This window comes from Euprymna scolopes, chromosome 27 (genome assembly GCF_053919585.1).
Source record: "Euprymna scolopes isolate OS-2025 chromosome 27, ASM5391958v1, whole genome shotgun sequence".
Classification (NCBI taxonomy): Eukaryota; Metazoa; Mollusca; class Cephalopoda; order Sepiida; family Sepiolidae; genus Euprymna; species Euprymna scolopes.
The window spans coordinates 114,010,710-114,082,798 of record NC_136508.1 but is presented as its reverse complement, the minus strand read 5'-3'; the positions used below and the strand labels follow the sequence as shown (position 1 = coordinate 114,082,798).

The 72,089-nt window shown below is 33.7% G+C and overlaps 1 long non-coding RNA gene across 1 annotated transcript; it reads right to left on the bottom strand.

Moving 5' to 3' along the window:
* Positions 1-16,280: 16,280 nt before the first annotated feature.
* On the bottom strand, positions 16,281-50,773 carry LOC145249074 (uncharacterized). Its single transcript, XR_013863470.1, has 2 exons — positions 50,529-50,773; positions 16,281-20,607 (listed from the first exon to the last, which is right to left on the bottom strand). It is a non-coding gene; the product is annotated as an uncharacterized LOC145249074 (long non-coding RNA).
* Positions 50,774-72,089: the final 21,316 nt, after the last annotated feature.

Genomic DNA, 72,089 nt, shown 5'->3' with positions numbered 1-72,089 from the left:
TTTCACCAGAACTCTTGTACATTGGTATCATAGAGGTAATCCTCCGGTTATTAGGGAAGCAAGATTCAGCAAGGCATTTATTGTAGAACTTGGAAAGTATGGAAGCTAGTTCGGCTTAACATTTCTTAATTGGTAATGCATGGATGAGATCAGGTCCACACGCCTTTGTGGTATCTATTTTTTATGATATCGAGGACATGAGAAAGGGTGCTTTTTACATCATCTAATGCAGCTTCAGTCCGCATAAGGGACTTTGGAAGAGAGCTGTTTGTTGGCTCTAAGGTAGAGTTGGAGGCGAATCGCTGGGCAAGAAATTCTGCCTTCTCCATTGCCATGCATGCAACGGTCTGGTGGGGAAATTACTGACAATTCAGTAAACTATTATCGATTATCTAGAAATCACACGTTCCTATCTTTTGCGATTTAATGTGTTCCTTGATTATTTAAGCATGCTGGGGTAACGTAATTGGATATGATTGGTCTATGATTGGTCTAGGAAATAAACCCAGTTTCACTCCTCCTATGAACGCAGAGTCGAACCCAGCCGTTGAAGCTGGAGTTGAAGCTGAAGTGGTTGAGAGTTGAGACAGAACCACTGGTCCAGAATCTCCACATGTTGCCCCTCTCCTCCTGCATCATCCCCACCACAATGCTGACAGAACTGTAGACAATTGTACATAACTATATATTTGTATATCTTTTCTTGAATTTAATCAGTCGAATAAGTTATGCACTGAGTTGTTTTTCTTTTGTGTGCATGAAATTTCTTTTCTTCTAGCGCAACAGATCGATGAAGCGCTGACATATCAACCCGGTTGCGAAATTGAGATCAAATCGATTGACGGGATCACAGAGTGCTGCATCTCTACTGTCAGAGACATGATCGATTAGGCTATAATTCTGACTTGAGGAAGAACAGTAGAGAAAATAGAAGTAACGCAGTAATAAAATGTTAGTCGAAAGCACATAAAATCCTGGTCATCCAATTTAAGATTTTTCTCTCTAGTTAAAAGAAAGCATGCTACAGATACAGACTCCAATCCTGTGCATATATCTATCCGAGTCCTTATGGAAAAGAGGGAGGTATCTTATCATGTTAAAGTAGTTAAAGGGGATTGAATAGTAAGTTTGTTTCAGTTAATTCTAAGATATCCAAGGAGTTTACTAAAATCTAAGACTCTACATCATCTAGATTACCTCCAAGCTCATGGATATTTTTAAAAGTGCACCTCAAGGGTGAAAGTGAATTGGTTTTGTTTGGGTGGCTGTCTGGTTTTATATTTGTTTGGGCTGTCATTTCATTGTTTTTGTTTAATGTCAGGTTAGGGGAAGAGCGTTGAGTAAAGTGGGCCAGCTTTGACGCCAAATATACACACAGTGGTCCATTAGCCGAGTCCTGTCTAGAAAGTTGTGGTCTCATGAAAGCCCATCAAAGATAGCAGCACTACAACTATCCTGATATCATACAACTGATGATAGACCGCTCTAAATGCTACCAAAGAGCTACGACTCCAGTACTGTCAGTTGGGAACAGCAGCCAGACAAACTGTCAATCTGGTCCACTCAACCCCTCAAAAAGTTTAGTGAGCACAAATGTCATGCAAGCAAACACAATTTGCTCAGTTTCTGAGAGAAAGAGAAATTTAAAGCAGGGAATAGGGGAACAGTGTTCAATGTCCTAGTCCAGAAACAAAGCCAAGCACAGTGTGGCTCAGACGAGTCCCTTATATTGTACCTCTACCCCTGGCTAATAGACAAAGAAGAAGTGTGAAAGCTGACGATATGCAGAGCCTATCTACTCCTTAAGCAAGTTAGGTTTGCAAACCATGAATTTGTTCGAGTCACCAGCTCTAGGAAGGTTGCCGTCCATGACTGAGGAGGCCTCCCTCCTTCAGTCTTATTATCAGATTTTTTTCTCTCAGATGGATGATCTGACAAACCTAACCCTAAGCCGACAGTCCATCACACTGAGAAGGGTAATTATGCGCCTGGTTTCTACACCATGTATTTCTGCACCCTCACCTGGATAAAGATATTGAGTATCTTACTTTAAGGTTTTTCTCTATACTACCTAAATAAGCAGAGGATTCCCCTCTAACATTTACAAGAAACTGTCTCTTTCAAAACCTATCTGCTGTAGCAACTAATTCATATAAAAATGAATGTGATATTAATTACTTGTAAGAGAATATAAAGAAAAGAAACGGTGAAACTAGATATACATAGAAAGGCTACATACAACACATATATAAATACGTTAACTTGATGTTCTTCAAGTAGCCCATGTTGGTCAGCTAAACGATTAGTATCTCAACGTGGAATAAGTTGGGGTGCAAAGATTAGCGTTTATTTGAGAGAAGTAAAAGGGAGGGAGGGATGATCTGCCTTAAAAGCAAAATGTGGGCTTTGATTTTATTACTTCTTTTATTAATTGAAACGGTATAATTTTTGATTTCTGTATTAATACTTTAAAACATACAAACTCCCTTTCCAAAGATGCTTAGTGCTAGAAAAAGATATGCATATTTTTTATGTTCTATTGTATCTATACCTATAATGTTAATCATTGATATGTTACAAACAAGATGATATGCGGGACCAATCCAGGACAGTAGAGTTTCAAGAATATAGAAAAGGAATAAAATAATACAATAAAATAAATTAAGTTTTTTTTTTTTTTTAGTATTTTCTATTTTAAAGGCGGATTAAGGCATGGTTAAAATTATAAAGAGATAAAAAAAAACTTTCCTTTTTTTTACATTTAATACAAATTTCATTATTGTATTTTATTGTAGACTCGTCAGTTAAAATCATTTCAGATTTCTGTGTTTTTAACATAGTTTTAAGCGTTTATTTATTTATTAAAAATAAAACGAAAAACTGGTCAAAAACCAAATACAAAAATTATTAAATTTGAATATAATTACTGCCGAAACATAAAGCTCACATTAGATGGTCACTTTTGGAGTCCCGATAATAGCTAAAACTTGAAAATCCAACAAAATACTGATAGAAAGCCAGCTATTAACTGTCACGGTGTCACTTTAGGCAAAGGTTTATTATGTTCAATGATATATCATGGTATGTTTTTTTTTATTAAATTGTTACATGAACATATAGAATGATATTTTATTGTATTTTTTGTTTATTAAATTGTTACATGAAAATACAGAATGATATTTTATTGTATTTTTTGTTTATTAAATTGTTACATTAAAATACAGAATGATATTTTATTGTATTTTTTGTTTATTAAATTGTTACATGAAAATACAGAATGATATTTTATTGTATTTTTTGTTTATTAACTTGTTACATTAAAATATAGAATGATATTTTATTGTATTTTTTGTTTATTAAATTGCTACATGAAAATACAGAATGATATTTTATAGTATGTTTTGTTTATTAAATCGTTACATGAAAATACAGAATGATATTTTATGGTATGTTTTGTTTATTAAATTGCTACATTAAAATACAGAATGATATTTTATTGTATTTTTAGTTAATTAAATTGTTACATGAAAATACAGAATGACATTTTATTGTATTTTTTGTTTATTAAATTGTTACATTAAAATAGAGAATGATATTTTATTGTATTTTTTTTATTAAATTATTACATGAAAATACAGAATGACATTTTATTGTATTTTTTGTTTATTAAATTGTTACATTAAAATACAGAATGACATTTTATGGTATGTTTTGTTTATTAAATTGTTACATGAAAATACAGAATCATATTTTATTGTATTTTTTGTTTATTGAATTGTTACATTAAAATACAGAATGATATTTTATTGTATTTTTTTTATTGAATTGTTACATGAAAATACAGAATGATATTTTATGGTATGTTTTGTTTATTAAATTGTCACATTAAAATACAGAATGATATTTTATTGTATTTTTTGTTTATTGAATTGTTACATTAAAATACAGAATGGTATTTTATGGCATGTTTTGTGTATTAAATTGTTACATTAAAATACAGAATGATATTTTATAGTATGTTTTGTCATATAAATTTTAACATGAAAATATAGAATGATATTTTATGGTGTGTTTTAGTTTATTAAATTGTTACATGAAAATACAGAATGATATTTTATGGTATGTTTTGTTTATTAAATTGTTACATGAAAATACAGAATGATATTTTATGGTGTGTTTTGTTTATTAAATTGTTACATGAAAATACAGAATGATATTTTATTGTATTTTTTGTTTATTAAATTGTTACATGAAAATACAGAATGATATTTTTATGGTGTGTTTTGTTTATTAATTGTTACATGAAAATACAGAATGATATTTTATGGTGTGTTTTGTTTATTAAATTGTTACATGAAAATACAGAATGATATTTTATTGTATTTTTTGTTTATTGAATTGTTACAAGAAAATACAGAATGATATTTTATGGTATGTTTTGTTTATTAAATTCTTACATTAAAAGACAGAATGATATTTTATGGTATGTTTTGTTTATTAAATTGTTACATGAAAATACAGAATGACATTTTATTGTATTTTTTGTTTATTAAATTGTTACATGAAAATACAGAATGATATTTTATTGTATTTTTTGTTTATTAAATTGTTACATTAAAAGACAGAGTGATATTTTATTGTATTTTTGGTTTATTAAATTGTTACATGAAAATACAGAATGATATTTTATGATATGTTTTGTTTATTAAATTGTTACATGAAAATTCAGAATGATATTTCATTGTATTTTTTGTTTATCAAATTGTTACATTAAAATACAGAATGATATTTTATTGTATTTTTTGCTTATTAAATTGTTACATGAAAATACAGAATGATATTTTAAGGTATGTTTTGTGTATTAAATTGTTACATTAAAATACAGAATGATATTTTATGGTATGTTTTGTTTATTAAATTGTTACATTAAAATACAGAATGATATTTTATGGTATGTTTTGTTTATTAAATTGCTACATTAAAATTCAGAATGATATTTTATTGTATTTTTTGTTTATTAAATCGTTACATGAAAATACAGAATGATATTTTATTGTATTTTTTGTTTATTAAATTTTTACATGAAAATACAGAATGATATTTTATGGTATGTTTTGTTTATTAAATTGTTACATGAAAATTGAGAATGATATTTTATTGTATTTTTGTTTATTAAATTGTTACATTAAAATACAGAATGATATTTTATTGTATTTTTTGTTTATTAAATTGTTACATGAAAATACAGAATGATATTTTATGGTATTTTTTGTTTATTAAATTGTTACATGAAAATACAGAATGATATTTTATGGTATGTTTGTTTATTAAATTGTTACTAGTGTTGTGCCGATGAATCGGAATCGGAATCGGGAATCGGTTAAATCGGTAATTTTCGGGGAATCGGAATCGGCATCGGAATCGGAAAAATTTGTGTATAATTTCCGATTACAAAATCGATTCTTTGAATATTTTTCAAAAGTTAATTTTCAATTGCTTGTACCGATTATAAATATTTATTTCTTTTAAACTATTAGTAAAACTAAACTCTATAGATCTACGTACTCGTTATAGAATGAAGTTCTCATAACAAAATCACGTAATTTCATTAAATAGTTTTTGTTTTACGCTCCCTTGACTAATTATCGCAGTTTTTTTATGAAGATTCCGAATTTCCCAAATCGTTTTTACGGCATAAAATAAAAACTATTTGATGAAATTACGTGATTTTTTTTATGAGAACTTCATTCCATAACGAGTACGTAGAATATATATATATTTTTTTTCGTTTTTTAACATAGTGTAAAGTGCACAAGCACCCTTTTTTAATACGTGAACACAGTTTAGAGCTTCATCCTAGATCTAAAAATAATTTGGTTTTTAGTGGGTTTACAAATATCGTCCAAAAGTAGAATTTCAATGAGGGGGGACTTTTAAATGTAAATATAATTTCTTTTTCAATCTGAAAAATTTCTAAATGCTTTCTCTTTATCTATTTTATCCAGACTTTGATAAATTCATTGTGAGATATTCATGTATATTTTTAACTTTTCCGAAACCCGAGAAAAATGCGACGGTGTCAGACAATGTAGCTCCAGGAAAATAAAATAAAACTCTATTCGTTTGAAATCTTTGCATATTAAACTCCTTCAGAAATTTGGCAAGTGGGTGTGAAAAAGTATTGTTGTCGAAACCAACGACATCGAAGGTGTTAATTACCTCATAATACTTTCAACTCAACTTTTGAGTGAGATTGGCGGGCTTCAGCGAGGCCTCCGTGATATATATATATATCACGGAGGCCTCGGCTTCAGACGGCATTAACGCCGTCGTAGCAATCCTTAAGTATAAACATAAACAATACCGGCAGAATCAAAGAAAATCACACTGGAAGCATATTTCAAATTAAATCAAAGGCCAAGCCTTTTCACAATTTTGCCCATTCCTTGCTGGTCCCCCCGATTTATCGAAGAGGGACTATAGTTTTCAGTGGCGTTCGTCTGTTCGTTCGTCCGGATGATTCCCGGATAACCGTCCATTACTTTTTTCTGAAATTTTGCCACAAGTTGTACTCCAATACGTAAATGTGCACAACATCGAGTTTTTTTTTAAAGAAAACTCTCGTTGCTCCCCCAGGGGCTGAAAAGTGGTAAAAAATGCCCAAAATGGCAAAAATGACACTTTTGGCCCCATAACTTTTTTCCCGTCGATTAGATTTTACTGAAACTTGTCCAAAATGTGAAGGCAATTGTTGCAAATGTAAATTCAGTATCGCTGACCCTGGCAAAACTCTGGTTTGCGCCCCCCGGGAACTTATAGGGCTAAAAACCACCCCTTTTTTAGGCTCTTTTTTTCATATTTGTCTTAAATGTGATTATGTATCTCTATTTAGTGTTTTTTATGGTGCTGAACTCAAATTTACATGTCTTAAGGCCTGAAACATAGCCGTTTGTCAATTTTTACAAGTAATCAGCTCCCCATGGGGGCAAAAGAGGTAAAAAATACCTCAAAATGACTCTAAATAGACAAAATTGACATATTTTTCAGAATAACTTTTCATCCATTCATTAGATTTTTCTGAAACTTGGCAAAACCATGGGCATACCTGATATACACCTGATGGAAGTATCACTGACCCTGGGAAAAATCAGAGTCACAAGCCCTGGAGGTTTTAGGGCTAATATTGGGTGTGGAGCAAAAGTTGAACTTAGTCATTTTTCTGAAAACTTTTGGAAATTTTTTTTTCACTCAAAATTGTTTTTTTATCAGTTATGTATCACTTTTTTTATCACTTTATTCGATCCCCCCCTCCTCACATAGAGGGGGACCATGCATGCACGGCTTGTTATATTTGTCAATATCGATTGCCGAGTGAGGGAGCAGCAAACATACCGACAAAACCCAACACTTTTATATTCTACTTTTCATTTAATTAGCAATAATGTTTGATATTATTTTTCTGGGGAAAATATTTCTTTAATTTTAGACAATTCTTTCGCTACTTTGAAAATAAACTGCATTTTTCTAAAGGTTACCTAGCGAATTTTCGCAAAGTTTCAATTTTTGTTTTGTTTATTTTACGCATATAAAATAAGTTTAGATCTTCTTTAGTTTTACTAATAGTTTAACAGAAAGACATATTTATAATCGGTACAAACAATTGAAAATGAACTTTTAAAAAATATTAAAAGAATCGATTTGGGAATCGGAAATTAGGCACAAATTTTTCCGATTCCAATACCGATTCCGATACCCCCAAAATTACCGATTTATCCGATTCCCGATTCCGATTAATCGACACAACACTAATATAAAACGATTAGGAATTTAAAATAGACGGTCAGTTTCACAAATAAATATAACGTAACATGAGCTGTAGTGTGTTACCAATTTTAAATTATGTGCGCTTATTGGGGATAGGGTGTCTACTTTTTAAGCGATTACACATGGTTTTACAACGTTGCAAACCGAACTTAATTTAGTGGGAAACACTTTAGTTAATATCCATAAAGAATTAGAATGGCCAGAAATTATGATCATTTTACGTTAAATTTATATTCGAAACTGATCTTACACTCTAAATTCTAAATGATCGCTTTTCTTTCCGCCAATTAAAAAAATGTTCTAACACGTAATCTATAAAAGTAATATTTCATTTTGGAATAGGGATTTAGCTGCGAGAGAAAGCACAGAAAGCTCACGCAATCTCACGTTAAAAATGGTTTTCATAATAGTAATATTATTATTTAGAAATTCGTTCGTAACAATGAGATGTGGCTTTGCTAAGTGGCGTTGTTAAATATATTGTTCTTACATCGTTTTCTTATTTTGCCTACCAATCTTCGAATATTTTCCACTATTCATGTAAGTAGCATGTTATACAGTAAATACGAACTGGTACAATATAGCTTTGTTTTAAAATCAAAATAAATGTTTTGTTGTATTACAATTTTTAATCAATTACAAGGCAAACATTTGAGATAAAATATCGCGGACATTAACCAGGGGTTTATGTAATAATTTGAAAATTTACGAAAAAACAAACAAACAAAATCTCTAATTAAATATGTATAAATTTTACAAGAATCGGAATCGGAATCGGGAATCGGATCGGAATCGGAAATTTTGAACGGAATCGGAATCGGAATCGGAATCGGGAAAAATTTTGTCATCGTCCCATCACTAATTGTTACATTAAAATACAGAAAAATTTCAGAATAAAAAAATTTAGAAAGCAAAAGTCAACTCTTCTCTGCCACAAAATGGGTGCTCATTTTACGATAAATTTATATAGCAAAGTTATACCTTACTCTAAAATCTTAAATAATAATTCTATTTTTAAAATTTTCTTTGCGGACATTTTAAAGGTTATTGAAACTTATTGGAAATAAAAGTAGATTAAGAAGTTTTAACTGATAGTGATGGGTGATCATTTTATGTAAACTTTATAGAAGAATATTAGGTACCTCCAAAATTCACCACAGAATTAACCCCACTATATGTAAAACGGTGTAAATTTTTTATAAATTAATATTATCAATATAACTTTTGTACCATTAAGAATATTAGGTACCTCCCAAATTCATCACAGAATTAACCCCACTATATGTAAAACGGTGTAAATTTATTATAAATTAATATTATCAATATAACTTTTGTACCATTAAGAATATTAGGTACCTCCCAAATTCACCACAGAATTAACCCCACTCTATGTAAAACGGTGTAAATTTATTATAAATTAATATTATCAATATAACTTTTGTACCATTAAGAATATTAGGTACCTCCCAAATTCACCACAGAATTAACCCCACTATATGTAAAACGGTGTAAATTTATTATAAATTAATATTATCAATATAACTTTTGTACCATTAAGAATATTAGGTACCTCCCAAATTCACCACAGAATTAACCCCACTCTATGTAAAACGGTGTAAATTTATTATAAATTAATATTATCAATATAACTTTTGTACCATTAAGAATATTAGGTACCTCCCAAATTCATCACAGAATTAACCCCACTCTATGTAAAACGGTGTAAATTTATTATAAATTAATATTATCAATATAACTTTTGTACCATTAAGAATATTAGGTACCTCCCAAATTCACCACAGAATTAACCCCACTATATGTAAAACGGTGTAAATTTATTATAAATTAATATTATCAATATAACTTTTGTACCATTTAAAAGAAGGCAAAATATACTAGTACTAGTTTTTGGATTTTTTTTCATTCTACGAAAATAATGAATTTGCAAGACGAAAATCGTATTTACATAATTGGTGCTTTAAAATAACGTACCAATGTAATAGGCATTCTGAATGTGAAAACATACCTGTGTTTAATAAATCTGGCAAAAATCAACTAATGGTCAGATTTTCGTGAAATTTCTTATACTAATCCATTTTAGAATGAAATTATATATACAATCCAGTTTCCGTAAAATATTCGAGGGGAAACATTTTTTTCTAGTATGTGCCCCCTCCCATATATTTTTTCGAAATTTGAACAAAATATATTTATATCGTTCGAAATTTCTATTTATTATGAAACATAAGAGTTCAAATAAATAAAACAATATTTTAAAAAAAATTAAATACACCTATTGAATACCTTGAAGTTGCAATTAAAAAATTGATATAAATTTAATATTGTTATGTTGTTTTTTAATAGCGTTTTCTCTAATTAATATATACTATAATTAGTTGACTTGCAAAGGAAAAGAAACTTCCTAAAATTAATTGATTTTTAAAAGATTAAAACGATTAAAACTCCATTATTTCAAAATGTTCCGTTACAACATAGATTTTGAATCAATTGTGTTTAAATTTTTTTTTAATATTAAGCTTTAATATAAACATGACTCCTGTCAGCTATTTTTCCGCCAAATAAATGGAAGTGTTACATGATAAGGGCTGTCCCCTTTTCATGTAAGTATAAAAATAGAGAGATTTTGTTAAAATGAAAATGAAATAGCAATAGACGAAATTCGAATCTCGTAATTTAGGTTTAGAAATAGATTACGTGTGAGAATTTAAAAATGTAAAACAAACGTTTGTTTACAATATAGATAAAATATTTCAAGAAAAGAATGTGAACTGTCAAGTTTGTTATGAAATTTTAAATTGAAAGAATGCAGCTTATAAGATAATGTTTTTAACATATTGGAAAAATAGGTTACTGAGTATAGGTTAAAATTCCGTTTGTAGAAATAGGAAAAGTTTTGGGCATGTATGTCCAGAACACGTGAAAGAAGGCACATGTTTTTACATGTGTATGACGTCACGGAAAATAGAAAGTTTTAAGGATAGAGAAAAACTTTAGATTAAGAGAAGACAGTCAGTGAAAAACTAAGAGAGAGTCAGTCGTCTAGGAAGCGAGACGTCACTTCAAGAAAAAAATGTGAAACTTTGAATTCTTGATGATGGAAACAACGGCCGGTCGTGACAAAATAAACCATCATGTGTTTTATAAAAACGTCGTCTTGTCTTATGATTCTTACAAAAAGGTAAAGTGAAATTGTATTATATATTTGTGTTATAAAATGTCTTTTCATACACATCTCGACTTCTAATATCCACAATGTGAATCTACATCATGTCTACACAATGTCTGAACAGTGAACACTGTCTCCTCACTCAAAGAGCTTTCTTCTTTTTCCATAAACACAATTAAGGAATTAACATTTAATATATAGGAATCGTTATAAACGAACAATCTCTCTAAGTCTCTTACAACAACATCTCTCTCTGAGTCTTTCAACATCCCTCTAAATAAAAGACTCTTTCTACAACCTCTCTCTCTCTCTCTCTCTCTCTGAGTACAACAACATCTCTTTATCTCTAAGAACATCCCTCTGTAGAACTCCTACAACGCATCTCTCTCTAAGATACAACATCTCTTTATCTCTAAGACTCTCTCAATGAAACCCCTATATGTAACAGAAGCGGGTATTTAACCAACTGAATACGTGTAAAACTATAGTTCATATTTAATATACAAATGTTTATAATATTATTAATCATTAAACTGTGTAAATCTTAAAACCTAACAAAATTATAACAAAGATTAATTATTAATTACCGTGTTAAGCAGATAAACAAAGGTTTTAAAAAATTATTTAGTCGCTTCTGCTTTTCCATAGTTCGTACAGTTAACACAGGTCTGACGTCACGGAATCGTGCTTTCTTTTTTTTCACAATTCTTCACATTCGGTTGGCAATGCCTAAAGAATATGGTCGCTTCTTAAATCTAAAGTAGTGGATGAAATATTAAAAATCAAACGAAAAACTCTAACGCCATATTAAATAAGTATATTCAGAATTTATTTTTTAAAATAATGTAACAATTAAAAACCGCAAAAGCAGTTTTTGTGCTAAGTTATCTTACAATTTAACCATATTTGAATTAAATTATTGTGTTTATGATAAACATTATTATTTTCTAAGAAATCACATAAGTTTTGCTAAAAATAAACAAATTTCTGATTTTAAAAAATCTTAATGTCAGATTGAATAATATTTTCTTCGAAGATTTTTTATTGATTGGAGTTTCATATATTTTTTATTGATTGGAGTTTCATATATTTTTTATTGATTGGAGTTTCATATATTTTTTATTGATTGGAGTTTCATATATTTTTTATTGATTGGAGTTTCATATATTTTTTATTGATTGGAGTTTCATATATTTTTTATTGATTGGAGTTTCATATATTTTTTATTGATTGGAGTTTCATATATTTTTTATTGAATGGAGTTTCATATATTTTTTATTGATTGGAGTTTCATATATTTTTTATTGATTGGAGTTTCATATATTTTTTATTGATTGGAGTTTCATATATTTTTTATTGATTGGAGTTTCATATATTTTTTATTGATTGGAGTTTCATATATTTTTTATTGAATGGAGTTTCATATATTTTTTATTGAATGGAGTTTCATATATTTTTTATTGATTGGAGTTTCATATATTTTTTATTGATTGGAGTTTCATATATTTTTTATTGATTGGAGTTTCATATATTTTTTATTGATTGGAGTTTCATATATTTTTTTATTGATTGGAGTTTCATATATTTTTTATTGATTGGAGTTTCATATATTTTTTATTGATTGGAGTTTCATATATTTTTTATTGATTGGAGTTTCATATATTTTTTATTGATTGGAGTTTCATATATTTTTTATTGATTGGAGTTTCATATATTTTTTATTGATTGGAGTTTCATATATTTTTTATTGATTGGAGTTTCATATATTTTTTATTGATTGGAGTTTCATATATTTTTTATTGATTGGAGTTTCATATATTTTTTATTGATTGGAGTTTCATATATTTTTTATTGATTGGAGTTTCATATATTTTTTATTGATTGGAGTTTCATATATTTTTTTATTGATTGGAGTTTCATATATTTTTTATTGATTGGAGTTTCATATATTTTTTATTGATTGGAGTTTCATATATTTTTTATTGATTGGAGTTTCATATATTTTTTATTGATTGGAGTTTCATATATTTTTTATTGATTGGAGATTCATATATTTTTTATTGATTGGAGATTCATATATTTTTTATTGATTGGAGTTTCATATATTTTTTATTGATTGGAGTTTCATATATTTTTTATTGATTGGAGTTTCATATATTTTTTATTGATTGGAGTTTCATATATTTTTTTATTGATTGGAGATTCATATATTTTTTATTGATTGGAGTTTCATATATTTTTTATTGATTGGAGTTTCATATATTTTTTATTGATTGGAGTTTCATATATTTTTTATTGATTGGAGTTTCATATATTTTTTATTGATTGGAGATTCATATATTTTTTATTGATTGGAGTTTCATATATTTTTTATTGATTGGAGTTTCATATATTTTTTATTGATTGGAGATTCATATATTTTTTATTGATTGGAGTTTCATATATTTTTTATTGATTGGAGATTCATATATTTTTTATTGATTGGAGATTCATATATTTTTTATTGATTGGAGTTTCATATATTTTTTATTGATTGGAGTTTCATATATTTTTTATTGATTGGAGTTTCATATATTTTTTATTGAATGGAGTTTCATATATTTTTTATTGATTGGAGTTTCATATATTTTTTATTCACGTTTTTTTTAAAGCAGAATCCATAGTTTTATTGGATTGCAATAAAAAATAAACTTATTTTAATGTTTAACATTATTGTAAAAGTTATTGGATGTATTTTTTGGAAATCGTAAACAAAAAAAAAAAAAAAAAAAAGGAAAATAACTTACCTTTCATTCCAGAAATTCAATACGAAAACAACAAGTGATGTGAATTCGTTTTTTTCTTTTGTTTTCAAAACAGAACATTTGTTTTGTTTGTTAAGATTTCTTTAGTAAATTGATACAACTTTTGGTCTGTGTGTCCAATTCATTAAGAAATAAAATATATGAAAATATAAAAGAATCAAAATGAAAAGAACACGATTTAAACGTGAAATTATTTAAAGAAACAAATCACTGTCTAAAGAACAAAGAACTTAAGGTCATCGTAATAACACGGTGTAATCATTATTTCGTTCCTCGTGTTAAAATGTCTGTTAATTTGTTAAATGTTCGAAATGTTTTCCTATAAAATGTTTTCATAACAAGTTTAGATTAAAACTTGTCAATATTTCATGATTGGTGTGATTTCTTTATTAATTGCACTTAAGTCCCGGAAAAGTTCGACAACTCAAGAAGGATCTCATCAGTATTTTACACCGTCAAATCACGAATATTATGACTTATTATCTTTAAAATAAAACTAAAAATTATTAAAGTTTTAAAAAATATGTAATTAATATAAAAAATAGTTTAATATTGGAAGTAAGCACTTGATTAAATAAAGTAAGCGAACAAAATATACATTTTTATATATTTATGACTATTTATTTAACAGAAAAATGAAACAATTTTTAGAAAGTGTATTATTGTCTTAACAGAAAAACGAACAAAATAAAATCTGAAGTAATGGACCACGTAACAAAATATAAATTTGTACAAAATAAAATCTGAAGTAATGGACCACGTAACAAAATATAAATTTGTACAAAATAAAATCTGAAGAAATGAACCACGTAACAAAATATAAATTTGTACAAAATAAAATCTGAAGAAATGAACCACGTAACAAAATATAAATTTGTACAAAATAAAATCTGAAGAAATGGAACCACGTAACAAAATATAAATTTGTACAAAATAAAATCTGAAGTAATGAACCACGTAACAAAATATAAATTTGTACAAAATAAAATCTGAAGAAATGAACCACGTAACAAAATATAAATTTGTACAAAATAAAATCTGAAGTAATGAACCACGTAACAAAATATAAATTTGTACAAAATAAAATCTGAAGTAATGAACCACGTAACAAAATATAAATTTGTACAAAATAAAATCTGAAGAAATGAACCACGTAACAAAATATAAATTTGTACAAAATAAAATCTGAAGAAATGAACCACGTAACAAAATATAAATTTGTACAAAATAAAATCTGAAGAAATGAACCACGTAACAAAATATAAATTTGTACAAAATAAAATCTGAAGAAATGAACCACGTAACAAAATATAAATTTGTACAAAATAAAATCTGAAGAAATGAACCACGTAACAAAATATAAATTTGTACAAAATAAAATCTGAAGAAATGAACCACGTAACAAAATATAAATTTGTACAAAATAAAATCTGAAGAAATGAACCACGTAACAAAATATAAATTTGTACAAAATAAAATCTGAAGAAATGAACCACGTAACAAAATATAAATTTGTACAAAATAAAATCTGAAGAAATGGAACCACGTAACAAAGTATAAATTTGTACAAAATAAAATCTGAAGTAATGAACCACGTAACAAAATATAAATTTGTACAAAATAAAATCTGAAGAAATGAACCACGTAACAAAATATAAATTTGTACAAAATAAAATCTGAAGAAATGAACCACGTAACAAAATATAAATTTGTACAAAATAAAATCTGAAGAAATGAACCACGTAACAAAATATAAATTTGTACAAAATAAAATCTGAAGAAATGAACCACGTAACAAAATATAAATTTGTACAAAATAAAATCTGAAGAAATGAACCACGTAACAAAATATAAATTTGTACAAAATAAAATCTGAAGAAATGAACCACGTAACAAAATATAAATTTGTACAAAATAAAATCTGAAGAAATGAACCACGTAACAAAATATAAATTTGTACAAAATAAAATCTGAAGAAATGGAACCACGTAACAAAATATAAATTTGTACAAAATAAAATCTGAAGTAATGAACCACGTAACAAAATATAAATTTATACAAAATAAAACAACTTTGAAAACGAACCATTTCTAAAATGTGTATTGTTGTCTTATGCTTTAATAATTTGTGGAAATGCGTGTCCTTTCTCACGCCAGCTTCACAACTCTTCTATGAAATAGGAACAAATTTTCATTAGTCGCTAATATTCTCATCTTCCTTTTCACATGTGACCAGAATCCCTCCACAGTTTATAAAATATTACTTACATATTTTTTATTTTAAAACTTTAATAATTTTTATTTATTTTTTAAAAATAATAATTCGTAATATTTATGGCCTGGATATTTATGAGAAGATTAGGGGGAAGGAAAGGATGCCATAGAGGCCGCAACCAAGAATACCTGAAATGAATAACGTTGCAAGTGTGTAGATTCTGACTCCATATAATTAAAGACAGACGAATATTGAAGGTTGAGAACCGATTTTATTTACTACCAACAATTTGTATTAGGAGAGGCAAAGTGTTCGTAGGATGGAATGTGATTTAACAAAGGAGATGAATGTTCGTAAAATGTTTGTAGGTATGTATGAATTGACAAGGAATGAATGTTCGTAAAATGTTTGTAGGTATGTATGAATTGACAAGGAATGAATGTTTGTAAAATGTTTGTAGGTATGTATGAATTGACAAGGAATGAATGTTCGTAAACTGTTTGTAGGTATGTATGAATTGACAAGGAATGAATGTTCGTAAACTGTTTGTAGGTATGTATGAATTGACAAGAAATGAATGTTCGTAAACTGTTTGTAGGTATGTATGAATTGACAAGGAATGAATGTTCGTAAAATGTTTGTAGGTATGTATGAATTGACAAGGAATGAATGTTCGTAAAATGTAACTTATCTTTTAGACGATGGAGAGGGTCAGGGCAGGCATCTTCGTCGTCTTTCTCCTCCTCTCTTCTTTGGTTTGTGTGAATAAGGCATTGTCAGGAATTGAACGCGTTTGGCCCAACAACATGAGAGCGTAGTCGGCTTCAGTTCACTGGTGCCTTATTTCTTTTTCTTCTTCATTAGCACTAGTAGCTAAGAAAAATGGAAGCCTACGGATATGCATATACCCAAGATCACTGGCGGCAGCGGTGGGATGGAAAGAGCCCAAGATGTAGAAAAGAATAACAAGTGAAAAGTTATTTGCAGAAACAGATAAGCAACTTTATTGTTCTTGTTTCAAATTCTAATTTATATGTACGTTATGTAGACGCCCCTATGTATGAGAGATAATTTAGCGGCGAATTTGAAGTTGTTTAAACTGAAATAGTATAACTACGCCATTATTATATGTTTGACGAAACAGTCATTACAATATCAGAGGGCACCTTTACTTCATATGTTGGGAGACGACACATCGAGAGTTTACTACGGGTTTCAGTTTTCAACACCCAAAGACAAATGTACACCCACTGAAATTCAGGCATTTGATAAATATGCTATAGGGGAAACAAATGAAACCTACGAGCGTTACGTATTTCATTCTAGAAACCGAGGAGAATTAGAGACTGTGGAATCCTTCATTCCGGCACTTCGGACGTTGATAAAACCGTGCAATTTTTTGCAACAATTGTGTTTAATCAGTACTAAGAGATCACGTAGTACTGGGAGTACACAACCCCCAGACACAAGCTGAGTTATTGAAAATAAGACAGACTTACAAAAATATGTTGTCTAAAAATGCTACAGTCCAATCTAGAATCCTAAGGCCTGAAAAGGTTAACAAGGTTGATTTTAAACCCAGGGGAAAGACACAATCTGACAGAGAGTGCTGGGCATGTGCATTGCGGCATGGAGCGAGCAAAGAGTTATGTCCTGCCTTTGTAAAACCTGTTATAAATGTAAGGCGAAAACCACTTTGCCGTGAAATGCAAAGTATCAAGGAAAAAGGAGGTGCAGACTGTCAAAACCCAACATTATGAAAACCAATTGCCTTTCAGCTCGATAGTGGAGTGCCCGCGAACATACTGAATCAGAATTGGAAAAAACACTGGATCATTCAATTAAGACTCTTGTCATGTGGAATGGAACAGAAGTGAAGTCATTGGGAGAGTGTCGAGTAAAAATGATAAACCCCAAAACTGGACAAAAATATGCAGTCAAGTTTGTTATTGTGAAAGAGAATTTCCATGCCTTCCTTGGAGCAAATGCAATCCAGAAAATCGAACTTGTCACAATCAATAACGACAAATTCAAAATGATCGCCAAAGTCTCCCAAATGAATGAATTCAGCAGCTAGTACTCAGACAGCATTAATGTGGTTTTCCCCCAGTGTGAGTTTATTTGTTAGATATTAAGGAAATTAGTGATTGTCCTTTATTCACTACACTATTATAATTTCCCAGAAATAGCGAGTTCCTATCTTCTATGATTCTGTGTTCCCTGGCTACTTCAATATGTATTCTTTTAGCTGTGGTTATTACTCTCTTACAATGACTTCTAGCATCTATACATTTTTTGCCCATTTGCATTTGAATTATGACTTATGAACTGGCGAAGTGAATGCTGTGTTTGTGCAATGGCAGCTGCAAAATCTGTAATGAACTGTGGTGAATTGGCTTCTGCAATGAACTGGCTATAATCTGGAGGAATGTGCTTCAATGACCGCTTTGCATAGTTTAGTTGTCTCATAAAACGAGCGCAGACACAGAGTCGACTGTAGTAACAGAAACGTTTCGATGTAGCACACGCAAACCTGCAAACGGGTGGATAAGGCTATATAGTCGTCTTCCTTCTGATCGAACAGCCAAGGAACTTGACAGACCCTTGAGTAACTGAGCAGCCCTTTCAAGGAATGCACTGTTTTCCTCCATACCATGAAAAGCAGCTGTAAGCAGTGCACTGAAAAGTGACTGCTTCAAGTTTGATGCAAGCAAGTTTACAATTAGGGATGCTTACTTCAAATTGAGTTGCTATTTTCTCCCTCTTATCCCATATATGTTCAGCTTAATATCCTCGTTTTCGAGGTATGTAGCTGTAAAATTTCCAAGTCATAGTGGATGATGTCTAACTTATTTCAAACCGTTCTTCCTAGTACATGTTCCACAGACTTGCAACTACATTTGATATGCAAGTTTTTGCAGATTTTCCAGTGGAGTTATGTACACACTCCATTGTGTCGCATTGTATAGTAGTCATTCCCAAACGTTACAAATAGATGTAATGTGATGCACACTCTTTACTTCTGTGTGGCAGAACCAGCAATTGTTGTTATTGTTGAGTGAGTTCTCATGTGTCTCATTAAATTTGATTTGTCAGAACTAGAATAATTACACACTTCACAACAATGTGGCTTTTCACCAGTGTGAGTTCTCATGTGTTTCATTAAATTTGATTTGTCAGAACTAGAATAATTACACACTTCACAACAATGTGGCTTTTCACCAGTGTGAGTTCTCATATGAAATACTAACTTTGATTTTTGAGAACAAGAATATTCACACACTTCACAAGTATATGGCTTTTCGCCAGTGTGAGTTCTCATATGTATTACTAACTTCGATTTATGAGAACAACAATGTCCACACACTTCACAAATATGTGGCTTTTCGCGAGTGTGAGTTCTCATATGGTTGACTAAGCCTGATTTTTGATAACTTGAATATCCACGTATTTCACAAGAATGTTGCTTTTCCCCCGTGTGAGTTCTCATATGTCTCACTAAAGATGTTTTGTCCGAACAAGAATATTCACACACTTCACAAGAATATGGTTTCTCCCCAGTGTGACTTCTTACATGTATTACTAACTTTGATTTTTGAGAACAAGAATATCCACACACTTCACACGTATGTGGCCTTTCCCCAGTGTGAGTTCTCATATGTACGACTAACCCTGATGAGTTAGAAAAAGAATGTCCACATAGTTCACAAGTATATGGCTTTTCACCAGTGTGAGTTCTGATATGCTTCACTAAATTTGATTTTTCAGAAAAAGAATATGTGCATACTTCACAAGTATGTGGCTTTTCACCAGTGTGAGTTCGCACATGTTTCATTAACGTTGATTTTCTATCACAAGAATAATCGCACACTTCACAATAATGTGGATTTTCCATCGTGCGAGTTCTAATTTTTGTAACTAACGTTTAATTATTGAAATAAAAATATTACCACACTTGAAGAATTTAGCTTTTCTCAAGTGTGAATTATAATATGTTTAACTAAATCTGATACTTGATAACAACACACTTTATTTTTCTCTAGGATGTGTGTTTTTATGTTTTATCATTTATATCTATCCACTTCATATTAAATCTACATAAATGTGGCATTTCCAATAAATGATTTTTTTCCAATTTTCTTCATTTGAAGATTGTAACGCTGGGTTAATTAATTAATGTCTCAAGAAATAGTTTTTCAGACCAGAAATATACTACACACATTGGTTATAACTTTTTTATCCAATTTTCTTATTTACTTGTTAAAACTGAAGATAAAGCAGCCTAGCAGATGCGAAAAATTTGTCCACAGTTTTATATATTTCAACTGAGCGATCTTTGCAAATTGCTATATCAAAGGATTTAGCATTTCTACGAAAGTTTTCTTAGTTTTTCTATAGTTTCCGGTATTGTAGAAAATATTGTCTTCTTAAAGCCATATACTTTTCTTTCCAAATTGTTTTTTACTTTTTGATCTATTATGGTATTTTTGTTTATTTGAACAAAAGTTTATTACCTTTAAGATGTCTTATGTTTTCAAATGATTTTACAATTGAATACTAGGGTCCACCCAGGAACATCTGTAACATAAAATGAAATTCAATATTTTTAGTATTTACATTCAAATATTAGTATTGTGTCACTTTATTGTCAATATTATTGGTTTGAACTCACCATATCTAGATTAATTTAATATTATTTATATTATTGGATCTTGCTTATAGATTTAATATTCTAATATTAATATTTGTCTCTTTATTGTTATTAATATTATTGGATTTTTCTTATAAATTCATTGCATAATCCGTTTGTTTATTGTTGTAAATATTTTGGAGTGAACTCACAATATCTAGATTAATTTGACCCAAAAATGTTAATTGAGACACGTTTCAAAAATAAGAGCACTCAATACATGTGTTTCTGAAGATATAGTTCTGTTGAAAATATTTCTTGCATTTTTTATGATTAAATGCTTGTGAAAGAGAAACATATATTGATATTGCATTCAAATGTTTATATTATGTCTGTTTATTGTTATTAATATTTTTGGATTGAACCCAATATCTAGATTGATTTTATCTACAAAAATTCATATTAAACACGTTACAAAATAGTTGAAAATATTTCTTGCGTGTTTTATGATTTATATCCTTATAAAACCGATATATATATATATATATATATATATATATATATATATATATATATATATATCGCATTGACACCAGATGATTATGATTTTCTGTCTTACTCATCAAACTTAATCTGATAGAATCAGTTTTTGTAGTACTTACCAAAAAAACAACCGCCCACGTGTTTGTGCCTTGTGTAGGCATGCTCAACAACAAAACTTGGGTTTTTATAAGTGGAAGTCTTGAGGTTGTCAGGAATCTCCGGGCGCATGTGCAAGAGGAGGGATTGAGAGAGTGGTATAAAAGGCAGGTCGAGTGAGAAGGTTGTTGTTGTTGTCATTGGACGTTACAGTGATGCGTGCGTTAGCAGTTAATTAAGAAGCTGTTATTTTGTATCAAGTCGCACACCTCGGTGAAGGTCATATAAGTCGTGCACCTCAGTGAAGGTCAAGGTCATAAGCTATTTCAGCTATTTCATTTTGTCTCTTTTTCTGGACAACTATGGCTGGGGCAAAGTTTGATTTAAATCTGATACCCGAATTCGACGGATCCACTTCTGTTGTCGACTGGGTCAAAAGGGTTGAGCTGACCTGCAACCTCTGTGAAGTGAAGGGGGTGCATACCGTGATTCCCCTGAGATTGGCTGGAGGCGCCCTGAGTGTATATCAGCAACTTAGTGCCGTGCAGAAGGCTGATGTTACCTGTATAAAAAATTCTTTATACAAGGCACTTGCCATGGATCCCTGCATGGCCTACAAAACATTTGCCTCTAGGAAGCTCATGCCAGGAGAAACCATGGATATCTTCGCAGAGCAGAAGAAACTTGCAGTTCTATTTGGCAATGAAGTGTCAGAGCAAACACTGGCATATGCGTTTGTGGCCGGCCTTCCCACCCATGTTAAGCAACTGTTGAAGGCTTCCACCAGCGTATCTTTAACGCCCATGGAACATTTGTTAGAATGCGCTCGAGCCATTATCAGAGATGAGGAGGACCTGAGGGAACCGGTTGTAATGATGGCGCAGGCAGCCAAGAGTAATACTGAAAAGAGTCCCAGTTTGAGACCCACGACCAATGGGAGATGTTTCTGCTGCGGCCAGCGAGGTCATTTCGTAAGAAGTTGTACTAACCAGGGGCAGGGGAGCCTGCGCTGTTTCCAATGTTGCAGTTATGGACATTTATCCCAAAATTGTGCGGGAAATGTATCAGGGGGCAGGATGTCAGCAGCGCTCTGTTCCCCGGACAAGATTTAATTGAGGCACAACCGACAATAAATGTGTACGTGGACCAAGTGCCTTGTTCAGCTCTTCTCGACTCCGGGTGCTCACACACCATCATGAGTGCCAAGTTGTGTCGAAACTGGACAAAGCAGAACATCAAAGTAACCACAATAGGTGGCAATACGCAAGCTTGCTGTGGAGCCGGAACTGTCAAAGTCCACACAAACTCTGGTGTGGCCGCAGACATTAATGTGCTGGTGATGTAAAGGGATTTGCTGGGATTCGATGTACTATTGGGATATGATGCTATTAAGGCACTGGGGGGAGTTGTTATCGGAAGAGATAGGACTGTGCGATTTTTGGAAATCCCAGTGTGTGCTGCAGTTCACATTGATCGGCCTGATTTTAAGGTGGACTACGACCCTCACCAAAAAGCATGGACTGCATTGTGGAAGTGGACAGAAAGAAGGGCGCCAACCAAATTCAAGATTAGCATTGAAGAGTACTCGATACCCGACAAGGCCCATAATGAATACGAAAAGGAACTTGAGGCATGGATCCAGGATGGATGGCTGATCCCCTATCCCAACAAGCTGGGACCACCCAAGGGTCTGACACTCTTAATGGCGGTAGTCCAGCATAACAAATCAAAAGTTCGTCCAGTGCTGGACTATCGTGAACTCAAGAGATACATTGAGGCATACACTGCCGATGCTCACACACCATCATGAGTGCCAAGTTGTGTCGAAACTGGACAAAGCAGAACATCAAAGTAACCACAATAGGTGGCAATATGCAAACTTGCTGTGGAGCCGGAACTGTCAAAGTCCACACAGACTCTGGTGTGGCTGCAGACATTAATGTGCTGGTGATGCAAAGGGATTTGCTGGGATTCGATGTACTATTGGGATATGATACTATTAAGGCACTGGGGGGAGTTGTTATCGGAAGAGATGGGACTGTGCGATTTTTGGAAATCCCAGTGTGTGCTGCAGTTCACATTGATCGGCCTGATTTTAAGGTGGACTACGACCCTTACCAAAAAGCATGGACTGCATTGTGGAAGTGGACAGAAAGAAGGGCGCCAACCGAACTCAAGATTAGCATTGCAGAGTACTCGATACCCGACAAGGCCCATAATGAATACGAAAAGGAACTTGAGGCATGGATCCAGGATGGATGGCTGATCCCCTATCCCAACAAGCTGGGACCACCCAAGGGTCTGATTCTCTTAATGGCGGTAGTCCAGCATAACAAATCAAAAGTTCGTCCGGTGCTGGACTATTGTGAACTCAATAGATACATTGAGACATACACTGCCGATGCTGACGTGTGCGCCAGCAAGCTGAGAGAATGGCGCCAGAAGGGCTTCAATGTGTCTATAGTAGACTTGCGGAAGGCTTATTTGCAGGTGCGAGTGGATGAGACATTGTGGCCGTTCCAGACAGTGTGGTTCCGGGGTCAGAGATACTGCCTTACTCGACTTGGCTTTGGGCTGAATGTGGCACCGCAAATCATGAAGACCATTGTAAATGCAGTGTTGTCCCAGGAAAAGACCACTGAGGACGCAACATCGGCCTATATTGACGATGTGTACGTCAATGAAGATATACAATCTGCGTTGCACGTCAGAGAAAAGTTAGCTCAATTCGCGTTGGAGTGCAAGGATCCTGAACGTCTGAGAGATGGAACATGGGTATTAGGATTGGACGTTTGCGGGAAAGATTGTACCTTACGATGGAGGCGTGGCAGTGAGATTCCAAACATCCCTGATGTTATTATGCGGCGGACTATTTTTTCCTTGTGTGGGAAACTTATTGGTCACTTACCAGCATGTGGCTGGCTCTGAGCAGCTGGGGGCGTCATCAAAGGCAGGGCAAGTTTAGTAACTACAGGTTGGGATGATATATCTGATGATGCTCTTCTAACTCTGATGACGACAGAAACCCTAGAGAGAGTTAACAAGGAGGACCCTGCCCGTGGAGAATGGTGTGTCGATGGGGACACTGTGAATGTGTGGGTTGATGCTAGTTCTTTGGAATTGGGAGTGTTATTGGAGCAACGTGGAAACATAATTGAAGACGCGTGCTGGCTGCGTCTCATGAATGATGCTCAACACATCAACCTGGCAGAACTGGATGCTGTTGTGAAGGGTTTAAATCTGGCACTGCAATGGCAGTCAAAGAAGTTACACTTGTGCACGGATTCTCTCTGCATCTACTACTGGGTGTCCGACACTCTTTCGGGACAAACGAGAGTCCGCACTAAGGCAGCCAGTGAGATGTTAATCCGGCGGAGGCTAAACACCCTGAAGAGTCTGTTATCAGAGTATGACCTGTTGGTGAGTGTAACGTTTGTGGTATCACACTGTAATTGTGCAGACCAACTAACCTGTGTGCCTCACAAATGGTATGAAGCTGTGAAGACAGGCGTGGAGTTTGCTGCGCGATCTTGCGCAGTTGGCGCGATTAGCTCATGCCAAATACAAAGAATCCATGTGCAGAGTGGACATCCAGGTATCAAAAGAACTGTGTATTTTGCGAGGCGTGTTGATCCGGCAGTGACAAGGGTGGATGTCAGGCAGATCATCAAGCACTGTGAGGCATGCCAGTCTATCGATCCTGCACCTGAGCAATGGCAGAAGGGGCGATTGGAGGTTGAGCATGTGTGGCAACGAGTAGCGATGGATATTACCCATTACAGTGGTAAGCCCTTTCTAACCCTTATTGACTGTGGACCCACTCGTTTTGCGGTGTGGAGGCAAATGACCAGGCAGGAGTCAGCGAATGTTGTCCGCCAACTGTCATCTATCTCTTCTGAGCGAGGTGCGCCGGAAGAGATATTGACGGACAACGATGCTGCTTTTTGTAGCCACCAAGTTCAGCAGTTGCTGAATGAGTGGGGTATCCGACTACGACTGCGATGTGCTCATGTGCCATCAGGGAATGGCATTGCTGAGAGGAGCCATCGCAGCATCAAGAGAATTGCTGCCAGAAAGCAATGCACCATTACGGAGGCCACGTATTGGTATAACATCACACCAAAGGATGGGAAGGCACTAACAACAGCACCGGCCAATGCCATACACACATACCGTGTTAGGATAAAGGGCATTGACACTGTCCAGCCAATCGACGAGGAGAGTCATGACAAATACAAGGTAGGGGATCCAGTTTGGGTTAGACCCCCTGTGGAAACCAGTGCACCACTAAGTTCAAGCGAGGATGAATATCTGGAATGGTCAGCCAGCAGTCGGTCCTTGTTGATGGAACCCCACGCCATGTGCACGATCTTCGCCCAGCTAGTGAAGTACATCCCACAGCTACAGAGAGCAATGAATCATCAGATGATGAGCTGCTGATAAGTGAGGTCATCGAGCAAGAGAGTGGTAGTTGTAGTTCGTCTGATCAGGCAGGATCAGAACCAGAACCAGAACCACACTCAGAACCAGAACCAGAACCTGGATCCGAGATTGTAAATACCACCCTTTGCAGAAGCCAATGAACTAAGAGGCCACCCCCCGGAGTGCACTCTATGTGATGATTAGATCAGGGGGGAGTGTAGTACTTACCAAAAAAACAAACGCCCACGTGTTTGTGCCTTGTGTAGGCATGCACAACAACAAAACTTGGGTTTCTATAAGCGGAAGTCTTGAGGTTGTCAGGAATCTCCGGGTGCATGCGCAAGAGGAGGGATTGAGAGAGTGGTATAAAAGGCAGGTCGAGTGAGAAGGTTGTTGTTGTTGTCATTGGACGTTACAGTGATGCGTGCGTTAGCAGTTAATTAAGAAGCTGTTTTTTTTGTGTCAAGTCACACACCTCGGTGAAGGTCATATAAGTCGTGCACCTCAGTGAAGGTCAAGGTCATAGTTTTGACAACTCAGTTTCTTGTCTCCATTAACATTCATTGTATAAAGATTATATCCCCTTCTCATAATAATAATACACTATGTAGTGTGCATTGGATTAGACAAACTTACCTAACAATTTTGTATATGATAATATTTTGTTTGTGGTTTATAAAACTTCGAAAGGATAAAATTATTCGATTTGAAGTGGAGCACAAGTTGTTCAGTGCTTTGTATAGAAGTGTTCCCAGAGATGTTGCATCGATATTGCAAGACGGTTTCATCCACACTATCAATATGCAACAAAAACTAATGACCCATGTTGTCATTATCATCTTTGCTATTTTAAAGAACACTTTATTCAACCATTAAATTGATGTTATGCCACTGAGAATTGTATGTGTTTCACATGTAATGTCCTTAGAAAATGTTGAAATATGTTTGAATTATATTTATGACAACATATTTTATTTTATGTTAATAGTTATTTTTTAAAGAACAGTCAAAATCTTTTAAACAAGTTTAAGACAATTGTAAAATTGATATATTTTTGCGAGAGTAATAATTTCAATGGTTGACCTTTGTTATTTCCTTTTATATATTCATTCATATCTGCTCCTGTTTACAATATGCTTTATTGTGTTGCATCAATTAAACGCTAATCTATGAATACAAACTTTAAAAAATAAAAGTTATGTTCTTATTCTATAAAAAAAATACTTTAAATCCGCCAAAATTAAAAAAAAATGTTTTCAACCTTTTTATCACTGCATAAGAACGTTGATAAGGTGTAACTTTTGAAATGCCCGAATAAATAGAACTTGCATTTCTTAGTGGAACACAAAAAATTACGTTTTAAGTCCATTTTCTAGTACATGCAATTCTTCGATATTTCAAAAGATAAAGGAAGAGAAAGGAAGAGACGACATTGTTAGGCATAGCTTATTGATGAGTTTATTGCAAACTAAAGTTAATTAAAACAATTAAAATAGACTTTTGTGCAACACAACTCAATCCATACGCAAAATAATCCCGTACTATATTATATATATATATATATATATATATATATATATATATATATATATAAAGATGTAACGATTGACATTTTAAGTTACTTGATAAGTTAATTGTAAATTACAACTTAGAAGAATTAAAATTGATTTTTGTCAAATGTAATGTGATCCTCATACTGTTACATTTTGTTAAATATAGATTTTCTTAGATTAAAAATAAACGTTTAACAGCTGTTATGTAATTATTATTAAGGTCATTCTAATAAATTCACACCCACATTATTCACTGTTTATGCATTAAATCCAGCATGATCAGCTGCTAACATTTTACATATGGTTTATCAGATGCAGACTGAGGTGGTATGACGTCATAATATTATCAGTTAAATATGATTTTTCAAAGGAAAAAAAAGTGTTTATAGATGAATTAATGAAGAGAGTGTGTAACAAATCACATGGTAAATCGATTTACCCTTAAAATTGGTTGGCTATTGAGTCATATAGGATGATGTTGGTTGGTTAGTGTCATATATGAGTCATATAGGATGATATTGGTTGGTTAGTGTCATATATGAGTCATATAGGATGATGTTGGTTGGTTAGTCATATATGAGTCATATAGGATGATTATCATTTTCTGTGTGACTCATCAACCTTAATCTGATAGAAACAGTTTCGACAACTCATTTTTTTGTTTCCATTAACATTTGTTGTATAAAGACTATATCCACTTCACATAATAAAAACACATGTAGTGTGCATTGGATTTTTTTAACACTATAATTGGGATGCCATCAGGGCTAGTAGCTTTAGTGGAATCAAGGTTCTTGATTAGCTTGGCGACCTCATGCACAGATATTTGTATGTTACCTAGCATGTTCTGTATTATAGGAGGAAATATGGGGAGTTGATGGCCTTCGGCGCACAGGGTAGAATTAGCTGCAAAGTTCTTTGCAAATAGTTTGGGCTTGTCTGAAGCTGAGAAGATGACCTCTGGTCCATTGATAATTGTCGGCATAGAACGCACACTTCTGTTCAGGATCCTATTTGTTATTTGCCAAAACTATTTTGTGTGTCGTTTTTAAAACTTTGAAGAAAATGATTCGTAGATACCAGTGCTTTGTAAAGAGGTGTTTCCAGAGATGTCGGATTGATATTGCAAGATGTTTTCAGTTACTATTCAACAAAAACTGATGACCTATGTTGTCATTAATTATCATCTTTGCTGTTTTACAGAATATTTTATTCAACAATTAAATTGATGTTATGCCACTGAGAATTGTATGCGTTTCACATATCATGTCTTTAGAAAATGTTGAAATATGTTTGAATTTAATTTATGACAACAATTTTAAGGATATTTAAATAGTTAATTTTTAAAGAACAGTCACAACATTTTGCAAATTTTAGACAATTGTAAACTTGATATATTCTTGCGAGAGTAATAATTTCATGTTTGGAATTCTAAAAATCTATATTAGACCAATGTTTTTGTTCGTGTATTCATATCTCATATATATATATATATATATATATATATATATATATATATATATATATATATATATATATATATATATATATACACGTTTTATTTTTTATTACTGTATCGTTCTGTTAAGTTACATTATTGTTTCAGCTACCCGCCCGTTTTTTTTTTTTGGCCGGTAATAAAAAATAAAATGCATATTTGCTCTACAACAGTATTGAGCACTTTCTTCAGGTTTTTATTAATTACCATTTCTATTAAAAATATATATATATATATTTATATTTAAAGAGAAAAGTTACTTTATAAAGTAATTGAAAATTGAAATTTATTAGAACAGTTTAAATTGATTTTGTTAAATATAATGCAATCCTCATACTGTTATATTTTGTTAAATATATATTTTCTTGGATTAAAATATAAATACATTGTGTAAAACTGTTGATGAAAATAACTGGTTATTAAGGTCATTCAAATAAATTGACAGGTAATTCAATATTTACGTATTACATCCAGTCACCGACTAATTGAGTTTCAGTCTCAGAAATGGCAGAAACATTGTAGTAAGATGTAAAGGTCAACTTCTTTTCTTATTTTCATGAAAATCTAGTTGCAATGGTTTTGTAATTTATATTAAACGAAAACTGCGATTTACTAGATGTTGGTATTTTTAATATGTTGTTCAGTAAAATAAAGAAGTTGCCACAGCCTTCTTTTTTATATTTTAATCTTTGTTTTATTAAAAAGTTTTTTTCTAAAAAAAAAAAAACAATAATTTTGTACCGTCGCATTCAATCTCTTATTAAGTCATAAAAAATGTAGAAACAACTATCATCGCCTTTTCATGTTTTGTAATGTTAAAAACTACATGTTGGTGTTATTAATAATGTAAGATTTGTTACACTAAAAAAAAGTCGCCTCAGCTTTAAAAGTTTCATCCTTGTTTTATTAGTTTCATTCTGGGAAGCTTTTAAAGGTTAAAGGCTAATTTCTTAATAACCTTGCCATAATATTTACTTTTTAATAAAGAAAAAACAAATTGACGAACTTCTTTTTTTTAATATTTTCATCTAATGAAAACATTGTGGCTTAGTTGGTTTTCTCTTAATAGTTGCGTAAACTCTACATTTTGTTTTATTAATGTTATCAACTTTGTTACAGTAACAAAAATTCGTCACAGCTTTCTTTGTTTTAATGTTTTGATTTCAAAAAAATATGGTGTTCTAAATTATGAGTGTTGTTTTAACTTAATTTGAAGTGTTTATTTAATTTTAAAATTATTATTTTCAAACCTTACGTTAGAACTAAGGACAAAAACTTACATGAGACAAGTCATCTTTGGGGTCTCGATAATAGCAAACAATCAAAAATCTAACAAAATACTGGTAGAAAGACAGCTAATAACTGTGATGTTGTCATTTTATGCAAAGGTGTATTTTGCACAATATTTTATGGTATGTTTTGTTTATTAAATTGTTACATGAAAATACAGAATGATATTTTATGGTATGTTTTGTTTATTAAATTGTTACATGAAAATACAAAATGATATTTTATGGTATGTTTTGTTTATTAAATTGTTACATGAAAATACAGAATGATATTTTATGGTATGTTTTGTTTATTAAATTGTTACATGAAAATACAGAATGATATTTTATGGTATGTTTTGTTTATTAAAATTGTTACATGAAAATACAGAATGATATTTTATGGTATGTTGTGTTTATTAAATTGTTACATGAAAATACAGAATGATATTTTATGGTATGTTTTGTTTATTAAATTGTTACAGGAAAATACAGAATGATATTTTATGGTATGTTTTGTTTATTAAATTCTTACATGAAACTACAGAATGATATTTTATGGTATGTTTTGTTTATTAAATTGTTACATGAAAATACAGAATGATATTTTATGGTGTGTTTTGTTTATTAAATTGTTACATGAAAATACAGAATGATATATTATAGTATGTTTTGTTTATTAAATTGTTACATGAAAATACAGAATGATATTTTATGGTATATTTTGTTTATCAAATTGTTACATGAAAATACAGAATGATATTTTATGGTATGTTTTGTTTATCAAATTGTTACATGAAACTACAGAATGATATTTTATGGTATATTTTGTTTATTAAATTGTTACATGAAAATACAGAATGACATTTTATGGTATTTTTTGTTTATTAAATTGTTACATGAAACTACAGAATGATATTTTATGGTATGTTTTGTTTATTAAATTGTTATATGAAAATACAGAATGATATTTTATGGTGTGTTTTGTTTATTAAATTGTTACATGAAAATACAGAATGATATTTTATGGTATGTTTTGTTTATTAAATTGTTACATGAAAATACAGAATGATATTTTATGGTATGTTTTGTTTATTAAATTTTTACATGAAAATACAGAATGATATTCTATGGTATATTTTGTTTATTAAATTGTTACATGAAAATACAGAATGATATTTTATGGTATATTTTGTTTATTAAGTTGTTACATGAAAATACAGAATGATATTTTATGGTATGTTTTGTTTATTAAATTGTTACATGAAAATACAGAATGATATTCTATGGTATATTTTGTTTATTAAATTGTTACATGAAAATACAGAATGATATTCTATGGTATGTTTTGTTTATTAAATTGTTACATAAAAATACAGAATGATATTCTATGGTATGTTTTGTTTATTAAATTGTTACATGAAAATACAGAATGATATTTTATGGTATATTTTGTTTATTAAATTGTTACATGAAAATACAGAATGACATTTTATGGTATTTTTTGTTTATTAAATTGTTACATGAAAATACAGAATGATATTTTATGGTATATTTTATTTATTAAATTGTTACATAAAAATACAGAATGATATTTTATGGTATGTTTTGTTTATTAAATTGTTACATGAAAATACAGAATGATATTTTATGGTATGTTTTGTTTATTAAATTATTACATGAAAATACAGAATGATATTTTATGGTATATTTTGTTTATTAAATTGTTACATGAAAATACAGAATGACATTTTATGGTATGTTTTGTTTATTAAATTGTTACATGAAAATACAGAATGATATTTTATGGTATGTTTTGTTTATTAAATTGTTACATAAAAATACAGAATGATATTTTATAGTATGTTTTGTTTATTAAATTGTTACATAAAAATACAGAATGATATTTTATGGTATGTTTTGTTTATTAAATTTTTACATGAAAATACAGAATGATATTTTATGGTATGTTTTGTTTATTAAATTGTTACATGAAAATACAGAATGATATTCTATGGTATATTTTGTTTATTAAATTGTTACATGAAAATACAGAATGATATTTTATAGTATGTTTTGTTTATTAAATTGTTACATGAAAATACAGAATGATATTTTATAGTATGTTTTGTTTATTAAATTGTTACATGAAAATACAGAATGATATTTTATGGTATGTTTTGTTTATTAAATTGTTACATAAAAATACAGAATGATATTTTATAGTATGTTTTGTTTATTAAATTGTTACATAAAAATACAGAATGATATTTTATAGTATGTTTTGTTTATTAAATTGTTACATAAAAATACAGAATGATATTTTATAGTATGTTTTGTTTATTAAATTGTTACATGAAAATACAGAATGAAGAAAAAAAAACAACTAAAAAAAGCAAAAGTCAATTCTCCTCTGCCACAAAAATTTGAATCATGGAACAATTACATGTCTTGTTGATTGTTAACTGGTCATTAAATGGGTGATCATTTTACAATAAATTCATATAGCAAAATGATATCTTACTCTAAAATCTTAAATAAAAATTATATTTTTAAAATTTCTTTGCGGATATTTTTAAGGTTATTGAAACTTATTAGCCAATAAAAGTAGATTTAGAATTTTGAAGTGATGGCCACTAAATGGGTGATCATTTTATGTAAACTTTATAGAAGAATATGATCACATTCTTAAATCTAAAATATTGGATAAAAGAGTAATAATAATACTAAATAAGTGTATTCAATATTTTCTTAAAATATTAAAACAATTAAAAACCGCAAAAGCAATTTTTGTGCTAAGTTGTCTAACAATTCAACCATATTTGAATTAAATTATTGTGTTTATGATAAACATTATCATTTTTAAATCGCATAAATTTAACTAAAAATAAAATTTCTGATTAAAAAAATCTAAATGTCAGATTGAATAATATTTTCTGCGGAGATTTTTATTGATTGGAGATCCATACTTTTTTTTACGTTTGTTAAAAGCAGAATCTATATTTTTATTGGATTGCAATAAAAAATAAACTTATGTTAATGTTTAACATTTTTTTAAAAAGTTATTGGGTGCATTTTCTGAAATTGTAAACAAAAAAAAGAAAAGAAAATAACTTACCTTTCATTCCAGAAATTCAATACGAAAAAAAAGTGAGGTGAATTCGTTTTTTTTTTCGTGTTCAAAACAGAAACTTTGATACAACTTTTGTTTTGTGTGTCAATTCATTAAGAAATAAAATATATAAAAATATTTTAAAAAAAAATCAAAATTAAAATATAAAAAACACGATTTAAACGTGAAATTATTTAAAGAAACAAATCAACTGCTAAAGAACAAAGAACTTAAGGTCATCGTAATAAGACGGTGTAATTATTATTTCGTTCCTCGTGTAAAAATGTCTGTTAATTAGTTCCTATTTACAATGCCTCTCCACGGGATAGAGTTAGACACCAGGGTCGTTTTTTAATGTGGAGAAAAGGAACAACAATAAATATTGTCTCATTCGTGAAGGATTTCTCCTCGCCTGACAGAGAACAAGAAATTGAAGTGTAGCATCTGAAGAACAAATACTACACTTTGTTATTGACCCAAAGACTTAGTCGAAATGTTTTCCTATAAAATGTTTTACAAGCAAGTTTAGATTAAAACTTTTAAATACTTCACAATTGTTGTGATTTCTTTATTAATTTTCTTTTTTCTTTTTTCTAAATTTAAAAAAAAAATCACTTGGCATTTCATAATAACGGCGCTACAGATTGGCTATTAATCAAATTCATATTAAAGGAGGATATAATTCATGGGATGCAACTCATAATACACAGTCAAACTACACATCAATTCAAGAAGCAAAACTTGCATTTAACTTGCAATAATAATGATAATGCGAAACATGGTTGTTATGAGTACATAAACACGACAGGTATAACAACACAAACCAAAAACAGGTACTACACTTTCATTTACAGACGAGTTATTGATAGTGATAAAGGATAAACGATAAAAAACATAAACAAACGAACAGGAATTTCACGTTGATTTTAATTTATTGTCAAAACAATTTTCGTGCACACAAGTTTATTGAACAAAAAAAGTAGAAACTTAAACAATAGTTTTTATGAGTTTACGTTTCTGCGATTATTTAACAGTTTAGGCACCGCCAAAAATGGCCGAAAAATCAAGTTGTTGTTGTTGTTTTTTAAAACTAAATTACATTTATTAAAATCCATTATTTCTGAGTAACTTTTTTTTTTCCAGAAAGATAAAACCCTGAATTTTATCATATAGAAAACAGAATAATGTAAAGCTTTTTCTACTATTTTTAATTAAATTTTGATGCTATTTTTAACACAAAGGGCACAATTTTTATCGAATTTTTTTTTGTATCGATTATTCAAAGCATGCCCTGTTTAATAATGGTCATGCATTATTCGGCTCGCTAAAAAAAATTGTTAATTTATTTATCAAAAATTTTAAAATGGCTTTTTTCGTATGAATATTAAAAAAAATTTTTTTTGTTTTGCTTAACTTAAATAAATTATTTTACTTAACATATTCACCGAATTTCACACTTCAAAACTCAAAAGCGGGATAATTAAACACAATCAAAGTTCTGATATTCAGATGGCAAAATAAGGTATGCAAACAATTTTTTTTTAATCCATAATTCTGTCCCTTACAACAACACAATATGTTTTGTTCAGTTTCAGATGATTATTTTAAGCATATTTGTTCCTACTTCAAAACAAGGGGGGGTTGTAAGCAAAAAAAAAATATATATATAAATATCGTTTATGAAAAATAAGTACACAGTTATAAAGTTCATTCTTCTCCTAATAATCGCTGAAAATTTCGTATTGATCGGATAATTACCTGATTTTTGGTAGATTTTTAAAAAGACGGTCCGTCAAAAAGTACTGACTGTCATAATATAGGCTAAGAGACTATTAGTCGCCTAGAGTTATGCCCCTTGGCCCGTGACGTATGAATCTCGTCCGCCATTGTTTCTCAGTGCAACGTTTACTACTAGACAATAAAGAACGCATTTACACCACCTTCGAGTCTGTTTATCAATGCTTCCAAAGTATGTATTATCACGACATGGTGTCTGAAGTGGGATCCTCTAAAGAATCAAAGGAATAGTAACAATATTACCCTAAAAAAAAAAAAAAAAAAAAAAAAACGAACATTTTCGGGATCTAAAAAAAAATTAATACAAAACACACGTGGTGTCGGTATTTTTCTCGCAATCGACGATGAATACATATTCGCAACTACCACCTCCAACAATCGATTGGAACACTTCAAATTTGGCCAAATCAATGGACCGATTTATCAGGCAAGTTCATTTATATTTCGACGGCCCAATGAAAGACGTAGATTCAGACACAAAGTTAAATTACTTGCTAATATGGTCTGGTATCGAGGGCCAGGAAATAAGTGACACTTTTCCCTTTCGACAGGGAGAAGAAAGGACATTGGATAAATATATCCAATTTTTTAAGGAATATGCGAATCCGCGATCGAATTTTCGTGTAGCTAGACACAACCTACTAAAATGTAAACAAAATGCGGATGAATCGGCACACGCATTTCTAAGTCGGCTGCGTCAGACAGCCAAACAGTGTGAATACGGTCGGACGGTGGAAGAGACCATTGTGTTGGACCTATTCATATTCGGTATTTATTTACAGTCTGCACAAAAGTCCCTAATAAGAGAAGGGAGCGATCTCACGATCGAGAAAGCACTCGGAATCGTCGAGACAGAAGAAGCCACGTGTAAACAAATGGAAGCATTACGTACAACAGCAGTAGAAGACAGCTCTACACTCGCAGTTAGAGCCAGACAGCCCAGTGGACCTACCACATGTGGTAATTGTGGCACAAAACACCATCAATATAAATGCCCAGCTAAAGGCAAATACTGCCTAAAATGCAATAAAAAGGGACACTTTGCTAAAGTTTGCCACTCTAAAATGGGAGACGAGGGGCACACACGCAGACAGTCATTCCAGCCACAGAGGAAATATAATAAGAATAAAATCCACATGGCAGCAGCACATATGGGTAGCAACGACGACAGTTCCACAGAGGAGCTGTACTTTCACACAGTAAAGGAATTACCGTTAGCGACCACAGAAGCTTTCACAAAACTGAAGATAGGCAACAGCAAAGCCCAAATAGAGGTTGACGCGAAAATCGACACAGGTGCAATGAGCAACCTGTTACCTAAACAGGTATTCAAGGAACTGAAAGGAGTACCACTGGAAAAATCAGCTATAAGGCTAATTGCGTTTGGAGGCTCAACGATAGACCAAGAAGGGACCTGTCGTTTAGGGGTCAGATCCCGCGACAAGTTCGTTAAAGCGACCTTTCACGTGGTGAAATCAAGAGACCCTATACTAATAGGACTCCAAACATCAAGAGAATTAGGGCTAGTCACCCTTAACTTGGCTATAAAAACGGACACAACTCATGTGACGGACAAAGCATCCCGGCCTACTCCCCCGCACGACATGAAACCGGTCCCCGTGCAGGAACCATGTACGATGGGAAACCTTGGAGAAAGGAGGAAAATCATTGAGGAATTTCCAGACGTATTCGACTCCATTGGTTGTCTGCCAGGTGAACACACCATCCATTTAAACCCCGAAGTACCACCAGTTGTCCACCCACCACGTCGAGTCCCAATATCCCTAAAAGGAAAGTTGAAATTGGAGTTGGACTCCTTAGAGGCCCAGGGAATAATTTCCCCTGTAAAGGACCCGACGCCCTGGGTAAACTCATTCGTCTGTACCACTAAAAGGAACGGATCGGTCAGGCTATGCCTCGACCCCCGAGACTTAAATAAAGCAGTGCACAGACCACACTATGCGACTCCGACATTTGAAGACATCACTGCGGAACTAGACAACGCTAGATGGTTCACAAAAGTCGATATCAAGTCCGGCTACTGGCATTTGAAACTGGACGAAAAGTCGAGACGTCTCACAACATTCATTACCCCACATGGCAGATACATGTACAACAGGTACCCCATGGGAGTCAAATCTGCCCAAGATGAGTTCCAAAGAGCCATGCAGGAAAACTTCGGAGACCTCAAAAATGTCCTATCCATATGCGACGACATAGTAGTGTACGGATTCGAGGAAGACGGCAGTGACCATGACAAGGCACTGAGGCAGCTAATGTTTAGAGCAAGGGAAAGAAATTGCAGGTTTAATTCAGAGAAATTTGTGGTGAAACCTCCGAAATCCCTTTCTACGGCCACATAATCTCAAGAGACGGTGTCAAGCCAGATCCCCGGAAAATAGAGGCGATCACACAGATGCAACCCCCCGAGGATGCAAAGCAGCTCACCAGCTTCCTAGGCCTGGTGAACTACTTGAACAAATTCTCTCCACGACTCGCGACACTGACAAAACCCCTACGTGAGTTAACATCGAAGAAGAATGACTTCACATGGTCTTCACAGGAGCAACAGGCATTCGAAGAAATCAAAAAAGAGATCGGAAATCATACGACACTCCGATACTTCGACCCTAAAGAACCAATAGTGCTACAGGTAGATGCGTCTTCAATGGGTATAGGCGCGGCTCTGCTACAAAACGACAGACCAGTAGCATTCGCGAGCAAAGCACTTTCCGGACCAGAAACACGCTACTCAAACATAGAGAGGGAGATGTTGGCTATCGTCTTTGGCCTGGAGAAATTTCACAGTTACGTTTGGGGCCACAAAACGACAATTCATACGGATCACAAGCCATTGGAGTCGATAGCATTGAAAAATCTAGCACAAGCACCCCCAAGACTGGCTAGAATGTTATTGAAGGTCGAGGGATATGATTTTACTGTAAAATATACCCCAGGAAAAACAGTTCCAATTGCAGACTGCTTGTCACGAGTAGCACCCAGACCCAGTGGGCACATTGAAGGGATCGATCTCAACGTCCATAGCATGATCTCATACCTCAACTTTGCGCCGACGAGAGTTGAAGATATAAGAGTGGAAACATCCCAGGATCCACTCCTAAAGCAACTTGTAAGCATGGTATTGACCGGCTGGCCTTCCAACCGGGCTGACTGCCCAGGAATTCTCCTGCCATTCTGGAATTTCAGAGATGAGATTGGGGTCCAGGATGGAATTCTACTCAAGAGCCAGAGAATCATTATCCCAGCCTCGTTGCAAAGAGGCATACTGGAAGAGCTGCATGCTTCACACCAAGGAGTAGAGAGAACGAGGTTACGAGCGCGTTCAGCGGTGTACTGGATAGGGTTAAATAAGGACATAGAAGATATAGTCTGAGAGTGCCACACATGCCAGAAATACCAAGCCAGTATCCCGCCCGAATCAATACTCCAGCACGAAACCCCTACGTACCCCTGGCAGTACGTCAGCACAGACTTGTTCACATTGGCAGGGAAAGAATATCTGCTTGTGGCAGATCAGTACAGCCGAAACCCCTTCGTACGACGCCTTCCGTCCGCCTCATCAATATCCGTTATTAGAAGTATTAAGACGATATTTGAGGAACAAGGAGTGCCGGAAATCTTGTACTCGGACAATGGTCCACAAAGTAAAGATTTCAAGGATTTCGCCAGGACGTACAGCTTCCAACACAGGACATCGTCCCCACATTACCCCAAGTCTAACGGATTCGCCGAAAGAATGGTGGGAACATGCAAGAAAATTTTGACGAAGGCAGGGGAAACTGGTCAAGACAGCTACCTAGCAATGATGGCTTACAGAGCCACGCCACTGTCATCAGACATTAAGTCCCCGGCAGAGTTACTCAACGGACGAAAAATACGGACACCCCTAGTATCCAAGCAACAACTTGGTGATGAGCAGACTAGGACAGCCATACAGAAACAGAAAGATCAGTCTAAGGTCTGCTATGACAGGAAACATAACAGACACCACTCCCACCTACATGCAGGACAGAACGTCTATGTCCAGCAGGAAAAAGTAAAGATATGGGAGCCTGGAAAAATTCAGCGCTCCAGCGTGACACCCAGATCCTACATAGTTGAATCTGAGAACGGTAACACCTATAGAAGGAACAGGCAGTTCGTCAGACCAGCTGGGAGGAGATCAACAACCGCAAATAGATCCGACCAACCTCGCCCCAACGACTCTCCACCGGATCCCACCCAGAAGGAAGGTCCCCCCCCTAAACAAATCGAACAGCCGACCACCGAACAACACTCCAGCGGCACGCCTCACACCCGAACTGAGAAACTCACCCCCGAATTAAGAAGATCTCAGAGACGAGTGAATGCTCCTCAGAAACTGAACTTATAGGTTACACTATCCTAAAAAAAAGAGACAATACCATTACCCTAGAACAATGGAGACAAGCTAAATAATATATTAGAGACTATGTTATCCCTTAATCAGATAAAGGCTAAATATCGCCCTTGGACTATATACATATATATGGAAGGGAAGGGATGTCATAATATAGGCTAATAGACTATTAGTCGCCTAGAGTTATGCCCCTTGGCCCGTGACGTATGAATCTCGTCCGCCATTGTTTCTCAGTGCAACGTTTACTACTAGACAATAAAGAACGCATTTACACCACCTTCGAGTCTGTTTATCAATGCTTCCAAAGTATGTATTATCACGACACTGACCTGCCCCCCCCCCAGTTTTGGCGGTGCCTAAAACGTTCAATATGAAAACTACTTAATGGGTGGGGAATTTTTACATGAAAAATGATCGAGAAAGACACATTGACATTAGTTATTTCAATGGAGGAGTACATGCATGGGAGAATACAACTGATGACAAGTAAAGACTGCGTTTATCTCGCCAAATCAATAATAACCTGAATAATGGCACACGAGAACTCAAAACACAAACAGATACTTCAAGTTATTCGTTCTTCTCTGGGTTCTGATTGTACGCCTAACAAATAATTAGCAGGGTTAAGATTAAAATCAGAAAATCATCGTATGTTTAACCGAATCAAGTTAGATAAGTTGCAAGTTTCATAATGTATTTTAGTCATTTAACTGACTTCCAGCTGTGGTAAGTGTTAAGGTTCATACAAAACTACCTACCAGCATAAATAAATGCTAAATGTAACACAAGTACAATAGACACATATTTATTGACAAACACGAACACGTGACAACACTGCAATACCTAATATACTATACCTATTATATATATATATACTATACATCCTATATATATATATATATATATATATATATATATATATATATATATATATATATATCGCTGACATTTTTTACATCAGGGGAGTTCACCAGTCACCACTAATTACTTCCTGGTTGAGGGAGATAATCCCTGGTTGCCTATACAGAATTGGTTATGTGAAATATTCAGTTTCATTTTTTTAATTGGTTAATTCGGACTATTGTTCTCATCTGAACATAATATCAAAAACAATTTATTAAACAACATCTATAGAAGCTTTGAAGTGATGCCAGTGTGTTCAATCCAACGTTAACAAACCTTATTCTTGGCTTTCGCATTTCAACCTTGTTTTCATCACATAAAGATATTCAATATCTACTTTGTCTTTGTTTATTTTCTCATCTTTTTTTCGTGTTAGAATGAAGCATTCACCTGGTATCTCATATATTCTTTTAACCGTGATCCATTTTTAACGATTATAATCATTCTTTTGGACGAAATTAGTTGGATATAGTTGTAACTTGGTTCATCAAGTATATTTGACTTTTTTTCAGTGTGATTTCTCATACATGTAAAAAAAACTTGAGTTCTAAAAACAAGCTTATATGTTTTGAAAAAATATCATTTTTGGCAAGTGTTTTTTTTTTTCGTTTTTATAAAAGTTTATTAACGAGAAGAGAAAAATTAATAAAAAAGTGTGGATACAAAGATTTCGTCTTTATTTACAAGAAAGCTTTTTTGATTTCATTAAAATACACACAAAATTGGTTTTATTACGTAATTACTTTGCTTTTATAACTTTATTTCTTTTGCACAACAGCTTGTGTTCTACTAATTGTGTTTTGGTATTTCGCCAGGTTTTGATTAGTTCACTTGTTCTGACAACAATCAATATAGTATTTATAGTTTTTAGGTTTGGATTAGTTCATTTGTTCTGACAACAACTAATATATTCATATTTTTCAGGGACAATGTCGATTCGAAACAGTTCTTTACTTTCTCCTTCTGTATTATATTATCTACTTTCGTTCTATGATGAAATATTAAGAATAGTTTCATTAATCATGAGTCGTTTCAGGTGTGTCAGTTCTCATATGCGTTTTACTAATAATGCGTTTCAGGTTTGTTTTATGTAATTTTATATCCTATGTAATACCGTGATACATACTTGTTTCATATCTTACTTGAATAAATGCAAAATCGAAGATGGAGACTATTTTTTTCAAATGACATTTTCTAATAATTTTTATATGTATCACTAAACTTGATTTATAAGAGCAAGAATATTTATATGTATCACTAAACTTGATTTATAAGAGCAAGAAAATTCACATATTGTGCAAGAAAATGACTTCTCCAGAGTGTGAGTCCTAATATGAAGCAGTAAATGGTATTTGTCCGAAAAAGAATATCAACAAACTTCACAAGATTGCAGTTTTTCCCTTTTTTTCTTTTCTCTTATTTCAGTCGAAGACCCCAGAAGTCAAGGGGCCCACAATCTTGGGATAAAGATTGAAGTCTATATGAGATAAATATATATTCAAATGTTCTATTAAAGTTCTTTATCTCTCAAACACTGAGTTAGTAAAGAAATTAAGAACATAATTTCCCTCTGCTCAATCAACCATTTTCATACGTTGTAGAATATCTTTCATTTTGGTCTCTTGGTCTTACTGGATTCCTGGACAAGAATTTATTTAGTCTGGTGAAGTATCCCGCTTCGTGCTATTACTTGAGGTAACATCACTTAGAGAAGGTGCACCATTCCGCTGAAAAGCTAATGTGGGTTAGGCATAGTAAGGAGATCTGATTTAGGCGAATACTATGTGTTTTTTAATATTTGGTCAGCGTTTATTTCTATGGAAAAGTATCCTCATGTCAGGCTGTTCTGACAAACTCCTGTAGAGAGAGAACTTAAACACTCGTAGTAGGCATTCAAGCTCCCAGAATGTGGCTTTTCTCTTTTTTTTTGTATTTTACTTCAGTAAGTTTTAAGAAATCAAGGTTCTCCTTCCTAGAGCCAACACTTGATTCTGTTATGATTTAAATTTATATCCGAGGGCTCTTTTAAGAATAGATACTGTTCGCTTTATGGCTGCTCAGTATGAGTTGTCATATGTACTACTAAAGTTGATCTTTGAGAACAAGAATATCCACAAACCTTACAAGAATGTTGTTTTTCTCTCCCTTTGTTTTATTTTACTTCAGTCGAAGTTCTCAGAAATCAAGGGGCCCGCAACCTGGGACTAACACTTGAACTCTATATGAGATACATAGATATTCGAATGTTCCATTTAAGTTCTTTATCTCTCAAGCATTGAGTTAGTAAAGAATTGAGAACATAATTTTCCTCTCCCCAATTAACCATTTTTATACCTTGTAGTATATCTTTCATGTTGGTTTCATGGTCTTACTGGATTCCAGGACAAGAATTTATCTAGTCTGGTGGAGTATCCAGCTTCGTTCTATTACTTGAGGTAATTTCACTTGGAGAAGGTTCACCATTCCCCGGAAAAGCTGTGGAGTAGCTGTAGTGAGATCTTATTTGGACTGCGAATACTATGTGAGTTTGAATATTTGGTCAGGGTTTACTTCTATGGAAAAAGTATCCTCATGCCAGATTGTTCTGACAAACCCCTGTACAGAGAGACCTTAGACACCCGAGGACAGTGTCTAGTAGGCATTCAAGTTTCTCTCCCGTAGGCATTCAAGTTTCTCTAGTGTGAGTTCTCATATGATACACTAACAATGCTTTTTTAGAACAAGAATATTTACACAATTTGCAAGAATGTGGCTTTTCCCCAGTGTGAGTTCTAATATGAAGCAGTAAACTTGATTTGTCAGAACAAGAATATCCACAAACTTCACAAGAATGCGGTTTTTCCTCAGTGTGTCTTCTCATATGTATCATTAAAGATAATTTATGTGGACAAGAATATCCACAGACTTCACAAGAATGTGGCTTTTCCCCTGTGTGAGTTCTCATATGGTTCACTAACGATGCTTTTTGAGAACAAGAATAATTACACACTTTGCAAGAATGTGGCTTTTCCCCAGTGTGAGTTCTAATATGTATTACTAAATTTGATCTTTGAGAAAAGGAATATCCACACACCTCACAAGAATGTGGCTTTTCCCCAGTGTGAGTTTTCATATGTATTAATAAATTTGGTCTTTGAGAAAAGGAATACCCACACACCTCACAAGAGTGTGGCTTTTCCCCAGTGTGAGTTCTCATGTGGTGAATTAAGTATGATTTTCTAGAAAAAGAATATCCACAGACTTTACACGAATATGGCTTTTCCCCAGTGTGAGATCTTATATGAGACACTAAATTATGTTTTAGAGAAAAAGAAAATCCACACACTTTACAGGAATGTGGCTTTTCTCCAGTGTGCGTTATCATATGTCTTACAAACGATGATTTATAAGAACATGAAAATCCACACACTTCACATGAATGTGGCTTTTCTCCACTCTTCTGCATGTTTTAATATAATTGATCCTACAAAAATATCCACGTAATTATAGAATTTTGTGTTCGCAGTTTTAGTCTTCATTTACAAATGTTCCAGCGAAATTAAGAAGCGACACTTACTTTGCAAAAGTATATCATAAGTTTTAAGATATCTGCAATTTGTGATTACTTCTCTTCAAACATTAACATTCATTTGAACATTAAACACGTATTGCACAAATACAAACGTTATTTTCATGATGTATGAGGTTTTCGATTATTTCAGTGCATATAGTCATATTGTAAATAGTTTTTGTTAAATATTAATACAAATAAATTTTGGTATAGAAATCTCTGTTGTCTATAGATGATAATGATGATCCATGATTGTCTATAAATGATGATAGTGATGATGATGATGATGATGATGATGATGATGCATTGTTGTCTATAGATGATGATAATAATGATGATGATTCATTGTTGTCTATAGATGATAATGATGACCCACTGTTGTCTATAGATGATGATGATGATCCATTGTTGTCTATCGATTATGATAATAATGATGATGATTCATTGTTGTCTATAGATGATGATGATGACCCACTGTTGTCTATAGATGATGATAATGATGATGATGATTCATTTTTGTCTATAGATGCTGGTGATGGTCCATTGTTGTCTATAGATGATGATGATGATGCATTTTTGTCTATAGATGATGATGATGATCCACTGTTGTCTATAGATGATGATAATGATGATGATGATTCATTGTTGTCTATAGAGGATGATAATGATGATGGTGATTCATTATTGTCTATAGATGATGATGATGATCCATTGTTGTCTATAGATGATGATAATGATGATGATGATGATTCATTGTTGTCTATAGATGATGATGATGATGATGATGATGATGATGATGATGATGCATTGTTGTCTATAGATGATGATGATGATGATGTTCCATTGTATTCTTGAAATTCAATAAAGGCGTTCATACAGGAATAAAAACACAAAAAAAACGAAATTCAATATTTTTATCTGCATTAAATAATTTGTATTCCGTTCGTTTATGTTATTGGATTGAAGACATAACATTTTGATGAATTAAATCGATAGTCATATGGGATTCATTAGACAAATAATCATATATTTTATAACTTAGATATTTTTTAACTTACCACACAACCAGTAAATATATGTAACGTTCTAGATACAATGTAAAGTCTACACAATAGTGACAATCATACTATATTCATTATGTTTTCTAAAGAAGGAAAAATAGTGATAATCAACTCTCTTCCTCTGTTTTCTTTTTCTCGATATATAATTCTGTATATGCATATATACAACTGTACATGATTGTCATTGTGGTGAAAGAAAAACATATTTATATATGAATAAATGGGGGAGTTAAAAAAAGAAAACAAATTCTTTAAGACTTATCGGATAATACAAAGCTCAACAAATTGTTTTGGAGCCTGGAGTCAATAAAGGGAGGTAATCAAGTTGGAGTCAATAAAGGGAGGTAATCAAGTTGATCCCCAACCAGTTTTTTGTGTCTATTCTCATCAGCTTTTGATTTTTCTAGTCCACTATGTAAAGACACGTCCTCTTATGTTTCACGGAATACCTCGATTTGTCTATAACATTTATTGCAAATAACTATTCTTACATTTTTATGAAAGGAAATACCTGCACCATCTATCAAAGAAATTCAGTTTTCAATCCGGGTATTATAAATGAAGAAACATTAATATACAAATCTTTTGTCTTCCTAAAAAGAAAATGTTAATTTTCTTTCCTCTATATTTTCGTCCAAGTCAAATACGCCCTCCCCCAAATTGCAATTTTTCTACAATCAAAAATAGCACACTTCTATGAATCACTATCTAAACTAGACCAAAACCGTTTTATTTGCATCCAATAAGAACCTGATTAAATGGGTGGCATGTACGTTTCTACACACGACCTTAAAGAACTTTTTCCAACCGAATAATCTATTATTTAACGATCTTTTCTTTTATTTAATATCACACGCATGTATATATATATATATATATATATATATACACTGAATGATCTATTATTAAACATTATTTGATATCACAGGCACATATATCCACGTAATATATATATATATATATATATATATATATATATATATGAGTCAATAAAGAGATTCTTTATATATATATATATCTGCATATATATAAAGAAATTTTCTATATTATTTTATATCTCTATTTCTTTATCTATCTTTACTTTTTTCTTTCTATCATTTGACGTCTTACATCCTAATATTTTCATCCACTTTATTCACCTTTTTTTGTTTTTATTCTCCTATATTTCTTCATTATCCTCTATTTAATAACTACGTACACCTTAAAACCATTAGAAGAATAATTATCTATTATCATTCAATAGTTCCGATATTTTTCCAACAATCCACCCCATAACCCTTAGTAATTTATCCTTTTATTCTACCATGTGTTCATCCTCTATTTTACTCAATAAAATTTTAGTACACTGCACCCCGTATAATTTACCCCCATCACTCTAATTATCATAATATTACTCATAATAACTTATATCTCTTCTATGTGCTGTTATAATCTCCCTATCCATGTTAAAAAATACCAATTAAGCATTAACTCCATATCTCATGTAAACCCCTTTCATAGCAATAACACTACACCTATGATTAAAAGAGAAACTTATTTCAAGAAACTTACACTAGTCTCCCTAAGAGTTTAAACACCCATACTGTCCACCGATATAAAACCCACTATGACAGCAATGCTATATAATAAATTACAAACTAAACTCCCCTATAAAACAAAAATATATATATTTCCAAGAAACATCTTCAATAATTATTTTGCTAGACGTTTCATCTCTATTAGGTTATCTAGCATCTTCTTCACTCTTCTTAAAAGTATAAGACTTCCAAAGTTTTCCAATTAGTCCAATAACCCTAATTGATGTATACGCTCATTAAATAAATTATCACGGTATAAAGTGTTCCGATTAACCCAACATCTCTATTATATATATATATATATATATATATATATATATATATATATATATATATATATATATAGACTTGTTTGTAATATTCCGATTTTTACTGGGTTTGTATAATTCAGTAAATTTTCATATACCAATGAATTTTAAGCCAAAGAGATATAACTGAAATTGTAAGCTACAAAATTATCATATTTCAGAATTGAGCATTCATATACTGTATTAACAAAAAAACAAGACTTCAAAAAAAGAATTGATAGCAACAAGAAGTGTATATCATTGTTAGTTACAATTGTTTCAAGACTAATTGGACAAATTAAAACATTATGTCGTTTGAAAATTTTAATATAAATAGCCTTTCCTCAGACGTATTGAATAAAATACACTTTAATAATAGAATATTATGTAAAGACATTTCCCTTAAAGGAAAAAAAGCATGCGAAAACATTTATCCCGGACGCATCTTTGTCAGTCTCCTGAGAGGTCTAGGTATGCTAAATGTGATAATTTGTCTACACATGCTTCGGCTCTATTATTATTATTATTATTATTATTATTATTATTATTATTATTATTACCTGGATCAAATTTGTGCACAAAGTGAGAAAAACAGTGGCCTCTGGAAAAAGGACCCTAAAAAAGTCTTTTCAGGGTTGAGAAATGTAACTTTGTCTGAGAGGAACACAGAGATGAGTGCTTCTTCTATCTATCTATTGAAGCCTCTCTAACATGCTGCTGTTGTTCTGCAGGGCATTATATCGGCTATTAGTGAGGGGATCCATTCAGGATGATATAATTGAGGGGGATCCCTTTGATGAAGGGAGAAGCAATAGCTTTACTCGATCTGGCCTTGGGCGCCTGGGTCACTGTCTCACTAACAAGCAGGCATCTTTGGCCTGTCTGGTAATTCTTGACGCTCGCTGGGTCAGAAGGAAACTACACTCAGCTGGCTTAGTGATTTCATGTTTGATCTGGCAAAATGATGGTTCATTAAAATTGTGGGGTCTGCGTACGCGCCTGGCCCACAAAGTATGGAAATAAAAAAATTAAAAGGTTAAAAAAAAACGTTTAAAAGTGTTTTGGATATAGATGTACATAATAATACTTTGATAAGTATGTTTTAACTTAAATAGGGATGGTATAATAAAATTGTCGGGTCTGCGTTCGCGCCTAGCCTCCATAGAAGGGAAATAGGCACAAACTTTAAGAAAGACTTTTCATACCTATCTGCGTAAGTATACTTTGATAATTATGTTTCAGTTTGAAGAAATATGGTATAATAAAATTATGGGGGTGTTCATTCGCACCTGACTTCCATAGAATGAAAATATGTCACAAAGTTTAACAAGGTTTTTTTTAATATAGATCCACAGAATATTGTGGTAAGTGTTTCAGTGTGAACAGGTATGGTATAATAAATTATGGGGTTTATCTATTTTCGTTTTACTTTCATCATATTTTGTTTTGGTTTTGATACCTCCAAATCCGAAGATATCTCTTTATAACCCTGCCTTTTCATCACCTATCATACTTTCATAAATCAGAGTCTATTTTTTGCAGGCTGTTTTTGAACCCAGTAAATGACGGATACTTTTGCTAGTATATATATATATATATAGTAAGTTATAACATATATATGGCGATTAATGTGGATGAAACGTGGAATATTCAGTGTAGCTTAATCGCCATATATATTTTATAACTTACTGATTAGCTCTCCCTACGTATTGAGCACTTTTGAAGTAAATACTTAAAGTTTACGCATAAATTTATACTTTCGTATATTAATTTTATGTGAGTAAATGAAGTAGTTATATATATATATATATATATATATATATATATATATATATATATATATATATATATGGGGTTGTGCATTTGTTTTTTCCCCCATTTCAATTTTAATTTGTTCTTTTTAAAAATTTTAACTTTAGCTTTGTGGAGGCGTCATTTTTTTCACTTATCCATTTTATTTTTTCTTTCAAATAAAAACATCATCTACTCATTAATAATAAGGTAATTATTTAGACAGCCATTCTTAACATGGGGAAAAATGTCCTTGCTAACTAATTTGAATTTTTACCTAACCATTAAATAAACAAAAAAGTTATCAAAAAACAAATATATTACAAATAAATTTTACCAAATGAAGGTTAAGTGATTCTTCGAGCAACCGGGATAAGATTTTCTTTAAACTTGTTTTAAAGCTGTTATTTCGAAAGATGAAATAGTGCCGAGTCTTTGTTATAACAAAAAAATAACTGACATGAGACAGTCATCTAGATAATCCCGATAATCGCTCAGAAATTGAAAATTAAACAAAATACTAGCATAATTTCACCCATAAATGTCGCAGTGATATTTCTTTGTCTATCAAATTGTAAAAGTAAACAATATGTTTAAAAAATTTGAACAATAAATGTAAACTCTAATCTCTCCACAAAAGAAGACATCAGGGGTTTTTATTACTGTACACATAGATTCGAAAAAGTTGTCAAAAACAAATATATAACAAATAAATGCTATCAAAGGCAAGGTAAGTTACTTTTCGTGTTTTTATTCACTGTAACATGTTTATTCAGCTCGAAAAACTATACAGTGTTTACCGATGTATTAGAAAATTCAAGATTGCGCCCAACTCTCTCTTTAACACGGTAAGTTTGGGAAAAGGTGTTATAAATAAAAAACTAGACAAAATACTGTTAAAAACTCGCTCAATATATGTTTCCGTGACATAGGTTGACATATATTCGGCGGCTTTTTAACAGCATTTTGCCTAGTTTTTTATTTATCACACCTTTTCCCAAACTTACCGTGTTAAAGAGAGAGTGAGGCGCCATCTTTAATTTTCCAATACATCGGTAAACACAACAGCTTTTCGAGCTGAATAAACATGTTACACTGAATAAAAACACGAAAAATATATCCTGTTAGGTAGAAAAGTAACTTATATTGCCTTTGATAACATTTATTCGTTATATATTTGTTTTTTTGACAACTTTTTCGAATCTATGTGTACAGTAATACAAATCCGACATCAGAAAGGAAAAAACGATCCGCCCTCTCTCACCATACCACAAATTTGGAAACTGGGAATTGTTACATGTCTTGTTGACATTTATCTGGCAATGAAACCGGCGCTCATTTTACGTTAAATTTATAACGGAAAACGATACTCTAAAATCTTATATATTTATTTTATTTCCTTTTTTGCAGAAAATTTTAAATGCATTAGAAACGTAAAAAAAAAAAGATCGAATTTTGAAGTGGGTAAACTTCGCTGGGTAGATTTTAAAGATAAAAAAAATTCTTTTCCACATTATGTTTCTGCTTATTTATGATGGCCAATAAATGGGTGTTCATTTTACGTTAACTTTATAAAAGAAAGTGATGTGCTGATGCTTGTGCATCTATGTTACCGCGCTATATTTTTAACAGTATTATAAATTAAAAAAGAAAACACCATCCTCTCCCCATATTAAGAAAGGATTTATAAATAATAACGTTATTGTTTCAGCACGGTAACATAAATGCACACGTATGTAAAATACTGGATAAAGCATAAAAATATCAAACGGAATTCTTTAACGACAAACAAAAAAAAAAATCAATTATTGTGTTGATGGTAAACATTATTATTTAAATAGAAATAACATACGTTTTTGACAACAATATAAATGTCAGATTTAGGAGATTTTTTAAACGGAGATTATTTTATATTGATATTAAACACTATTATATTTTTTGTTATAAAGCATGGCAGAATTAATATTTAATGTTTAAGATTAATTGAAAAGTGTACAAAATACAAAACTTACCTTTTGTTCCCGGATTTCAATGCGAAAAAAAAAAATCAGGATGAATTCGTTTTTTTCTTTTTTTTGTATTCAAAACAGAAAATCTATTTTGTTTGTTATGATTTCTTTAGTAAATTGATACAACTTTTGGTTTTGTGTGTCCAATTCATTAAGAAATACAATATGTTAAAATATAAAAGAATCAAAATTAGAAGATGAAAAATATGATTTAAACATGAAATTATTTAAAGAGAAAATCAACTTTTAAAGAATTAATTCAAGGTCGTCTTAAGACGGTGTAAACATTATTTTATTCCTCGTGTAAAAATGTCCGTTCTTTAATTAAGTGTGCCGAATTGTTTTCTTATGAAGTTCAAATAATATTTATTAATGCTTAAGGCTCGTTGCGATTTCTTTAGTAAATTTCCAATTCATTAAATATATAATATATGAAGATATAAAAATGAGTTTGTTTTTTTTTAAGACTGAATATTTCATTATTATTCCGATTAGTGGAACTATTGTTAAAATCCAAAATAAGAACAGTAGTGAGTGCACTGCAGCGGTGTGCACGGTGCAGCGCGTCGCGTCAGTGCGACCCCCCCCCCCAAAAAAAAAATCCTCTTTAATTATAAACCTTGGTAAACTACGTTGGATAGATAGTAAAATTTTTTAACAATTTCAAGTTAAAATTAACTTTCGTAAACAAGACTGGACATATTGTAAAGATTTAACAATTTTTTTTCTACCTTAAGTTTGTGCTAATTTGTGATAATCAATAAAACTTATGTTCATTTTATGTAAACTTTATTAACTAAAGTTATGTATTGATGTTTGTGCATCTACGTTACTGCGCTATATTTTAATAGTATTTTAAATTTAATTTTAATTTTTACGATGATTTTATTAATTGCATTGTTAGGTTAAAATGCAAAATAGATACAAAAAACCCTTCCCTCCTCATGTTAAGAAAGGGGTTCAAAATAATTACGTTACTATTTCATCGCGGTAACATTGATTCACAAGTATGTATTTTAAAATCTAAAATATCGGATAACGCATAAAAAATCAAATAGAATCATCTAACAACAGCGTAGAAAGCAACACATTTGTTTTGAATGTTAAAATAATTAAATATTGAAAAAGAAGTTTTCATGCTCAGTTGACTAACAATTCGACCAACTTCAAATTAAATTATTGTATTTAAACATTCTTATTTTCTCGAAAATCAGATCAGTTTTCTGAAGTTTTTATCTTCATACTTTTGTTGCAATAATGCATCCAAACTATTTTCTTTTTTTTACTTGCGTCCGTAGTGATTTGTTTGGTTGTCTGGATCATAAAATTACCAAACTGATATTTTTATTATTTCGAATGACTAAAGTACTTTCACGGTTTGGATATTTCTAAGTTGTTCAGTAAAGTCAATAGTGGGCCAGAACGAATGCAAGTTTCATAATGTAATTTTGTTATTTAACTGACTTCACTGCTTTCTACAATTCCTGTTTCTTTTCTGAGTTTGTATTGGTAGCGTAAAAAGGGAAATGTATCATTCCAGCTCGTTGATAAGCTAAATTCGAAATATATATGATGTATAATATATATGATTTTTAATATATATATATGATGTATAATATATATGATGCATAATATATATATATATATATATATATATATATATATATATATATATATATATATATATATATATATATATATATATATATATATACATATTTATATATATTATACATAATATATATATATATATATATATATATATATATATATATATATATATATATAATACATATTTATATATATTATACATAATATATATATATATATATATATATAATACATATTTATTATACATCATATATATATATATATATATATATATATATATATATATATATATATATATATTATGCATCATATATATTATACATCATATATATATATTAAAAATCATATATATTATACATCATATATATTTATATATTAAACATCATATATATTATACATCATATATGTATACTATATCTCATATATATATATTAAACATCATACATATTATACATCATATATGTATACTATACCTCATATATATACTATACATCCTATATATATATATATATATATATATATATATATATATATATATATAACTACTTCATTTACTCACATAAAATTAATATACGAAAGTATAAATTTATGCGTAAACATTAAGTATTTACTTTAAAAGTGCTCAATACGTAGGTAGAGCTAGTTAGTTATAAAATATATATGGCGATTAAGCTACACTGAATATTCCGCGTTTCATCAACTGTAGGAATCTTCAGGCTTATGCGCGAATTTTGTGGTTGTCTGTCCTTTTTTATACACGAACCTAATAATAATAATAATAATAATAATAATAATAATAATAATAATAATAATAATAATAATAATAATAATAATAATAATAATAATCCAAGCCCGGACAACAGCAGCCATACTAGAAATAAAAATAAAAATATCAATAACGAACAAGATAAATGCAACTGTAGACACCACACACTTTGCCCACTTCAAAATAAATGTCTAACAAAAAGCGTAGTTCACCAGGCCACAATATTTACGAAAGAAAAGCCGAATAACAACAAATATTACGTAGGTATGACTTCCTTAGATTCCAAAACTCGATACTATGTTCACAAAAGTACATTCAACAATAAAAAGCACCGAATGAAGACAACACTAGCAAATAAATACTGGGAACTCAGGGAAAGCAGACATTCGCCGGTAGTTGAATGGAAAATAATAAGACAAGCTACCACGTGTAGGAACTTCGACGATCCATGTAGATTATGCCTTCAGTAAAAATTCGCTATCCTGTACTTTAAAGAACCCCAACATCTAAAACTGTAAACGAGAAATAGCGAACAATAGTGTTCATAGTATAAAATTTACTCTAGGATAGCGATTCAAAATAAGTTTAAAACTAACCTAACAATAGAAAATAAACAAATAAATTAAATAAACATGATTATACATAAACTTTCACACACACACAAGAGATCCCTAATTCTCAGATTTGAAACCGACGGTACTGCTGAATTATCTCATCTGAACTCACTGTAAACAAACTCACACACAATATATATATATATATATATATATATATATATATATATATATATATATATATATATATATATATATATATATATATATTACTGTTTTATCTGTTTGGTTACATATGTTTCGGATGTTGGACCGTGTTTACGATCTAACAGCCTCGTCAGACCTTACAGAAATAGTTGAGAGGTATGAGATAATAGAGGGGGGAGGCGGATAATGACAATATTTCAGTTTTGAAGTTTAAAGTATATTAGGTTGTATTGTGTGTGGGGGGGGGGGTAGCAGATTCAGGTAGGCTTGGGTGGAGATATGTGACGGGAAAGGGGGAGAGAGAGGATGGTACAGAGAAAAGAAAAAAGAGAGGGGATAATGAGAGGAGGGAGGAAAGAGTTTCAATTTTTGGGTTTTAAACTTTTGACTACTTTTTTTTCCTGTTCGATAAGGTATATTAATGAGATGAGAGGGAGAGAGCGATAGAGGGAGAGAGATAGATGGGAGGAAACGGAGAGAAACGGAGAGGGAGAGGGAAGGGGGTTAGTACGGCTGTCATTTTTGGCAGTTACAGAGTTACGTGGTCGTTGTTCATTTAAAAGTGGGTTGTTTTTAAATAGTTAAGAGTTAATACAGACGTTGACGCACGCATAAGAGCGTATAATACATATACATACATATTACAGACCAAGGTGTAGACACATAGGCACATACATATAAAAACAATGCCTATGCAGATGTACATGGGTCTACATGCAGACATATACACACAGACACGCAACTCTCGTACACATATATATACTCGCATATATATACAGATATAAGTACATGCTCACAAATACATAAACATACGCACACCAATCCGAGTACATATACGTTGATATACAGATCTCTAGTAAGAAGTAGATGCATACATAAATATACATACACGTACACACATACGCACGGGCTCATGCGCACGAATACATAATTACCCAAAAATAAATATTTATAAAAAATAAATATGTAGACCCATATAGGTACATATATATATATATATATATATATATATATATATATATATATATATATATATACACACATATACACACATGTATGCATATCCACACATGCACATATATACATACGCATACCGGCATGCATACATCTATGCCTAGTAAATAAAGTAAAGTTAGGATAAATAAATAATAATAATAAATAAATGAGTTCATGGTTTAATTTAGTTAAGTTATTTTAGTTAATACTGCGCGGGTTATATAATATATATAAGCATATACAAGTATACACATTCATAAAAATACAAACATACATACACATACATACATATATACATATATACACAGAGATGCGTGTATTTATGCTGAGTAAGAAAGGTAAAGTTAGGGTAGATGAATGAATAGATAAATGATAAAAAAGTGGGTGTAGATAATGCACGGTTAGGTGGACATGTTGGAGTTATGTTCGAAATGCATGTTGTTGATTTATTTTTTATGGGTCTGTATTGATTTGCTTTGCTTATTGGATGGGGATTATTTTATAGTTTCTATGAAAAAATGGGGGGGGGTTAAATGAGGTATAAAGGTTTAAAAATTATTAGGTTCATATACATAGAGGGCGGCTCCTAACATGTTGCCTTGGGCAGTGGCTATGCTTAACTTTATTTTCAGTGTGAAGTGTGTTGTGGGTATAGGCATACAGACACATATATGTATATAAATCCCGGCATAGCTACATCTGTACATATATGCTCACTCATGTGCATATACATAGACACACATATACATATAGTCACAAAGGTCAGCAGATGCATGCCTACAAATACACTTGTATGGAGACATAGACACACAAATATATATCCAGGCATACATATGACCCATATATATATATATATATATATATATATATATATATATATATATATATATATATATATATATATATATATATATATATATATATATATAAAAGCGAAAATGTATGTATGTATGTGTGTATGTTTGTTTGTCTGCTAAAACTTTCGACAGACAGAACAAAAATTCACAAATTTGGCCTCATATGAAAGGCCCATCCTTCGCCCGACAAATATTTAAAATGTGGCAAAAAACGTTATTTTTTTCATCCTGAAATCAACACTTTTCTCCAGGTGGGGGTCAGCAAAAACCGTCCTCTCATGACGAGATCAGTTCTACGCATGCGTCAGACCACGTCATAACCTGATTTAGTTTAAATATTTAAAGAACTGAGACAATTTCATTTACGTCGTGTTAGGTCAGTTGGTTAGAGCGTTCGGTCATTATCTAAAGGTTTTGGCTTTGAATCGTGGTGTGAGATGTCTTCTTTTTTTTCGATATTTTAAATTTTAATATTGAAGCAGGGTTATTTAAGCCATTTTCACGTAACGTCTGTTTTTCTGCTGTTTTTTTTTTCTTCGCCTCTACTTAGGTTTTCATTAACCCCCCCGCCCCGACCGACCTGAAACACCCCAAACTATACAGATACCCACTGATTTAAAAAAAATTTTAATGTCAAAACAATCTTATTTAAGCCATTTTTCACGTTTTTGATGTTTTTTTTTATTTTTCAGATATTTTAAAGCAGTGTTAACGTTCGTTTTTCTATTTTCTTTTTTGTTTTTCGATTTTACATTTAACATCGTTCGTTTGCCTTACGTTAGTTTTTTGTGTTTTTTTCGATGTTTTGATTACCCCCATCCACCAACACCGGTACCCCCGGCTTTATTTTTCAGATAAGTTTTAACGTTCGTTTTTCTGTTTTCTTTTTTTACTTTGCTTATTCTTAGGGGTTCATTAACACCCCCAACCCCTACCGACCACACACACCTCTAAACACTCGGACAACACCGGGTACCCCCCCCCGCTAGTATAATATAAAGCTGAATATCTGTGTGTGTGTGTGTGTGTGTGTGTGTGTGCGTGTGTGTGTATGGTAATGAAGAGGCTCCTATATGGTTGACTATTTTAAAAAAACTGATTACATATAATGATAGAAGATGTATAGAGACACAGGAATGGGTATGTTTGATCTGGCAGAACGGTGGTTCATTAAAATTGTGGGATCTGCGTTCGGGCCTGGTCAACAATATATGGAAATAAAAAATTTAAAAATTAAAAAAAACAACGTTTACAAGTGTGTTTGATATAGATGTACATAAGAATACTTTGATAAGTATGTTTTAATTAAAATATTGATGGTATAATAAAATTCTTGGGTCTGCGTTCGGGCCTGGCCTCCATAGAATGTAAATAGGCACAATCTTTAATAAAGACTTTTCATATCTTTCTGCGTAAGTATAGTTTGATAATTATGTTTCAGTTTGAAGAAATATGGTATAATAAAATTATGGGGTGTTCGTTCGCGCCTGACCTCATAGAATGGAAATATGTCACAAAGTTTAACAAGGTTTTTTAACGTAGATCCACAGAATATTGTGATAAATGTTTCAGTGTGAACAGGTATGGTATAATAAATTATGGGGTTTATCTATTTTATTTTTACTTTCATCATATTTATCTTTGGTTTTGATAACCCCGAATTCGAAGCTATCATTTTACAACCCTTCCTTTTCATAACCTATCATACTTTAATAAATCAGAGTCCATTTTCTGTAGGCTGTTTTTGAACCCAGTCAACGACGGGTACTTTTGCTAATATATATATATATATATATATATATATATATATATATATATATATATATATATATATATATATATATATATATATATATATAGTTAGTTAGTTAGTTAGTTAGTTAGTAAGTTAGTTATAAAATATATATGGCGATTAAGCTACTCTGAATATTCCGCGTTTCATCCACTCTAGGATTCTTCAGGCTCTATCTACGTATTGAGCACTTTTGAAGTAAATACTTAATGTTTACGCATAAATTTATACTTTCGTATATTAATTTTATGTAAATGAAGTAGCCTGGCCTTTTTTTGGGAACTGACTTCCTCCACAAATAATAAAAATAAAAATAAGAAATCTTATGTGCAACACAAACGGAGGTTTATTTCCGGAATAGAAATAACAAATAATAACAAGTTAAAACATAGTTCTCAATATTTCAGAGTTCTTTTTTTTTGAGTTCATATGAAAGGTGGATAGTCTCTTTTTTGTGTTCTTTGAATGTTCAAATATGTAACATAGACAATATTAATGTTCGTCTGTTAAAAGAGAGTATTAATGCGCGGAGCAGTGGAAATGAAATAATTGATGTTTGCACGCGTGGTAAGTCCTAATGAGAAAGCGTTGAATGAGTCGGAAGAGTTTAAAGAGACGAAAGAATGCTCGAAAGGCTAAGAGACTAAAGAGATAGATTTTGTTTTTGTGCATGTTTATATTTGGTTTGGTTGGCTCCAAACGAGCTCTTGAAAATCAGTTTTAAAATATGTCCTAGGAGGAATTCCATTGGACGGAAGACATCACATGGGGTGCTTTCAACTACGTACGCACCTTTGGTATATAAAGGTCACGCCGGAATTTGCGTGGGTGTCATTTTTCATTTTTTTAACGCGCCGAAACAATCAATTGCACTGCGCGCCTAAATTGTATTTAACGATTTTAAATTTGAATATTAAACTGTGCCAACTGGCACAAATACTCCCCCCAGATTGGAATTTTTTTTTTTTTTTTTTAATATGTAATGTATTCCTTGAAATGTTTCGGCCAGTGGACTTTCCTACCCGTTTTTGTCGTGGGTTTGGTGTCCTCGTCATTTTCTGCTGGACTCCCATGTTCTAAGGGAATTTGTTCTGGTGGGGAAATTGTCTGAGGGTATTCCTCGATGTATGCTGGTTTAATTCGGTCGATCGCGATGTTGTCTTTCCTGTCTTTCCGTTGGACAGTAAAATATTTTTCACTTCTGTCCAAAACTTGGTATGGTCCAGTGTAATTGGGACAAAATGGCTTTTTGACCGTATCATTCCTGATAAACACAAATTTGCATGTGTGAAGGTCGTTCGGTATATAGGTTTGTTTGTCAGCCCTCCTGGTGGGGGTAAATTTGAGAGAAGACATTTTGTTCTTTAATTCCGTCACAAATGTAGCCGTGGGTGAAATATCTGTGTATGCATTAAAATACTGTCCAGGTAGTGTGACTACGGATCCAAAAACTAGCTCTGCTGGTGTGCTTTGTAAGTCTTCTTTTATTGTGTTTCGGATCATTAATAGGATTAATGGTAAATTATCTGACCAGTACGCGTTGTTAAGACTCGTGGCCAAAGAAGTTTTTAGCTGTCTGTGAAAGCGTTCGACGAGGCCGTTTGAGCAAGGGTGATAAGCAGTAGTCTTTATGTGGGTTGTTCCCAACAATTGGTTGAACTCTGCGAAGAGTTTCGATTGAAATTGCGAACCTCTGTCCGTTGTGAGTATTGACGGTACTCCAAAAATTGCTATCCAGTCTTTTAGTATTGTTCCAGCTACTGTCGCTGCCGATGTGTCTTTCACGGGTATGGCTGTTGGCCATCTGCTGAACCTGTCGACTATGGTGAGAATGTGGGTGTGTCCTTTTGAGGGCGGTAATGGCCCCACCAAGTCAACATGGATATTGGTGAACCTGGCATCAGGCGCACTGAAAGTGCCCAGCGGTGACTTCGTGTGCCTGTGTATTTTATTTTTCTGACAGGATACACACGTCTTGGTCCAATTTCGAATATCTGCATTCATATTCGGCCAAACAAAGCGGTCTGTTATAATTTTTACGGTGGCTCGTTTGCCTGGATGCGACATATTGTAAAAATGTAGAAAAACATGTCGTCTGATGCTTGGCGGTGGTAAGGCTGTGGAATAGCTTTTTGTTTACGTAGAGGTGGTATCACGCTGATTTCAGCTCCAGTGTCTATTAAGAAATTATATCCATGATTATTATCACGAATAAAAAATAAACGACCTTTAGTGGAAAATCCAGCGACAGTCGTCGTCTCTACTGGCCAGAATATTCGTTTCCCTGATTCTTGTTTTTAAAAGAACAAGGATAAGTGCAACGCCGAGCTTGTGTGCCGAATTTTTTGTGGTAAAAACAGATTTCGTTCGCTCGTTCCCGTGTGTTGCTTCGACCTCTACTAAGACTTCATTTTTGGTAGTCCGATCGTTTATTAAATGAGTAACAATGGTTTATTTGCATTAATTCCTGCACTTGTCGAGTGAGATTTTCGACTGTCATTTTTAGTCCCGATATATCGTCGTCGTACGTCTGTTTCTGCTGTGCTTGTGCTGAGTTTACTTTGCGGTGCCTCAGATTTTCATGGATTCGATCTGCCATATCGGCGAGTTTTTCAATATTTGTCTCTTCCGTTGTGGGTGCTAGGATTTGTACTGTTGTGTCTGGAAGTTTATCCAGCCACAGACTTCTCATTATATTTTCGGACATTTTGTTGTCCCCTAGCAATGTACGCATGTATCGCAAAAGTTGTGACGGGGTGCGATCTCCCTATTCTACTTGGGTGAAAAGATTGCGTAACCTTGTTTCGTTTGAAAATGTAAGATGGCCTTCTTAAGTTCGTCATATGGGTTGTCTTCAGGCACATTCTCCAATAAATCCGCTACCTCTTCGACGACGTCTGCCGGGAGTTTTTCCACCAAGTAACAGTATTTGGTTCGTTGAGACGTTATCCGCTTTGCGTCGAAAAGGGCCTGGATTTGGATAAACCAGGTCTTTATGTTGGTAGGATTAAATGCTGGTATATTTACCGTAAACGTTGCCAGAGGTTTTTCAACACAGGAAGGTTCCATGTTTGTTTTCTTCGCTCGAAAGTGATTTCAAAGCCTTTAAACTGTCAACTGACTTTTTCCGATGACGCGGAGCTTGAAATTGTGGTCGAAAAAAAATTGTCGCTTTTTCCGCTGAGTAATGGTTGTTTAATAGTTTATAAGATTCCGTTGTGCATATGATTTCTGCGTCGGGTCACCAACTTGTGGGGGTCGCCTGGCATTTTTTTGGGAACTGACTTCCTCCACAAATAATAAAAATAAAAATAAGAAATCTTATGTGCAACACAAACGGAGGTTTATTTCCGGAATAGAAATAACAAATAATAACAAGTTAAAACATAGTTCTCAATATTTCAGAGTTCTTTTTTTTGAGTTCATATGAAAGGTGGATAGTCTCTTTTTTGTGTTCTTTGAATGTTCAAATATGTAACATAGACAATATTAATGTTCGTCTGTTAAAAGAGAGTATTAATGCGCGGAGCAGTGGAAATGAAATAATTGATGTTTGCACGCGTGGTAAGTCCTAATGAGAAAGCGTTGAATGAGTCGGAAGAGTTTAAAGAGACGAAAGAATGCTCGAAAGGCTAAGAGACTAAAGAGATAGATTTTGTTTTTGTGCATGTTTATATTTGGTTTGGTTGGCTCCAAACGAGCTCTTGAAAATCAGTTTTAAAATGTGTCCTAGGAGGAATTCCATTGGACGGAAGACATCACATGGGGTGCTTTCAACTACGTACGCACCTTTGGTATATAAAGGTCACGCCGGAATTTGCGTGGGTGTCATTTTTCATTTTTTTAACGCGCCGAAACAATCAATTGCACTGCGCGCCTAAATTGTATTTAACGATTTTAAATTTGAATATTAAACTGTGCCAACTGGCACAATATATATATATATATATATATATATATATATATATATATATATATATATATATATGTATGTATGTATGTATGTATGTATGTATGTATGTATGTATGTATGTACACACACTTCATTGTAAACATTACATTCCTCCATTTCGGGGTTGAATGAATTGTTCTATCTATCTATCTATCTATCTATCTCTCTCTCTCTCTCTCTCTCTATATATATATATATATATATATATATATATATATATATATATGTATATATATATATATGTATATATATATATATATATATATATATATATATATATATATATATATATATAGATAGATAGATAGATATAGATATAGATATAGATCTACCTATCTATGTCTGACTGACGTAAAGAACATTTAAATCTAAAACGTTTAAATTCAACGTTATTTCACGCGGTTAATGCTTGCCGAATGGATACGGTCTTTGCTAATCGAGCCAGAGATGTCTCGTGTTGCCGAGTTCGAATTGTTCGACTGGTGTTAATCGCTTAATCGCGACACCCTGCACTGAAGATTCCCGAAAGGATGAAACACTTGTGTCTGTAGGTATTTAATTAATATAGTAAAAAAAATTATATATATATATATATATATATATATATATATATATATATATATATATATATATATATATATATATATATATATATATATATACAGAACAATTAATTCCACCCTGAATTAATGAGGTGTGTTACAGGCTTATTATTTCTCAAATTCCTCGTAATGTTTACCAGTGAAGGGACACAACACACCAAAAGAGTTTCCTTTCCCTGGCAATATATATATATATATATATATATATATATATATATATATATATATATATATATATATATATATATATATATATATATATATATGTTCTGTTATATTTTTTCTTATATTCATATGTGCGATGCACGACATTTTACAACATTGCGTTACTTCTCTATCAAAGGAGGTAATACATGGGAGGGCGCAAAACATGACACGTAAAGTCAGAATAGTGATATGGCTGAAATGCTCAAACAAACTAGAAACAGGTACTACACTTTCATCGTTAGTCGTTTGATGTTGATTGCACGTAAAACATCAGGTTTAAGTCTGCAATTATAAATTAAGGTCATCGTAAAGTTAACGGAATCGAATCTGATAAAAATAATTCGCAATTTGTATAATGTAATCATGTGATTATTGTTTTGTTTTTTGTTGGTTCAAATCTATTTTTGTTATTTGATTGACTTCGCTATTTGTTCAATTCCTTCATTTTTTAAATGTTTATGTGAAATATTCAGGTTTGCATTTTTTTATATTTGGATTATTTGGATTACTGTTCTCATCTTGGATGTAAACAGTAGTTCGACTAATCCAACTAATAATGAAATGTTCAATCTTTTACACGAGGAACAAAATAATGATTACACCGTTTTACGATGAACATAAGTTCTTTGTTCTGAAGCAGTTGATTTTTTCTTCTTATAATAATTTCACGTTTAAATTGTGTTTTTTGTCTTTTAATTTGGATTCTTTTATATTTTCATATATTTAATTGCTTAATGAATTGGACACACAAAACAAAATTTGTATCAATTTACTAAAGATTATATTAAGAAATCCTGACAAACAAACACATTTTCTGCGTTGAACACAAAAGAAAAACGATTTTTTTTTCGTATTAAATTCCTTGAATGGAAGGTAAGTTTTTTTTTGTTTTTTTTCACTTCACAAAAATATAAGTCAACAACTTAAAAATAATCTTAAATATTAAAATAAGTTTTTTTTTTTTTATTGCAGTACAATATGAAAGGTAAGTTATCTTTTTACGCTTTAAAAAATCCCATTCAATAACTTTTAAAATAATCTGAAACAGTTTTATTTTTTGCAATTACTCAAAAATATTGATTCTTAAAATAATATTAAACATAAAAAAAGGTTTAATTTTATTGCAATCCAATAAAATATTGATTTCGTGAATAAAAATGCGTTTATTTAAGATTAAGATTTTAGAAAATCCTAATGTTTACCATAAACGCAATAATTTGATTCGAAGTTGGTTGAACTGAACACAAAACTGGGTTTTCACTATTTAATATATCTATCTATCTATCTATCTATCTATATATATATATATATATATATATATATATATATATATATATTGTGAGAATTTTGAATTGGTTGACTTGCCGAGGGTGGGTCGGTGGGGAAGAAAGGAGTGCTGATAGCTGTGACCAACATGGCCGGTGGTCCGTTAATCAAAGAACCTGAGTGCCTATTCCTTACAAGTTAAATAGACATTTCAGTCATGCGTGAATCTCGTTGACTGAGAGTTGGACTAGATAAAAAGAGATGGTTGCTCTACTGTAGGCACCGCCAAAAATGGCCGCAAAATCAAGTTGTTGTTATTTTTTAAAACGAAATTACATTTATTAAAATCCATTATTTCTGAGTAACTTTTTTTTTTCCAGAAAGATAAAACCCTGAATTTTATCATATAGAAAACAGAATAATGTAAAACTTTTTCTACTATTTTTAATTAAATTTTAAATGTTAAATTTTCTTAAAAAGTTAACAATTGACATTTTTGTCTTGCACAAAAAACGTACATAAATATTAAAAAAAAAAGGTTTTTGAAATAATTAATTTATTTATTGTCTAACTAAGATTTAGGATGATTTTCTAAGAGAATATGCAAAAATATGTGGTGTAAATGAAGAAAAAAGAAACAAGAACGACCGACCGCGTTTTTGTGTGGCTTAGATCGTGTTCAAAATGAAGAAGAAAGAAACAAAAATGGCTGCCCTGTTTCTTTATATGCCTACAGGGTGATCACGAGGTATGCAAATGAGATGCTCCTGATTGGAGATAAAAGAGGAGTGATTTGGGGAAGAAAGGCATTCTGAAGTTAGATTGAGTCTTGTCCTGTGCGTTATTCAACCAGCGATTTATACCTTTTATTTTTATTACCGTCCGATTTTTTTCTACACGACGCTTCCTTTTTCCCCCTCTTTGTCTTTACTGTTATTTTTAACAGTTGTTTCTTTTTTTCTTGGACTTTTTTTAACCGTCTTTTTAACGGTTCGGCTATGGCCGCTTCGGCGTGCCAAACGCCTATTGTCGTCACAATGGAGATGGAGAACGTCGCAGCTGCAACGACGAACCCGTGGACAAAACCCCCAAAAGTCGATATTAACGTCACTGAATTCGTTGAGAAAGCAAAACAATGCCTTGATCAAGTTACTGACTCAGGACTAATTGTCAACATCCCGAAATTAGATGAAATAAGGAAAAGGTGCCTAACATTATTTGTGGTAGACAGGAAGACCAAGAAAGTAATAAGAGCAACCGTGGACATAATCATCAATCTACTGGCAACCGCAGGACTTAGACCTTTACGCGTCATAAAGTGCAAAGGTTACAATACCTGGAGTGCACTCTTTAACTCATCACAAGAGTGCCTCACTATTTCCCAAAAGGAAATAATTACCCAGCAATTCATCCTGAGGACGGAATACCTAGGGAAGCGACGCACGACAGTATCGGTCTTCCATGTACCACACCACGTAGATGGCGAACACCTCGGTGCCTTTTTCCTGAAGTTTGGGGAAATGGTACACATTGAAGTTGACGAATTCCACGGGGTCTGGTCATTCGACATACTGCTGAACAAGGAAGATTTCGTAAGCATCCCCTTCTTCCTTGAGGTGGGTGAAGAAAAGTTGCCCATCATAGTGGCCGGCAGGCGACCTACATGCTGGCACTGTGGTGAGATCGGACATCTCACATCAGATTGCCCATCAAAAAAGCCCACTCCTAACACAAAGAAAATAATAGGTGAGCATCTGGGAGCCAGCACATCAAAAAGTGTACCCAACCAAACTACCAGCGAAACAACCAACACCAAAGACGAGACCCTCAGAGGAGAACCATGGCAGATCGCCCCTGGGAAAAAGACCCCCGGACGTGTTTCCCTCGAGCAGATGAGAGAAGAGGCTATGCTGCAACACGACCCAGGCAGAGAAAAATACATAGAAATAGTAAATCTCAAGAAAAAACTGGACACAAAAAAACAGACACTCCAATCCCCATGCAAGTCACCTCCTTCCAAAAATACCAGACTCATCACTACACAGTCCCCCGCAACATCCAAAACTCCTTCCCCTTTTAAAATGCCTCCTCCAGTCACAACTCCTGTCCCCTCCAAAATGCCTAAACTAATTCCACTAAGTCCTCTTAAAAAACATAAATCCCCCTCTCCTGTACCAGCCACCTCTAAGTCCCCTCATAATACTCCTCCTGTATCTCCAGTAAAAACCCCTACTAACCCTACTAACACATATACTGACATGGACACTACCCCCTCACCTGAACACAAAAAAAAGACCCTCTACCTCCCTGGAAAAGATATTTGCATCTTAAACTCAGCTGCCATAAATAATAACAAGAACTTTAAAGGTGCAGACCTCAGCAAACTAATTGATTTCAGGGAGGTAGGGGGGAAGCTAATAGACATCCCCACCAATTTCCCTAAAGCTAGACGCATACTAACCGTAATCAGAAAAAAAGAAGAGGCAAAAGACCTATGGCAAATGCTGGAGGAGGCAAATAAGGCTTTCAATATTTCCCCTCCCCTAGCCATATTTAAAGACACAGATATTAAAAATCTAAAAAAATGTTGCGTTGGGAGGGTCCCGGTAAAAATGCACCCCTCCCTGTATAGGATAGTAAAACTAACCTATCCCCTGCATGTCGGCGGTATCTCTCGTGACGGACTCATCGATACTGCGATGGGTACTTATTCCCTCACGAGAGCCGTCGGCATGCTCACGACCGCGATGTTCGTTCCTGGTTCCCAACCCTAAGGCACCACCATGGATCTCAAGCTTGCTAGTTTAAATGTCCGAGGGCTAAGGGCCGACTCGCGCAAATGGCGCTTGAGTTTGGACCTGCAGCACCTCGGAGTGGATATCTGTTGTGTGCAGGAAACCCACCTTATTCCTGGTGACCATTTGAGTGCACTGTCTAGGACCTTTGAGGCTTACTCAGCGCACTATAATTCTCGCTCGAGAGGGGTTTCCTGGCTAGTTAAAAGGTCTCTAGATGCGTCGTGTGACCCGTGTTACTTGGATCCGGAGGGAAGACTATGTGTTTTGGATGTTACCATAAAGGGTAGGGCATTACGTCTTATTGGGGTTTATGCGCCCAATAGCCATTCTGAGCTGGCTGGTTTTTTTCGGCGGATCGAGCAGTTCATAGATGTTTCCAGAACGGTTATCTTAGCGGGAGACTGGAACGCCGTCCTGGATCCCGAGTTAGATCGATTTGGGTTAACATCTAGGGGAACTAACAGAGATCGGGATGCTGTTTTATTTCGTGAATTTGTGGATAAGTTTGATCTTACCGACAAATTCCGAAATGAAAAGCCCCGTGACTTAGTGTGGACTTGGACAGGTAGAGGCGGCTCCGATTCGATACAGCTCTCGAGCTATATCGACCGGTTCTTAGTTAGGCGAGTCGACGTAGGAGTATTGGATTGTCCAAGTTTCCACAACATAGTTTACTCGGATCACAGACTTGTTCGTGTACGGGTAAACTTAGATAGACCTAAGCCTAGATTAGCCGGTTACTGGAAGCTCAACACGTCGTTGTTCGATGTGAAAGGCTTCCGTGACGGGCTATTACTAACCCTACAGCGGGAATTGACGGGGGCAATTATTGGGAATAAGTGGTGGGTAAAAGTTAAGGAAGACATTAGGTCCTTTGCTGCTGACTTTAGCAAAAGACTCAATCTAGATTCTAGGGCAGCTAAAGTGACACTAGAGTCTAGACTAGATCGGGCGGTGGAGGAGGGGGATAGTGCTAGCGTTAATATAATTAGGGCTCGGCTTGCCTCCCTTGCTGAAAAGGAGCACCAAGCCTTAGCGATTAGGGCTAGGTTAAAAAGAATGCCCCAGGAAGCAACAAACATGGCCGCTGAACTGCGTGCAGAGGAGCTTAGGCAAGCGGCTAATAGGCACATCGCTCGTGTCACATTGCCGGACGGGCGTACCGTGACCACAAACCAGGGTGTGCTGGAGGCGTTTAGATCCCATTTCCAGGAGCTTTTTTCCATGGAACCCGGTCTGTCATTAGAACAATTCGACACCTATTTGGCTGACTTTTCTCGTCTTTCGACGACCGAAGCGGCTAGGTGCGAAGGTGGCATAACGGAGGATGAAGTCATTGAAGCCTTAAAGCGGGTCGGCCTTAATAAGTCACCGGGGATCGATGGTCTTCCCTACGAAGTGTATTTGAGGTTGTCGCACATCTTTGTCCCTCTACTGACGGTTTTGTTTAACTCATGGTTTAGGAACGGTTCAATCCCCAAGTACTTTACCATGGGTGTGATAAAACTTGTCCGTAAAAGCAAAGATGGTGGGGATGGGTTAGGTAATTTCAGGCCCTTAACGATGCTTAACGCTGAGTTAAAGATTTTGGCCAAGATTCTCGCAAATCGTCTGCAGCTTGTCCTGGCGCGTCTTATTAGCCCCGAGCAAACGTGTGCCGTGAAGGGCAGGACAATCCAGGATAACTTGCACTCGATACGCCTGATGATAGAAAAAGTCGACACTGAGGCCGCGCTGATCAATTTAGATCAGTCCAAAGCCTTCGATAGGGTTGACCATCGGTACTTGGGGGCTGTTTTATCGGCGGCCGGTTTTGGCCCGCAATTTCGCTCTTGGGTTCATCTTCTCTATGCTAACCCCGCGGTGATGGTGGAAGTAAATGGGAAGAGGTCGAGACCCTTCAGTTTGTCACGTTCCATTCGTCAAGGGTGCCCGTTATCACCCATGCTATATGTGCTTGCGATCGAGCCATTTTTGCGCAGGCTAAGGGTGAATCCGGTCCTACGCGGAATCACTTTGCCAGGTGTGGATGCCCAGGCGAAGTACTCCGCCTATGCCGACGACGTAACTGTGCTTGTAACGAGCAGTGCTGAGATTAGTGTCGTCGGTGTAGAAATCAGATTGTATGAAACGGTAACAGGGGCCAAAATTAACTGCGACAAGTCTTCGGGTTTGCGCATTGGTGCCTGGAGGGGTATGCCCCTTCAGGGGCCCTTTAGTTGGAGCGATGGGCCTTGCAAGATACTCGGCGTCTGGTTTGGTCCTGACCTCCAGCTGGAGAAAAATTGGTCGGAGGTTCTGAAAGCGGTACGGTCTGCAGCTTCACGGTGGATCAGTAGGAACCTTTCATTAAAGGGGCGAGCGGAGGTGTGTAATACTCACATCTATCCAATCGCTATTTATCGTCTATCAGTGCTTCCAATCCCGTCAGATACACTGCTATATTTGCAGAGGGCTCTTTTCAACTTCTTATGGCTTGGAAGGGCCCCTAAGGTCTGTCGCGATGTCTGCTACCTACATCCTTCTGAAGGCGGTCTAGGTATGCCAAACGTGGAGATTCGGCTATACACGCTACGGCTCTACTACCTAGATCGAATGTGCACACAAGATAGGGAAAACGGTGGCCTCTGGATGGAGGACACCAAGAAAGCCTTCCCGGCTTTGAGAGGGGTGCACTACTCCGAGGGGGAGGCACACAGGTTGCCCCGAGGTGAATGTCCCTTCTATCGCGAGTGCCGGCGCGCACTGAAGTCCCTCTTAAGAGTGAAGGAAAGCCTCTCTAACACTCTGCTGTTGTCCCGAAAGGCATTATATCGGGTTTTAGTGAGGGGATCCGTAACGGATGTCATTGGTGGGAGGCTCCCTTTGACGAAGGAGCAGCTCCGCTCAATCTGGCCTTGGGCGCCTGGGTCAGGATGCCTCACTAACGACGAGGCTTCCCTGACCTGGCTGGTAATTCGAGATGCTCTATGGGTCGGTAAGAGACTCCACTCAGCTAGCTTGGTGGATTCGCCTATTTGTAAACGGTGCGGCGATGAGGACGAGACTTTATGTCACGCCTTCGTTTATTGTCGCATCGTGGCGCCGCTGATTGAGTTTGTTACAGGTCTCATGGTCCGCATACTAAACACATCCTCATTAACCTTGGTTCCTATTAATGTCTGTAGCAATTGGGCTCCGACAACGGATAAGCTCAGAAAAGATTTGTGTTTGACCTTGCTAGCTGTGATGAGAGGTGTTATCTGGAACACACGTATGAAAGTGGTCTATGGATCTGAGGACTTTGCTCCCCTCGACCTTATACGACTCTTTCGTCATTATTTAAAGGATCGTATCAAGGCCGAGAGAGTTAGACTCTCTCCGTCAGACTTTGTTGAAAGGTGGGTGTCAGTTGCGCGTGTGTGTCGGGTGAGAGAAGCAAGTCTTGACTGGTTCTTGGATGTTCCTTAGGGAAAGAATTTTGGGTGACAGGAACGAACGTCAGCCCTGACTCGTTTTTAGTCCAGAGTAGGTCACGATATAGGCAAGAGTAGGACCATTATTTAGGCTTCTTTGTTCATAACCTAGCTAGTGTGTGATAGCGATCATTAGGCCCCTTTTGAGTTTGTCCCTGCGGTTTTTTTTTTTTTTTTTTTTTTTTTTTTTAACCCCACTCCCCTCCCAAATTAGGTGACAGATCGCTTGATTCGCCAGAGATGCGGGTTCCCTTTCGAAGTTTTCGTAAGAGGTATTTTAAATAAAGCGTTCGGACCCGCATCACCCTTTCGACTGGTGAATCGGTGCATCTGCCATAGTTTAACAACGGGGGGGTCTTTTGTTACTAACATTGTAAATATCTCATTTGTATCTTGTATATAAAATTTTTATCTTCCCAAACCCCCCCTTTTCTTATGGGTTTTAATTAGGTTATCATGGTATGATGTTCTTATGGTGATTGATGAAGGATGTATACGCTGATGGATGTATAGTATGAATGTGGTATTATGGTGTAAGTAGAGTGAAAGTAGGAACTAGTTAGGTTAGATTAGTTAGCACTAGTCAGAGAAGACCGTCCTTTCCCCTCCCCCATCTTCGGCCTTGTGCCAAATTTTTCTGTAAATTTTCTGAAAATAAATACCATTCTGAAGTTAGATTGCGAGCAGAGAAGTTGTATTTGTAGAAGAGAAAAGTCAGATTCGGGGAGAGAAAAGCTAAAGTTGCAGAAGTTTGTTTTGGAGTGGAGAGAAGACGCGTCAAGTGGTAACCAGAAAGTGAAAGTTCGGACAGCAGTGTCACGCAAACGACAAGCTATTTCGGCGCATCAAGCAAATTAACATGGCTGAGTGGAGACTGAGCACTCAGATGTTGAGACCCTTTACTGGGGAGGGTGACCTGATTAAGTGGCTGGAGAAATTAAAAATGGTGGCGAAGCTGCAAAAGATAGAAGATGTGGTCACCCTGCTGCCGCTATACTTAGAGGGGGAAGCCCTCACGATTTACCAGCAGATGCGAGATGAAGACAAGGAAGACCTTGCCTTAGTGGAGCAAAGGCTGAAATTGGCCTTCGCTGAGGGCCTATTTGAAGCACTTGGCAAGCTGTTAAGTTTGAGGTGGACCGGCGAGTCCATTGACGTCTTTGCGGCAGAGATCAGGAGACTGGCAGGGTTGGCTGGTTACGTAGGGAGGAGCCTGGAGATGACGGTAAAGCTTACCTAGTGAACGGCTTCTCAGAGGAAATCTCTGCGAACATGCAGAGAATCACGGGGATCCATTCTATGGAAGTGGACGATCTCTTGGTCCACGCCAGAGTCTTAGTGAAAAATGTTAAAAGCCCAATCGTGGCTGCAGCTGTAAGTGGAAATATGTGTATGAGGCCTCACTTGAGTGAGAGGCAGCCGGCAGGACGACAGGAGGGGAGACCTGCCATCAAGTGTTTCCGGTGCCAGGGTCCTCATCTGATCAAGGACTGCAAAGAGCCGAGACCGGGGATCACGTGCTACTGATGTGAACAAGTGGGGCATATTAGCCGCTGTTGTGTTGCTGAACGGCACCAGGGAAACGAGTGAAGGGGAGCTATTGCGCCAGTGGTTACCCCTTCTGTGTGGAAATGGCGCATGATGGAACATTGCCTCGGTTACCGGTGGTAGTCAATGGGAAGAGAGCCATAGCCCTTGTCGACACAGGCTGCACTACAACGTTGTTAGCGAGGAATGTCGCGAGGTCATGGAGCTGAACCACGATTATTAGGACCGTGGATGGCAGGGATGTGAAATGCCTAGGAGAGACGACAGCAGAAGTAATGGTGCAAGGGGTGCCAATTGGACTGCAAGCCCTAGTTTTGAATCATCTGGTCGGTGGTGTCGACGTGATTATAGGTATGAGTGCAATTAACTGACTGAGGGGCGCTACGTTAAGAGGGGGCCAAGTGACGTTTGGATGTCTCGGCGCAGTGGGGATGGTAGGAGTGGAAGGTGATAGAACCGTCAGAACCCCAAAACCGGAGGTTTGCTGCATTGAGGACAAAGATTTCCTGGCGAAGTTTGATGCCGTGAGGTGGACGGTGGAATGGAAATAAATCTCCGGGCCCCCAGAACTACAGAATAAGGTGGGCTGCTACAAAAACACCCTGTGAGGAGAAATAAGAAAAGGATTCGAGGAAGAAGTGGAGAGGTGGATAAAAGAAGGAATTCTGAAACCGTGGACAGGGAAAGAAAAAGGAGTGTTGCCACTACTGGCGGTTGTTCAGCCTACCAAAAACAAGATTAGGCCCGTGCTGGATTTTAGGGAATTGAACAGACACGTAGCCTGCCACACTGGAACGGGGATCGACATATGTGAGGAAGTCATGAGGAAATGGAGAAGAATGGGGCGGGCCACTAAGATTGTCGATCTGAAATCGGCATATCTGCAGATCCATGTAGATGAAAAACTCTGGCAGTACCAACTGGTCCGGTACAAGGGGCGGGTGTATTGTCTG